This window comes from Pleurodeles waltl, chromosome 4_2, assembly GCF_031143425.1.
Source record: "Pleurodeles waltl isolate 20211129_DDA chromosome 4_2, aPleWal1.hap1.20221129, whole genome shotgun sequence".
Classification (NCBI taxonomy): domain Eukaryota; kingdom Metazoa; phylum Chordata; class Amphibia; order Caudata; family Salamandridae; genus Pleurodeles; species Pleurodeles waltl.
Window position 1 is genome coordinate 616,306,112 of NC_090443.1, and position 72,089 is coordinate 616,378,200.

A 72,089-nucleotide genomic window follows, 5' to 3' on the forward strand; every position below is an offset into this window, starting at 1 on the left:
CTCAGTGCCAAGCTATCAGAGGGTGGGCACAGGATAATTTGGATTTTGTTTGACTAACCGTGACTAGAGTGAGTATCCTTGCTTGTACAGGGGGTAACCTGACTGCCAACCAAAGACCCCATTTCTAACAATCATGTTTTATCACATGGAATTCATTATCTTTTTCCTTTGTCCACTCAAACTTGACATTATTCTTTAACAACATTCCCATGTCTTTCATACATTCAGCATACCTTGGAATAAAACGTGCATAAAATTCTAACATTTCAAAAAATGACCTCAATTGATCCTTATTTTGGGGTGCAGGAAATTATTTTATGGCCTTTATTAGACTCTCTTTTGGTTCCACTCCCTTGTCTGATAACTTGTGCCCCAAATATTCCACACTTTTCACTCCAAAATGACATTTGCTTGCTTCCAATGTGTCTCCCTTTTCCTTCAAAATCGTCAACACCATTGCTAAGGTTTCATCATGTTCCTTTTGATTGACTTCTGAAACTAGTATATCATCTTGGAAGCATCTAATTTTTTCAAAGCCTTTAAACATCACTTACATCACCCTTTGTTACACAGATGAGGCTGAAGCCAAACCAAATGGCATATGTTTAAATCTGTATGCTCTTTTGGTGTGACAAAGGATGTTAAGTGGCACAAATTTTTATGTAACATTATTTGTTGGTAGGCTGATGACAAATCATGAGTTGTAAAAATTTTTGCTCCCTTTGAAGTGGACAACATTTCTATAATGTTAGGTAATGGATGGCTATCAACCCATTTCCTTTCATTCAAGTCTCTCAAGTCAATACATATCCTTAACATTCCATTCAACTTCCTTGCCAAAACCACAGGAGATAACCACTCAGAACCTTCTATTGGTTCTATCATGTGTTGATCGCACAACCTTTGTAATTCATTTGTTAATTATTTTCTCATTACAATAGGTACATGTCTAGGTTCATGAACTACAGGTTCTACCCCTGATTTCAATTGTATGCTATGGCTGAATCCTTTTATTTTACCTAAAGTATTGTTAAACACCTCTGGAAAATCTGCTGTCCAAGCACAATTCTTAAATGACACTGAGCTCACCATATCCTTATGTAGTATCACTTGTTCAGGTCTGTTCAGATCAAGAACAGTTTCCAATTTCTTTTGTTCCAAGTAACTAAATAAATTCCCTCCATTGCGCCCCACATACACTGTCTGGTTGCCTTTAAAATTCAAGTTTGCATCAAATTCAGCTACTACTTCAATGGACTTTGATAGCCCTGCAAAACAATGAGACCAAGTTTTATGCTAGTCTTTTGTTACAAGATCTTCGTGCCTGGGCTGAATCAAAGGCATTAAATCCTATCCTTCAAACAGAGGTTCAGGCATGTCGACAAATTTATTAGCACTTTCTATTCCGATTGTCTTGTTTGACATTGAATTGCTGTTTTGCTGACATCAGGGCAGCATTCGAACGGATTCCTCGGAGTGCCCTGTGGGCTAACCTACAAAACTGGGGTATTCCTCTAGTTCTCTTGGGTGCCATTATGGAACTCCATACAAATACCTGGGTCCGTATTAAGCTTGGTGACGGGCACTCCCTTTTTTGAAAAATTCCTACCACTCGTGGTGTGAAACGGGGCTGTGTGCTTGCACCCCTTCTTTTTAATCTGTTTATTGCAGATATGTCAACATCTCTTGACGCTGTTAATTCTCACCCCCTAAGATTGGTGGCCTTAGGCTCAGCCATCTGTTTTACACTGATGATCTTGCATTGTTTAGTTACACTAAGATTGGCCTTCAACAGCTGCTTAACCAACTTGCATCTTGTACTTCCGCAAATCAATTGGAAGTTAATTTGCTTAAAACCAAAGTGGTCTCCTTTGGAAGAAAAAAACATTTGGGATCTAGTGGGTATTATAAAAGCTGTAACCTCATTTCTGACCAGTCCTATGAATAATTTTAGGGGTGCACTTCTATTCTAGGGGCAGCTTTGTTAAACATACGAAGGAGATTGAATTCAAAGCTGGGGCCGGCTCTTCTTCCCCTAATGGAAGTCATGAGAGCAAAGACTATCCCCTCACTGGCCTATGGTCATGAAATTTTGCTGGGCAAAGGCTTTTGCCTATGAAGTAGGCTGATAACTAAGATCTACATGAGTGTCTTCCATGTCCCGCGCCTTGCTTCACCCGTGCAGGTACGGTTGGAATTTGAGCTTCCGGATCAGGTGGCGATTGGTGCCAATGCTTTTTTGAAGCTCTGTCATAAGCTGTGTTGGGCTACGGATGGCTGCCTGGAGGCAGTTTTGTGGCATGAAATCAGTGAGTCAAAATCAAAAGGATCTTACTCCCTTTTTTTGGTGAATGTAAATGGGAAGTGGGAGCCGTTGATCTTTGGAAAAGTAACCCCCCCATTCCCTGTTGTGTGAAAAAGTTCATTCAACTGTACTCGTATTACTCAGATCGTTCCCTCCTTGCTCAATGGAAGCATGCCTGGTTAGTAATCAAATCTTGTAAGCCAGGTATTCCTTCTAGCTTCCTTTCCTGTTCTTCTAGGTTTCGGTTGAAAAAGGGCTTTTATGACCTTAAGGATGGGCGTTTTTTTTTTTTTTAAACATCAACCCCTATGGCAGTTATCTCCCGTGGAAGGCGTGACATGCAGAAGCTATAGCAATGCAGATGAAACTATTGATCATGCGGTCTGTCTGTGACCAGCTTTATGAAAGGAGTGTAGATTTCTGCTTCGGAACAAATGGAACAAACAAGGAATTCGCTCCTGTCGACAGGCTATCATCCAGTTTCTGGACCCAGATAATTCAAGGTTGAATGTGTTATTGACTAAATGTACTAAAATTGCCCAATCTAAATTCAGTGGCACTGCGAGCAATGGATAAGCATAATTGGAATTTTTTCCCGCTCTTGCCATACTGCCAGTTATCGGTTAAGTTGTGGAGTCCTAACGACATATGTTTGTATTTATTTTAACAATTTTTTAATGCACCATGCACTTTAGGGCCCGTATCTTACGTATTTTGTTTTTTATGTACTATGTGGGGTTTTGGGCTTTGGTGGCTTGTTCTATTTTTATATTCCATGATGGTTTTATACTATTAGGCAGTAATGTCTCTTTTTTAATATGGTACGTGTGTCTAAATCTTGGTGTGTTTTAGCATGATTTTAGCCTTTGATTGTACTTGCATTTTTTGATTGTCTCTTCTTTTTTCTTTGTTTAATTGTATTGGATTTTATTATTTGTACAATAAATGATTAATTCATTCAATGGACTTGCCACCATATGCTATTGGCTTCACCTTAGACTTCCTTAGTTGACCATTCCATATCTTGCTCCATTCATCCATATTGAATAATGTAAACAGAGAGCCAGAGTCTGCCGTCATATCATATTTGATCCCATTGCTCTCCATAGAACAGAAGGGTTTCTTAAAAGGAATTTCTGTCAATATTGCAACATTTTCTTTTCTTAATGTAGATACCATTTCCTCATTTTCCTCTACTACAAATACTACACTGTCTTTATCTGAGTCACTTAAATTCATGCTTGTACTACCTTCTACTACATTAACTGATTTGACTTTTTTGTGTCTTTTACCCAATTTACTTTACACACTTTAATGAAATGACCTTTTTTCTTGCACTTATCCAGCGCTGGACACCATTGAGAGTTTCCTAAATGTCTTTTGTTACCACAGCGATAACAGTCAATTGGTTTAATTCTACTCTCACTGGGTGTTGCTATCTTCTTATCTTTTTGCTTGTTATTATATTGCAATTACAAACTCTGTACTTCAACTTTCATACTCATTTAGTCCATACCTTAGTTGTTGATTCACTACTACTGGCAATTTCTATTGCTTTTTCTAATGTGAGATTCTCTATTGTCAATCATTTTTCCAGAATTTTAGCATTATTCGATTTTTCCACCACTTAGTCACAAATTACTTCATCTTCAAATGTCTTAAAAGCACCAGTTGAAGCCAACATTCTAAAGTCACTTACAAAGTTTTGTATTGACTCATCTGGCATTTGTTATCTCCTGTAAAATTTATGTTTCCATAATGACATTCTTTTTCTTCTTAAAGCGTGCATCTAATGCTTTCATAGATGACTCATATTCATCAATTTCATCTCCCTCACCAGCAACAAGTACTCGTGGTAAATGTTTTAACAGTTTTCTATCCTCCATTTCCAAAGAATGTTTGAATAATGCAAATTTCTTCTTTTGAGTAAATACTTCACCCTCAATCGCATCTAACTATGCTTCAAATCCTTCCTTCCATTGTTCCTGCTTGGTGGGAGGTAAACCTGGAGATGCTAAAAATTGACTGGTGGCATTACTGATTGCTACATTGTGACTTTAATAAATGCAATTGATATATGTGCTGCTCACTGTGAACTGCCCAGAGTCCACTTACGAAGGCTATGATGAAATTCACTAATGTGCAAATCACTGTTTAATCAAACCAATTAGATGCACCTCACCAAAATGCAACTGAACCCTAGGCGCAAACCATGGTCATTTGCAACTAAATTTTATTGGTGTGTGAATCACCTTTTTACTAATCCTCAGGTAATCCGCTTTTAAGATAATGGTGGACAGGTATGTGCATCACCGAAATGCGCGTTCGTGAGCACGGCTCATTCCCTTTCAACTGCTCGTGCCAGCGTGTACTTTGCTATGGAGATACAAGGTATACACGTTGCCAGAACGACAGCACGTCATACATTATAAATGTAGACCTAATGCGCTGTGTCAATCACCAACAGTTCCTCAATTGTGTTGCAATGGGGGTCACGGCTGCGGTCGGACCTCCACCAAAGTGGCAGTCCAGCTGCAACATTATGACCGTGGTGGAGCCGCCAGGGTCAAACCGCCGTCACGCCAGGTTGCCACCAGCCTGCAGCCTGGCGATCCTGGTCGTTGTAATCTACCAGGGCAGCGCTGCCCTGGGGATTAAAAGTCCCCATCCGCCAGCTTGTCCATGGTGGTAAACACCGCCATGGAAAGGCTGGCGGGATGGGGGACTCGAGGTGCTCCTTGGGACCCCTGCAGTGCCCATGGCCTTGGCATGTGCAGTGTAGGGGCCCTCATGAACAGCCCCATGGTGCATTCCACTGCCCGAATTACGGACAGCGGAATGTGCGACGGGTGCTGCTGCACCTGCTGCACGCTACATTGCCGCCGGCTACATTAGGAGCCGGCTGCAATGTTAAGGCCCAGTGGGGAACCCATAATAAGGCCGACGAGATTCAACACGGGCCTGATGGTGCCGCCTGCCAATGTCATACTGAGGTCCTATGTCATACATTGAAAACGTTGACTCTACGGGCCATGCTTCAGTAGCGCCATGTGCCGGATCTCACGCTCTGGGTTCCTCAAACACCAACAGTTCATCAGATTTTGTTGACACAAAAAAAGAATTGCCCACCTTTTAGTGCCGCTCTTCAGTGCTCCACTGTTGTCGCTCCTCTGTGAGCATTTTCGTATACGTGGAACTGATAAAGGACAGGTGCTGAGAATACGTACACACCACCCTGCTGCAGTGAGGTTCTCCGATCGTCACCAAATGAAGAAAGAAGGTACTTTGCATTGATTGTATTTGAGCTGTAAATTCTTGAATTTTCAGGATCACATAACCAACAGGGTGTACATCGAGCGGCAACTGACCCCTTTCAATGCCACTCATTCCACCCCCAACTTTCTACATTCCAACCCTACACTCCATTCTCAACAAAAGCTTAATACAACTCATTGGTGTTATTCTTACAATTTGTATGATGTGTGAGTGCCAATGCCATAATTGCGGTAAGTCATTAATAGTATTGATAGTCAGTTAGCCATTGAACTGACACTTCAGTTAAAAAAAATATTTCTTTTTGGGACTACTGTTGACATTTCGACCTCATACATGTTGGAATGTTTAAAATTTGGTAAGTGCTGCTGATGTTGTCTCATTCATACACACATATTTCGATGTGACAGTAGGCATCATTGTTGTTCTTTAGCTTGGGAGAGTTTATAAGTGTATGTCATAGTGCTATATGATAGCCTACACATGGCAGTGCACTGTGTCCACTGAGTTGACAGAACAAAAGTTGAGAGATTTTTTGGAGTTTTGCACTGTACAGTGCAACAGTCAGACTCTCAAAACTACCCTGCCTCACTTATTGAGGACAGTGTTGGAAACATTTTATACATGATGCAGTGTTGTGGGTTTTCCACCTGCACTTAGAGGAAATAGGCAGCATTGCACCAAGACAGACAAATGATGGAAATGGTGAATGCGTGGCTGCCTGCTGTATGAGCTAAACTTTGCACTTAAGGGCCTGCCTTGCTGCACATTGTAAAGCCTTGAGTGACTGTTAGAATAGGTTCTGGTATTGCAAAATGGAGAGGACACAGGATTGCAGGTATGTTAATTTGACAAGTGAGGTAATTTCCCTGGGAGCCCATGAGGTGGGTATGATCAAATAGTTGGTCATTTTTAAGTTTCACAGGCATTGGATACATGACATGCCTCATGGACATGCAAGTCACCTGTGTACTTACAGACATAAAAAATGGAGGTCCTTCCTTCAACCCAGGATTGTAACAGAGCATTTTACATGCTGTTGCATTGATGATGATCTTTCCACCATTTTAAAATACACACAGTGCCTCATTTCCAGATTATTGCTACAGGATAGCACAGGAAGTAACTCAACTGCACTGCCCTGCATTAAATGAAAAGGGTATTAATGTTTTATATAATTAAAATATGTGTGTTTCTTCTGCATGCACAATATCACAGATTGGTGAATGGTAACAACACATGCCCTCTTGTACCATGGTGCAGATGTGTCTGCATTGTGGACTCACTTGTTTTTATGCTGTAAAAGAGTTCATCATGCATAGGCACAAACAAGGTAGACACATGCTACTTTATATGTGTGCTGCAGAATGCAGCATACATATGAAGAGTAACTAAGGATGAAAAATAAGTTATGTTGTCCTTGTTACACCTCCCTTGGGGGGTCATTTATATGCGGAACATGTGTAGTTCACCATGTCCTTGTCCACCAGATGCATTAGGTGTTGCATGTATAAACTCAACTTGAGGCCCATTTCACACATCCTTGATGCAGAATAAGGTGATGTAGCATTTGCACTGCCTTGTCTTTGTCCATATTTATGAGGCCATGCAAAGGCACACAGGATGACTTGCGTAGCCTCATATGTGTGATTGGGATACCTGCCTCATGAGACCATCATGGAAATGGACACCCCAACAGTACAGGCTTCTTGGACATGAGGCCCACTGTGGTTTTCCATGTCTTGACATGTGTGACTTGTAGGGTTATATTGGACATGCCCTATGTGTTAGTTTGCAATTATGAGACACACCTGCTACATATACACTGTATCAATTACCCTATGCAGATATGGCTAAAATGAGCAACATGTTTGACTGTAATGAGGCGATTCATATGCTTGAAATTTACTTACCAACCAGCAGGCCAATCTCATGTTTCCCATTATGAAAGCACCCATTGATGATCGAATGTCTGAAGATTTATGAGTCATAAACACTTCCAGGATACTTTGCCAGCACATTTATGAACCTCTCCAGATAGTCCAATACAGCCTGCGCATTGATGGGATTTATATGCTTTCGGTTTTGATGCAAGTGGAATGTAGCAACAGGAGGCACCAGTTGCACATGGGTGCAGTCCATAGCCCCGAACACATGTGGAGCTCAAGCAATGGCATATAAACCCTAATTTTTCCAGTTATTTCTGTTGCTTTTTGAGGAACATGAAGTACTGGGGTGTTAGGCTGATGGTGGCATCAAGGATGGAGGGGAGGAATGCAGAAATTGATTACTGCGCTGTTCCTGACACTCTGGCCAGCATGTGTAATACTGCCATCAGCTCGGGCTACAGAGGGATGTTGCTGGACCTCTTTGATGTTGTCTGCAGCCGTGGTGCAATCTGGTGTAGGAGCTGGACAATGAACTCCCTCCTGAGCCTGTAGGTGATGACCTTCTCCTCCCTGAGGTCAATGAGGGTAGTCCTCTGCCTGTATAGCTGCTCCCTTCGCCTGCGCTGACTCGGTGGGGGTCTAGGTGGTGGTAGGGATAGTGGCCATCTTCTTCTTGGTGCTCCAAGCTGGAATATGAGTAACTCCATGGCCCATTTGAGTGTTTTGGGCATGTCCTGCTTATGTACCAGTGCCAATGCGTCCATTTTACACCTGGCTTGCTGATGCACAAGAATTTTGGAGTCTGTGCATCATTTGCCATTGCTACGTCACTTTCCCAAAATATTGTAAATATGGGTGCATCAGTTCTGCATGGGTTTTTAAGCTGGAACACCTACTTTGCATACGATTAACGTTACCTGATGCAGCCGGGTGTTGCACAAGAAAAAACTGGTTGCTGTTATTACATCCAAACTGCTGCCAAGGAGAAGAAATCTGCTGTGCCAGAGGCTGTCGGCTGTTGCAAGGCACTGGAACATTTCAGAAAATTTACAAAAAAGATTAGGGGACCTGAAGCTTCCACCATAATACTCTTGGTAGATTAGATTATGTCATTTGGGGCAAAATGAAAGAAAGCAATCATAATTATCCCACTAAGGCTACAATTAGAAGTAGCTGCTTTTGAGCAGCACTGAGGAGCCAGACGCCAGTGCCCTAAGGCATGGTAGCAATCACTGCTTTGTTGGATTCCAATCAGGATCAAGAAAGCATATTCTTGGGGCTTATCGGATGTGGGTTCCCTGGAGGTGCCAGGAACATTGACAATCTTTTTGTAAAAAGGGTAGGTCTACACATTATCTACTAGTGATGAAGTGTGCCAGGACCTGCCTTTCATAAGCCATAAGAAGCACACGTCTTCTTAGGCTGCCAGTGCCAGCAATGTACTCACTCCTACTCCCCACATTGAAAGACTAGCCAGACTAAAAGGGCAATGGTATCTGCAATCCAACATGCTGCTGGGTACATAAGGAATTTAAAGAAATTGTTAGGAAAATCAACTCCAGCCCAATGCAGTCAGGTGGTGCACCCCTAATGGCAGTGGACCTTCCAAAAAATGTACACATTTGTGTTTGTGTCATCCTTTTAGTTGTGTCGCTAGAACACAGCATCAACACAAACCATTGACTCTTATACTGGGAGCTACCAGTAGCAGTGTACAATCCCAAAAGTGCCTGCCAGACATTTCTAAAAGTGATTTTTAAAGGTGTTCTCTTAAATCTTGCAGGATGCAGGATGTTACTTTAAGTAACACCAGAATACCGGTTCTTTCGATCCTGTAGTCCTAGAGATGAACTTTAGATGTGCATTGGGCCGCACTGAATTTGGAGTTTAGGGAGGTAACTAAGAAATATTGTGGGTGTAGCTAACATTTGCATAGTGGGTACAGTGGCACTGGGGCCCACGGGCCAAATGTACACAGAATTATAGTTATTCATTTTTTTAAAGTGCAAGAAATGTGGGCCCATTTTCTTGCCTGCATTAGGACCCTTGGTACCTTTGATATGCATTTGATGAAACCTGGTAAAATAATACAACTATGTCTTTCATTAAAGTAAGGTTTATTGGCAGGTTGTACCTGGTAGCAGAGGGGCATTTAACAAATATGCCTGCATTGTCCCATAATGGTGCCAAAGTACAAAGCCATGGATTATCCTTCAGCCAAGCGTGAGCCTGTTTCCAACTAGAATACAACATTTATCCCACATCTAGTCCTCTCTTTCAGTCTATCATATCCTGTTATAGTTGGATTCATAATGGGGGGTCTAGTTAGAGGGGGTCCACATGCGACAATTGGGCTATGTCCTTGATGGTACATTGTCATGCAAGGTAAGTATAATACCCCTGATTCTGTATGTGCATATAATTTGTAAATTCTAAATCTGGATTTTTTTGCTTCCCACTGAAAATTCTTAATGTCTGTGTCTATCTGGGCCAAGGTTAACTTATTCTCCACTATTACGGCATACTAAACACATAATTGTATCTAATAGTAATAAACTTTTCAATAGACTGCAATCTCCATAACATGCAGACCTTCCTTTGTGGCCCTCTCTCAAAATCAGTCCTCGGGTGTTTTTGTTCCAGTTCACAGACGACCTTGCCTGGAATTTCAGGCTGGATTGTTTCAATTAGAGCAGGGCCAAGACTGATTGGTTCAGGGAGGCCCTAGCCTGCAATTTCAAGGTAGCCTGTTCCCAGTGGATCAGGGTCAAGACAGATTTGTATTTTGGCTGAATCTGAACTGAGGTGGCATGGTGCACAAAAAACAATGGATTGGGATGAGGCCTGGGACATTGCCAGTGGCAACGATTAATTCAAGCATTCCATCCATAACTGTGTTTTTCATGCCTTATTGCCTTTAGTGTGATGGGTAGGCCCAGACATGGGTCCCATGCTCACTGTGCCACTGGAACCAAGTTATACCTGACCGATGAGCCCTAATAAAGGTGAAAGTTATCATGTTTTGCTTGTGTACTGCTTCTGGAAGGACCTGAACTAGTAGTTCGGGTTGGACTGTTCTAATTTGAGCAGGTTCAAGTATGATTTGTATAAGGCTGGGTACAAACTGAGGTGGCATGCTGCGCACAAATAATGGATTGGGATGTGGCCCTAGGACATTGCTAGTGGTTGAAATTAATGCAAACAATCCATCCATCACTTTTTTTTGGATGGTCTTAAAACTTAAGCACATTTCAGTCACTGTCAGTCAACTTTGTCCCTAAAAATGTCAGCCCCGAAATATCTAAATCTTTGTAGCATCCATTTAAAAGTAAATCTCACAACATTCACACTCAAGATGATCACCAGGGCATCATCAGTGCTTCACATTTTCTCCAGTTCACCTTTAGTCCTGAGAAAGATTCTATCAAGTACATCAAAGCAGGAACTGTAGTATTAGGGTCAGTTATAGCCAGAAAGATGTAATTCACATGAAAGAAAGATTTAATGAGGACAGCACATGTTGCAATAAACACTGAGCTCAGAGGAATATTGCATTGCCACTGTAAGAGATGTAGGAGCTTCTAGAAATAAAAATATGCATAATTGTAGTAAAGTTCAGCCCTGCCTTGCGCCCTGTTTAACCACCACTGTGCAGGACAGAAAACCTCCACAATTTTTACAAGTGGTAGGGACCTTTTTAAAAACATTTGACCTTCGAGATAATGTCTGATCCCTATCCAAACCTTTAAATTTTTCTAACGAGTTACCCTCATTCCTCATGATCAAAAGCTTTTTCCGTGTCAAGGGAAACAGCAACTACCCCATCCGCTCTGTCCTTACTGTCTCATAAAGGATGAGAAAATGTTTGAAGGTGAGTTCTAGAGGAACTCTACAGAATACAACTGACCTGTAGCAGGCGCATAATTGATTTGATAGCCTTAAGTAAACTTGTCATTACCATTTTCAACAGAATCTTAAACCTAAAAAAACTTAAATTCACCAGTTCTAGCTATGTCTCGTAACTATAACTCATGCCATAATGTAACTATAACTTGTGCCCTCTCCATGCACAGCCATGTCATTAATGATGTCATTTCAAATGTAGTGATGTTATCAATGATGTTCTAGAACATGTCGTAAGTGATGTAATACATGGGATAATTAGATGTACATGTTGAGGATGCAAGTTACAGTTACCCTAGGGCACAAGATAACTATAACTGGATGATTTCAGTTTCTTTTTGAGTTTAAAATGTTACACTGGCACTGACATTTTCAGTTAACTATAATGTCATTTAACCTTCAGTTATTTCAGTGAATTTGTAGTTTTTTTTTCACATCAAGTAATATTTATGACAATATGTAAAGCCAGCCCGCCACTGTGCATGGCTGAAGGCCTGCACCCAAACCTGCGGCCGAAGGGGTAGGAAGCCATGTACAGTGCTTGGTTGGCAGCAGGGACTATGTCCAATCTCCTTACAGGCAACCATCTTGATGCTGGGGGAGGGGTGGTCATGTGGCCCCTCTTGCCAAGCCCTTATTGGCCCAGTAGGCAAAGAGTAATAATAAGGGAGCGGGTGTGTGACGCCCCTCCATGAGCGTTCAACATCCACAAGGGCCCTTTCTTTTCAATCTAAGTGGATGCCCCTTGGCCAGGGCACCCAGAAAACATATCATTTTGGGCAAGGGAGGAGCCCCAGGGCACCTCTGTCCCAAGTAGGCTCCCTTATGCAAGCCAGCATTTCTCCCGCCCGGCAGAAGCAGCTATTTCTGCTTGCCGGGTAGGAACAATCACAGTTTTACCTGTCTACAAGAGTGGAGGCAGGGAAACAGACGTGTGACATGTCCAGCAGGAGCATTTTCAAAGCACTCCTGTGAACTCTCCTGAAAGGTTTTTGGCATTTTTTCAAGAGGTTGCAAAGAAAAAAGGGGAGGGTCCCAAAATGGGCTTGAAATCCAAGGCATTTTCCACACATTTTTTTATTTTGCATGGTGCAAAAACCGTTAGCTGGATTTTTATGAAATTTGACAGTATTGCAAATTGCTACTGGTGGCGCAGATAATACTTATGAGCACTGCAAACTAAACACTTAAATAAATTTATATATAAAATTGTTTTAAAAATATAGATATATAGGGGGTCATTCTGACCCTGGCGGTCTTGGACCGCCAGGGCAAGAATGACGGAAGCACCGCCAACAGGCTGGCGGTGCTTCATCTCACATTCTGACAGCAGCTGTAAAGCTGCGGTCGCACCGCTGGGGCTGGCGGTGTCCCGCCGATTTTCCCCCGGCGGTGATAATCCGCCAGGCCAGTGCTGCAAGCAGCGCTGCCCGGGGATTATGACCCCCTTACCCCCAGCCTGTTTCTGGCGGTTTACACCGCCAGGAAGAGGCTGGCGGTAAGGGGTGTCCTGGGGCCCCTGGGGGCCCCTGCACTGCCCATGCCACTGGGGCAGTGCAGAGGCCCCCTAACAGGGCCCCGGCCTGCTTTTCACTGTCTGCATGGCACCTGCACCCGTCGCACGGCCGCAACACCGCCGGCTCCATTTGGAGCCAGCTCCTGTGTTGCGGCCTCATTCCCGCTGGGCCGGCGGGCGCTAACATGGTTAGCGCCCACCGGCCCAGCGGGAATGTAGGCCAACGCCCGCCAAGGTCAGAATGACCGCCATAATGTCAGTTATAAGGTATTTGTTATAGCTATACCTGCTGCCACAGTAGTATCGAGGTGCAACCTTGGTACATAGCCATGACAAGGGATAAACTGATTGGTGTTAGATTAGCAGTCAGACTACCCCCTGTTCAAGCAAAGACCCTCACTTTAGTCAGGGTAAGTCACACACAATCCAAATTATCCTGTGCCCACCCTCTGGTAGCTTGGCACTGAGCAGTCAGGCTTAACTTAGAAGGCAATGTGCAAAGTATTTGTGCAATAAATCATGCAATAACCCAGTAGAACACCACAAAAATACACCACAAAGTGTTTAGAAAAATATATATTTATCAGGTAAAAAATACAGGTCAAACCGATTAAGAAGCAATAAGTACATGTTGAAAATACCACTGTAGAAATGATACAAAGTGTCTTTAGTCTCTTAAAAGCAACAAATGTCTCTTGCAAGCACAAAATAACTGGTTTGCATTCAAAATCTCCACAAGGAACCGCAGAGGAGGAGATGCATGGAAAACAGGGAGGTGTGTGTTGATTTCTCTGGCTGCACACGGCAATGCAGCATTTATTTTCCACGCAGCGAAGGCTTTGCGTTGATTTCTGGTGCTCGATCTTGGATTCTCTCTGGTTTAGGGGGTTTTCAGATGCCCCGGGGACAATGCGTTGAAATCTGGAGCTGACAGGACGAAGTTACAGGGGCTGCGTTGATCAGGTGGGCGTTGCATGGAAATTTCTACTGCATGGCAGGTGCTGTGTTGATTCCTCTCAGGAAGTCGGGCTGCATTGTTCCGGCTCGGCTGTGCCTCAATCCAGTGAGCTGTGCATTGAATTTCCAGTCGCTATGCTGGTGCTGCGTCGATCTTCTTCTCGCGAAGTCGGGCTGTGTCATTCCAGTTCACGTGCGATTAATTTTTCACCGCGATGCAGGCTGTGTCGTTTCTGGCAGGTGGTGCGTCGACATTCGCAAGTCTTATTGGTCCTGAGACTTCAGGGAACAGGAGACAAGCTCTATCCAAGCCCTTGGTGAGCACTTCTCAGCACAGCGAGAGAGCAGCAAGGCAGCAGGGCAACAACAAGGCAGCAGTCCATCTCAGAAAGCAGTCAGGTGAGTCCTTTGGGCAAGATTTACAATTCCGCAATGAGTGGGCACAGATATCTTGGAAGTGCACTCAAGATTGGTTGGTGTTAATTATTAACACATCAAAACGATTGGCAGATCCCATCACTACACAAATATCTATGATGGAAACATCCCTCAAGACTACCATCTAATTGACCCAGTTCAAGTCTCGATTAGCGGAGATGAACTCAGAACTTAATGAGATTAAAGAACATCTCACTTGCCAGAAAATCACAAAATTGCAAAAGGATATTGAGAAATTCAGTAGAGAGAAGATTTATCCATATACTAAAGAGGATTATCATTATGAGGGTGGCTCAGAATCTTCAGACGGAACCAACCATGTTCCACGCACACCTCGTGCCCATTACTACAGCTCAGATGGTTTGAGTAGTGATGAGGAATGGAAAAAAGACCCATGGACGTCAGTTCTCACGAATGAGTGTGGCCCCTCATTTCCTTATCCACAATTTTCCATGTGGCAACAACCTCTATATCAATTTTTTCAACCATGATTACAAACACCCTACAATCCTTTTTTAGGAATCAGCAGGGCCAGAGGCAGAGGCAGAAACAGAGGAAAGAACGTACATTGGGCACAAGAAGAACCTCAAATGTTAACCAGGAGCCGAAGTGGTGCATCGACCAAGAAACCTTAGTTGTCACCCTATCGGGCAAGTTATTAACTCCTACTGAATTAGCAGTTTTAAACAAAGGTTTGGGTTTTGTTCCCACACCCAAAGTGGATTTGTTCCGACTCAACTGTGAAATGACTGCTTTATTTCGAAAGATTTGTTTACATTTCTTTTTTAAAGAACGTCCAGCAATGACCATGTCAGGAGATACTAATTTGAGAACTCCATCTTCTTTTATGCCTCCTTTCAGTATGGTACCCATTGAGGTCCTTACTTTTGGAAAAGCAGTACGACATGAGATTGAACAACTACAACCTTCACCTGCTTTTCAGAATTTATCTAACCTCGAATGAACAGCTATTCGCTCCCTGTCCCAGGATCCAGACACTACTATGAAACCTGCAGATAAGGGGAGAGCGATAGTAATACTAGATACCACATCTTATAGACAAGAATGTCTGAGACTGCTTAGCGATACAACATATTACGATTGCATTTCCACTAACCCTACCCAACGCTTACAACGTACCATACGAGGGATGATATTGGAAGCTGAGAGTGCGGGCTGGATTTCTCATCAAGAAGCAGAATTTCTTGACACCAAAGACCCGAGAATTCCATATTTCTACTGCCTTCCTAAGATACATAAAGGCACCCCTCCCCCAAGTCACCTAATCATTTCAGGAATAGGGTCTGTTTTAGAACCTCTGTCCAAATTCTGCAACTTCTTTCTGCAACCTTTAGTTCAACAGACTTCCACCTTTTTAAAGGACACTAAAGATACTTCGGTCTTGTTAGACCACATAAATACCAGTGGCACTACGGATATGTTGATCTGCTTAGATGTAGTGGCGCTATATACCAATATTCGCCAGGATGCCACTTTGGAGGCAGTTGAAGAGTTCCTCAATACAAGGACTTGGACTTATAAGACTCCAATAAGTTTTGTCTTACAATGTGCTAGTTTAGCTTTAAAAGAAAACTTCTTTCAGTTTGGAGATCTCCTCTTTCACCAGACACAGCGGACTTCAATGGGAAGTACCTTTGCTCCTAGTCTTTATATGTACACCTTTGAGAAACACCGTATTCTTTCACCTTCACAACCTTTTTTTTCCCAATATTCAATTATGGCGTCGTTATATAGAACATACTGGTAATTTGGAAGGGGGATTCAGACAAAGCTAAAAGTTTCATTGACTGGATTAACACTTTGGACCAACATTTACATTTCAGTGCCACCGTTTCCAATGAAGAAGTGGCTTTTTTAGATTTACTGATTTTACTGACAGATTGGTTTTTACATTCCTCCATCTTTCACAAAGAGACCAATAGGAATAGTTTGCTATTATTTGACAGCCACCATCCTAGGTCTTTGAGGACCAATTTACCTTTTGGTCAATTCTTAAGATTGAGACGCAACTGTACTGACATTGCTGACTTCTATACACAGGCGGATACTTTAAGCCAAAAATTGAGGGACCACCACTATCCCAAGTGGATCATTGCGCAGGTAATGAAGAGAGCCCGCAATATACCTAGAGATGTTCTGCTGACTGAATCTATATGTAATTCACAAACCTGACTAACATGTGTCACCACTTTTACACCTTTAAGTAATAGGGTTAAAAAGATTATCAATAGATGTTGGCCCATACTTAATAGTTCTGGATAATCTCTGGAACGTCCTCTTTTTGAATTCAAAAGGACACAGAATATTACAGACCTTTTAGTACATACCAGACCTAGATGAACCAAGAAGTGTGACAGAGTTCCTTTTAAACCCTGGCTCGGGGTAATGAGTCATCACCCTTGTGAGGGATGCAATGTTTGTCCATTATCTATGAACACCTCTGAGATTGATTTGTGTGAGACCAGAAAATGGTAATAAAACACACCAACTGCAATACACAATTTTTTATTTACATGATTGTATGTCCCTGTGACTTACGTTACATTGGTATGAATACGAGAATGGTTAAAACACGTATCAATGAGCATCGCAGCACTATTAGATGCCATTGATCCTCTACAAAATTGACAAACCACTACATTGAGTTACATCACACTCCTGATGATATGAAATGGATCCTTTTGGAATGTGTTACGGACAATAGGGACTGCACTAAGAAGCTATTTAAAAAAGAAAAACGTTGGGTATATAGATTAGGACGCATATGAAGGGACTGAATGATGATGTCCCCTGGTCTGAATTTATATAATCCACATACTGTTCAGGATTCAGTTTTCACCGCATTGTGGAGAATTTCTCTGAATTTCTTTGTTTTTTTTACTTTACAGATGCCTGTTATTTTACTCTCCTTTTATAAAGTAATCCATACTGTAGGATATTTTCTTGGTCCTGGATCAGGATTCTATTCTTTAAATTTAAAATTCATATGGCTTTCTCAATAAATGCTTACTCACTAAAATTTAGATATTTACTGGCTACTGATATCTACTGCAGGCTGGCTTTTCCATTCTAAGATGGCCGCCATCGTTATCATTGCTAATAGTAGTCCTTTCACTGTGTTTATGACTGGACTGTTCAAAATCCAGCCCGCCTCTTGAGTTCCATGTTTCAGGGAGTGCGGAGCCAGGGTAGGTGCATTATACAGATCCATCTTCAGAGAAGTAAGTGCTTTTCTATTTTTTTCGTGCCATTTTATCGACGAGAACTTATTGTCAGCTACTGCTGATGACGTTATACCCCTGGCTGCAGTTACTATTATGGGGCTTTGTTTCTGAGCATGACACTGCTGGAGCGCTTTCTCTATATCTCATGCGTTTCAGCGTCTACTCATTTATATTGGTAGGAGCTGCCATTTTACTTTAGAGGCACTGACTGTCTGATTTATGATGTAGTATTTATCTGTTTTAACATCATGTATATATAAATAAAAGCGAGTTACGAGTTGGTCAGGAATTCTTCATAATAACGAAGGCTCTTTCACCAACGGATACTTTTCTTGGTGGGAGCTGTCATATCTCTACAGTGCCAGCAAATGTCTGACTACTGAGGCAATTTTCATCTTTGGATGATTTATGTTCAGATGACCGTGATGAAGGGTGGTTGCTACCCTAGCAACAAAGGTCTTTTTACTCTGCTCGAGTATAATATTACCAAATGCATATTGCTATATGTGTACTGTGAGAGGTACAAGGTAATAGCCTTGCGCGTTGTACATTCTTTAACTATAGTAATGACACGTGCTTTGTTGGTTTACAAGTGTCATCAACATACAGTAATGATTCACCAGGAAATCCCTTTATCTCTTCCATGACATTCATATATATGTATATGTCCGTTAATGACTGGACCATTGAGGTTCTCCGACATCCCCATGGGGCCCATCCTTTATTCTGAGGAGGGTAAGGATGTTTTTCTTCATCAATGATAAGATGTGAACATCTGTCTTCACAACGTGGTAATCACCACCCTTGGGGTTGTTTCACCAATGTGTTTGTTCTCTCTTGTGTTCACCAGTGCACGTGGCATGAGTTTTATACTGTGCTTCATGTTCTTTTGTCTTTCTTTACAGGTTCCTGTATCACATAATTAATTTAGTCTATCAGTGGAGTGAGGATTAGGTAGGTTATTGGGGGTCCTGATGAATCACACTAGATCTTGATTGACTACTTAAGTGAGAAACTTGTTGACCTACTTGAGGGCAGTATAGGGACGTCTGATCCTGCCTTAACCATATTCCCAGACAATAGGGATTGTGGTCACTAGATATTGTATATGATAGGGTAGAGTAGACATTTTTCTATTTTCCCCTTACTCATTGTTTTTAATCATGACAGAGGGTTCTGTTTTTTGCTAATAAATTGTTTCATCTAGATTTTTCCCTCTAGTCATTTTTAACAGCTTCTTTACCAATCCCCACATCATTGCATTCACCCACCGGCAAATATCTGAAACAAAAGATCTCGGGCAAAGAGCACCCTTGAGTGGCCCGTCAGGCATTGCAGTGCCGGCCAGACGAGGAGCAATGCCTTATGATGAAGCATGTCACCAATTGGTGAGTGAGGGCTCTTTTTCCAAAATATTGGATATTCACAGGGACCTGTTATTCTTTCTTTCTTTTTGTTGTCCCCTCATTGGGTTGAGTATTCTTTAACCTTTTTTGGAACTGTGCATCTAGATGTTTTGTGATTTATATGGGAGTATTATGCACAGGACCATTCTTTGCTGTCTTTATAAATCTCCCACTATTCTAGCCCTCTTTTGTTTTTGTTGAGTCCTTTGGGCAGCCAGGCAGTTCTTCTTGGCAGGTCGCAGGTTCTGGTTCAGGTTCTCTTCTCCAGGAAGTGTCTGTGACAAGAGTGTCTTGAAAGAAGTGTCTAAGTTGGTAGGGTCACAGACCCTTTTTAAATACCCAAATGTGCCTTTCAAGTGGGAGAGCCTTTAAAGAGTGGCTTAGAAGTGCACACTGTACCCTTTCAGTTCCACCCTGTCTGCCAGGGTCCCAGTAGGGAGCGTGGCAGTCCTTTGTGTGAAGGCAGGCTTTAGTCCACTCAGGCCCTCCACTCAGGACTCAGGCCCTCCACTCTCCGAGCCCAAGAAGACCCACTCAATATCCAGATGTATGCAAGTGAGACTGAGTATCCTGTGTCTTATAGACCCTTTTACTATAAATTATTATTTTTAATTTAGATATGTTGTAGTAGGAGTTAGTGCATTTTATTAATGAAGATGTAACTGCCAGTTGTAGTGAAATGGACACCATCAGCACAATAAAGAGAAATATTTTAAAACATATTGTTGAGGTAATACCTGGAAGACATGTTATGATCTTTTAGGAATTTAGACACAGTTTTGTTCACAATTCTGTGTGTTTTTGTCATACTTTGCAGCATTTTTGCAGAGTATTTACGCTGAATCATGTGGCAAATATTTGAAAACTCAAAATGGATATAAGGAAATAAACTCATTAAAGATGTAAAAGTTGCTTTCATCACAGTTACAATTTTCACACCTGTGAGGTGACTAACATCATTTCCTCCACAATTAATAATCATAACATGTGAATGCTCACAAATACTAAATGATGACATTAGAGGTAGGGTATTATTTCTCCTTAAAACTCTTTTTCCCACTCATGTGATTTCAACATTTGGTATACTTACATTATGCTCTATTCCATTTCGTTTGGCATACTCTCAAACCCTAAAAATATAACTGTGTCCAATTATTCACACATGAACCATTTGGTTTTACCACAACCAAACATCTTCAATAAGAAAAGTGAAAGCTCTGTGTTAGAAATGGGGTTTTTGGTTGGCAGTCAGGTTACCCTCTGTCCAAGCAAGAACCCTCACTCTAGTCAGGGTAAGTCACACACAATCCAAAATTAGCCTGTGCCCACCCTCTGGTAGCTTGGCACGAGCAGTCAGCTTAACTTAGAAGGCAATGTGTAAAGTATTTGTGCAATAAATCATACAATACCACCATATAGCACCACAAAAATACACCACACAGTGTTTAGAAAAATATATAATATTTATCAGGATAATTGTAGGTCAAAACGAATAAAGTTGCAATGGGAATTTGTAGAGATATCACTGAAAAGTGATATGAAATGTCTTAAGTCTTTAAAAAACAAACAAAGTCTCTTTCAAGCACAAAGTACCTGGTTTTGGAGTGGAAAATCTCCTCAGAGGGCCACAGTAGAAGAGATACGTGGAAAAATGGTGTGTGCGTCAATTTCTCCCCAGCACACACGGACTTGCGTCGTTATTTTCCACGCGGGGAAGTTGTGCGTCGTTTTCCGGTGCGCGGACAGTCTCTTTCTGTGTATCGCGGGGATTACCAGATGTCCCGGGTCTGTGCGTGGATTTTCCTGCTTGTTTTCCGGCTGCGTGTCGTTCTGCGGGGCTGCGCATTGAAATTTCGATCTGACGGCAGGCGTCGCGCCGATTTCTCCTCCAGAGGTCGGGCGGCGTTGTCCTTGCGAAGCCGTGCTTCGAAGTTCATGTCGTCCCGAAGGCGTTGCGTCGATCAGCGTCGGTGTGCGGCGTTTTTCTCGCCGCGGAACAAGCTGTGCGTCGAAAATTTCAGCGCACGGAGCGTCCAAGTGAAAAAGAGAAGTCTTTTTGGTCCTGAGACTTCAGGGAACAGGAGACAAGCTCTATCCAAGCCCTTGGAGAGCACTTTCACAGCCAGGCAAGAGTTCAGCAAGGCAGCAGGCCAACAGCAAGGCAGCAGTCCTTTGTAGAAAGCAGACAGGTGGGTCCTTTGAGCAGCCAGGCAGTTCTTCTTGGCAGGATGTAGTTTCTGGTTCAGGTTTCTTCTCCAGCAAGTGTCTGAGGAGGTAGGGCAGAGGCCCTGTTTTATACCCAAATGTGCCTTTGAAGTGGGGGAGACTTCAAAGAGTGGCTAAGAAGTGCACCAGGTCCCCTTTCAGTTCAATCCTGTCTGCCAGGGTCCCAGTAGGGGGTGTGGCAGTCCTTTGTGTCAGAGCAGGCCCTCCACCCTCCCAGCCCAGGAAGACCCATTCACAATGCAGATGTATGCAAGTGAGGCTGAGTACCCTGTGTTTGGGGTGTGTCTGAGTGAATGCACAAGGAGCTGTCAACCAAGCCCAGCCAGACGTGGATTGTAAGGCACAGAAAGATTTAAGTGCAAAGAAATGCTCACTTTCTAAAAGTGGCATTTCTAGAATAGTAATATTAAATCTGACTTCACCAGTCAGCAGGATTTTGTATTACCATTCTGGCCATACTAAATATGACTTTCCTGCTCCTTTCAGATCAGCAGCTGCCACTTCAACAATGGATGAGGGCAGCTCCAATGTTAGCCTATGAAGGGAGCAGGCCTCACAGTAGTGTAAAAACGAATTTAGGAGTTTTACACTACCAGGACATATAACTACACAGGTACATATCCTGCCTTTTACCTACACAGCACCCTGCTTTAGGGTTTACCTAGGGCACACATTAGGGGTGACTTATATGTAGAAAAAGGGGAGTTCTAGGCTTGGCAAGTACTTTTAAATGCCAAGTCGAAGTGGCAGTGAAACTGCACACACAGGCCTTGCAATGGCAAGCCTGAGACAAGGTTAAGGGGGGCTACTTAAGTGGGTGGCACAACCAGTGCTGCAGGCCCACTAGTAGCATTTAATCTACAGGCCCTAGGCACATATAGTGCACATTACTAGGGAGTTATAAGTAAATTAAATAGTCCAATCAGGTATGATCCAAAGTTACCATGTTTAAAAAGGGAGAGAGCATATGCACTTTAGCACTGGTTAGCAGTGGTAAAGTGCGCGGAGTCTAAAAGCCAGCAAAACAGGGTCCAAAAAGTGGAGGGAGGCAGGCAAAAAGTTAGGGGTGACCACCCTAAGGCATGTCAGGTCTAACACTCTGTTTAATGGCCTACTCAGTGCCTAATGATCTTGTTTGTAACACATTATACTTCTGAAAGAAGCATGCTGATTGGTTCAATATAAAAATGGGCTGCAAACATAACCCAAACAGTACAACTGGAGCCGATTCATTCTTTAAAAGACTAGACTATTAACTTTTAACATACTACAGAGTATTTACAGCTGTTTCAGTAGAAATGTAGGTCATATGACCATAGACTTCCATAAAGTATAGTATTACAAATGAACCACACTAATTATTTGTGATGTATTTTGTGGTGGGATCATAATTATCCTACAACAGTAGCTAACTATGGTCACATTGAAAGAGTATCCAATTATATGTTTTGTCATGAATACCATTTGGATATACCAGTAATATCCAGTTGTATTATATTTACTAGTAGGCTTTCATCATAGCCCACTAGTACTACAGTGGTGTTTAGCTGCATAACAATTACACTTGAACAGAAGTTTACCGACACACCTATTTATTTCTAATTGTTCCATTATTCAGATAACAATCGGACTGAATAATAGGACTGTTATTTGCATCTAAGGTAAATGAGAAGTGTTAGAAATGGGGTCTTTGGTTGACAGTCAGGTTACCCCCTGTTTAAGCAAGGACCCTCACTCTAGTCAGGGTAAAAGAGAATCACCCTCAGCTAACCCCTGCTTACCCCCTTGGTAGCTTGGCAGAGCAGTAGTATCAAAAGTATTTGTACCAACACACACAGTTACTTAATGAAAACACTACAAAATGACACAACACCGGTTTAGAAAAATAGGAAATATTTATCTAAACAAAACAAGACCAAAACGACAAACATCCGACATACACAAGTCAAGTTATGAATTTTGAAAGATTAAACTAAAAAATAGCGCTTAGAAACAAAAATGCTTCGATGAGATGTTAACACGGCGTCGTGACAGAGTCGTTCCCAACAAGCCAACACCAGCGGCGCCGGACACGGAGTCTTGTAGACCCCCAAGTACAGTACCTTTGGTGAAGAGTGAAAACAAGCCGATGCTTGAAGTCGGGAATCGCGGCGTCTGTGCGAAATGTTGAATCCGCGCACTTCGAGCGGCGTCGGTCACGACGTGGTGCGGCGACTTCCACTGAGTCGCGGACTTCAGCGGGGCTGCTGCGGTGTCGGGCCTGCGAAGAGCGTCGCGTTCCAGCGAAGGTCACGGCGTCAGGTGCAGGTGGCGTTACCGGATTCAGCAGCAGCGTCGGTCTGAAGTCGATTTCCTTGGATTCCACCAGCTTTCCTTTCAAGGGCCCAGGGACTGGATAGGGCACCACTTGTCGGGGCAGGAGTCTCTCCAGAGACTCCAGGTGCTGGCAGAGAGAAGTCTTTGCTGTCCCTGAGACTTTAAATAACAGGAGGCAAGCTCTAACTCAAGCCCTTGGAGATTTCTTCATAAAATGGAAGGCACACAAAGTCCAGTCTTTGCCCTCTTACTCTGGCAGAAGCAGCACTGCAGGAAAGCTCCACAAAGCACAGTCACAGGCAGGGCAGCACTTCTTCCTCAGCTATCAGCTCTTCTCCAGGCAGAGGTTCCTCTTGGTTCCAGAAGTGTTTCTAAAGTCTGTAGATTTGGGTGCCCTTCTTATACCCATTTTAGTCTTTGAAGTCTCCTTTCTTCAAAGGGGACTCACACCTACTTGTGAAATCCTGCCTTGCCCAGGCAAAGCCTCAGACACACACCAGGGGGTTGGAGCCGGCATTGTCAGAGGCAGGCACAGTCCTTTCACATGAGAGTGACCACTCCACCCCTCCCTCCTAGCAGAGATGGCTAATCAGGAAATGCAGGTTACGCCCCAGCCCCCTTTGTGTCACTGTCTAGTGCGAGGTGAAAAACAACCCAACTGTCAAACTGACCCAGACAGGGAATCCAGAAACAAGGCAGAGTCACAGAATGGTTTAAGCAAGAAAATGCTCACTTTCTAAAAGTGGCATTTTCAAACGCACAATCTTAAAATCAACTTTACTACAAGATGTATTTTTAAATCGTGAGTTCAGGGACCCCAAACGCCACATGTCCATCTACTCTCTAGGGGAATCTACACTTTAATCATATTTAAAGGTAGCCCCCATATTATACTATGAGAGAGACAGGCCTTGCAACAGTGAAAAACGAAATGGGCAGTATATCACTGTCAAGACATATAAACCACATTACTATATGTCCTACCTTATCCATACACTGCACCCTGCCCTTGGGGCTACCTAGGGCCTACCTTAGAGGTGCCTTACATGTAAGAAAAAGGAAGGTTTAGGCCTTGCAAGTGGGTACACTTGCCAAGTCGAATTTACAGTGTAAAAATACACTTACAGACACTGCAGTGGCAGGTCTGAGACATGATTACAGAGCTACTTATGTGGGTGGCACAACCAGTGCTGCAGGCCCACTAGTAGCATTTGATTTACAGGCCCTGGCACCTCTAGTGCACCTTACTAGGGACTTACTAGTAAATCAAATATGCCAATCATGGAAAAACCAATTACATACAATTTACACAGAGAGCATATGCACTTTAGCACTGGTTAGCAGTGGTAAAGTGCTCGGAGTTGAAAAGCCAACAGCAACAGGTCAGAAAAAAATAGGAGGCAGGAGGCAAAAAGACTGGGGATGACCCTGCATAAGCAAAAGTCCAACACGAAGAAACTGACATTATACATCTATACTGTTAAACCAATGTTACATGTACATTAAATCTTTAGATTATACTTCATTGTACGTATTAATAATAGTTCTTTTGTTCATTATTCTTTGGTGCAGGTACACTCAATGTTACCAAGAGGCCTTTAAAATATTACCTACAAAAAATGAAAATGAAAATGTACTCCAAAGGCACGAGAGAAAAGGATGATGGAAAAAGGAGAATAGGAAATCTAATATTAAATGTTTGCACAGTAGTAAATGATTTTCCTCTCAGAATATACACATTTACTTAGACTTCAAGGAAATAATGGAAACAGATACAACATTTCATTGTCACTCAGTGTACCCAATGTGAGGCACAAAATTAATGTGAAGATGACTTTTAGATAATTTATTGCAACAATCGTTGAAAGGCAATCCAACAAGCTTGACTTGAAATCGGCTTACTCAAGAGGGTTATGAGACGTTGGAGAGAAAAAGTTCCAAAAAAGTTTCTAAGTACGAATGTAAAAAGTTGAGCGAGGCTTCCCGCGCAGCTCATCCGAAGAGGGAACCAGGGAGGTTGGCTCCAATTTCAAGTTCGGCTTGGATGAAGATTTCCGTCACAAAAAAATCATCTAAGTCCGAAGGTAGAATTCTTCACCAAGGTCTCCTGCGACATGCATCCAAAGAGGAATCCATGGAGGTCGGATCCAACTTGTGACTTCGTCCCAGTGAAGAAACTCGTCATGAAAAATAAACTAAGGGCCTTATCACGAGTTTGGCAGAGGGGATTTCTTCATCACAAACTTGACGGATATCCTGTCTGCCATACTGCAAGTTCCATTATATCCTATGGAACTAGTAATATAGTGTGTGGGATATCCGTCATGTTTGTGACGGAATAATCCCCTCCGCCAAACTCGGAATAAGGCTTTAAGTCAGAAGGTAAAACTTTGACCAGGGCATCCTGCTCACTGTAGCTGAGCAGGGGTCCATCGTGATCAGTCACAAATTTTGACTTTGCCTCAGTGGAGTGCGACTAGATGGCGCTTTTGATTTCTATGCACTAGAAAACATTTAGGCCCTCATTACAACCCTGGCGGTAAATACCGCCTACCGCCGTGCTGATGGCCGGCAACATACCGTGACCGCGGCAGCATACCGCTATGGGTATTATGACCCACACAGAGAAATCCGTCACTATACCGACACCCACACAAGTCCGCCAGACCAAAGGTCAGTGATAAATTGGCGGGACCAAAACCCACAACGTTACGCGAACAGGAAAACGCCAACAGTATCAGGACCCATGAATCCCCGCTGCGGTCTTTCAACCATGGTAAACCATTGGACAATTCAAACTACACACACCTGACACACATACACACACCACACCCACACACTATAAAACACACACCCACATTACCCACAACCCTTTCAATGAAACAAAAAGTTTGCCAACAGAGAGAGAGACAACCCAGGAGCACCCACTCAATCTGAGCCACAGAACACCATCACCCATACACCATCCACACACCTCACAGCACACACCACAACACATCACCCCAGACATCACCCCACACATCCTCACACACATCACTCACACCACATCCATGGCACCCAAAAGACACCCAATGTTTTCAGAGGAGGAGCTAAGGGTCATGGTGGAGGAAATCATCCGGGTAGAGCCACAGCTATTCGGATCATAGGTGCAGCAGACGTCCATTCCAAGAATCGTGGACAGGTTCAATGCTATGGGATAGCACCCTAGAACAAGGGACGACATCAGGAAGAGGTGGAACGACCTACGGGGGAAGGTGCGTTCCGTGGTTGCAAGACACTAGGTAACTGTACAAAGGACTTGCAGTAAACCCCGCCTCCTCCCCCACAACTAACAACATGGGAGGAGCAAGTCTTGGCGATCATGCATCCTGAGGGCCTCGCAGGAGTAGCAGGAGGACCGGACTCTGGCAAGTCAAATCTTTACTCTTATATCCCCCACCCTACCTGCATGCTATCACAAACTCCTACCTCTACCCCTGCCCTCACCCCCATCACTCTACCACCTCAAATATACCCCACTATCACAACCCACCCATCCCAATACCAAGCCCTGCATGCCACACCAATCCATGGACCCCCATCACAGACCTGCATGAACACCCATCACCACAGCATGCCCATTAGAGAGAATCACCTAGCCCACAAAATCACCACTCACACAAGGCAAAGCTGACAGGAAAATAACAATCATACAGGGAAACACACCCATGCACAAGATGGCACACGCAGATACAATAACACTGCATTTGCATCCCCACAGGACCCCTACTCAACGTTACCGGAGAAGAGTTGCCAGCTACATCCAGTTCCCCCCCCAGAAGAGGCCCACAGTGATGACAGCAGCTCTGCACGCCTGGATCACGAATGACCAATCTGGCCCATCTGGGACCTCTGGACAGTTGGTTACACTGCCACAGACCCATACCACCACAGACCCTCTCCCCTCAGGAAACACCAGCACAGCACCCACCCAGAGGGCCCATGCCACTGTCCCCAGGACATGTCAATCAGCAGTGTGTCCACCACTACAGGGACCCCAGGCAACCCCACCAACCCAAGGAAATCAGGGACCTGGGGTCAGTGGCAGTGGGCACAAGGTTCAGGGGACAGAGGCACAGGACAACAGGGAAGCTGGGAGAACTGGTGCGCCGGGGGGAGGACAGGCCACTGACACTAGCCACACCAATGAACAGCCCTCCAACTCCGCCGGTGCTAGTGGACAGGAGGCCCTGCCACAGGACCAACAGGCCAGCAGCACCCCACCCCCCTGCAGAAGGAGAACCACCCTGCAAACGGTCCCTGCAATCCAGGCAGAAGCCAGATAACACTGCTAAGACCCCCACCAGGGAATAAGACTCTCCTGATTGTCACCCTCGTGTCCCACTCTGTCACCCTGTCCACCTTGAACTGCCATTACTACCATTACTCCCCTTCCTGTGCCCCATTGGACAATGCACCTGTGATACCAAGAGACTAGCCTCTAGCTGGACATTCCTCCACCATCACCCCAGCCCATTGTACATCCCCCTCTACTTATTAGCACTTAAATACACCCTTGGAACAAATACAAATCTGGAATCTGTCAGTTGATTGTAATATGTATTAGTACAACATTCTGAAAACATTGCAATTCATATGTACAGTAATTAATACATTAGTATGACCGTTAGTGGGCAGCAGTAAACATACCAGGATCCAGAGTGGGCCACAGAGATCTGAAAATAGAGATGCCAAAGGGTACGGTAAGTGGCCATAGACATAGGAAAATCAGGCTGCCATGTACAATGTCCAACAGAAAACTGAAAAGTAAAGTGAAGTTACAGTGTCTTACCTGTGTGTCACTGGAAGTGCTGCTGTATGATATTACTTCTGTTGTCCACATCTTCTTCCTCTGCCTCCTCTTCCTCAATGTCCACAGGCTCCACCACTGCCACAAGACCATCTCCAGACTCATCCTCCTGCAGAAAAGACGCCTGGCGTCTCAAGGCCAGGTTGTGCAACATACAACGATGATCTGGCACACCTTCTTGGGTGAGTATTATAGGGATCCACCTGTCAGATGGAGGCACCGGAACCTGGCCTTCAGGAGGCCGAAGGTTTGCTCAATTATCCTCCTTGTTCACCCATGTGCCTCATTGTAACATTCCTCAGCCCTTGTCCTGGCATTCCTCACTCGGGTCTGTAGCCATGAGAGGTTGGGGTAACCAGAGTCACCTGAAAACATCGAGGGACAACTGTTAGACACAAACTAACCCTTAGGGACAACCCCATACCCAGACACCAACATATATTGGGTGGGGACCTTGGGCTCACCTATCAGCCACGCCCGGTGCCTCTGGAGTTGAGCCATCACCTATAGGATGCTGTTATTCCTCAAGATAAAGGCGTCATGCACTGAGCCAGGATACTTGTCATTCACATGGGAGATGTACTGGTCAGGCAAAGACACCATCTGCACATTCATACAGTGATAGCTTTTTCAGTTCCTGAATACCTGTTCATTTCTCCGGGGGGGACAAATGCTACATGTGTACCATCAATGGCACCAATGATGTTGGGGATATGTCCCAGGGAATAAAAGTCAGCTTTCACTGTGGCCAAATCCTCCACCTGTGGGAATACGATGTAGCTGTGCATGTGTTTCAGCAGGGCAGGCAACACTCTGGTTAACACGTTTGAGAACACTGGCTGAGACATCCCTGATGCCATGGCCACTGTTGTTTGGAAGGAACCACTTGCCAGGTAATGGAGCACTGACAGGACCTGCACAAGAGGGGGGATACCTGTGGGCTGGAGGATAGCTGACTTCAGGTCTGGCTCCACTAGGGCACACAGTTCTTGGATTGTGGCCCAATCAAATCTGTAGGTTATGATAATGTGTCTGTCCTCCATTGTCGCAAGGTCCACAAGGGGTTTGTATACTGGAGGATGTCTCAATCTCATATTCGTCCTTAGCGGTCAAAGCCTAGGGAGGAAAACGGTGAGCAGAGGGACATAACCACACATCCACTGCAATAATGATGCATCTCTTCATTTACAGAACCAGTATGTGAATCCGGGAGTCGGTTGGTGTGCCAATTGTCTGCTGTGACGCAGTTAGGTGCCATTGCCTGTGCCCCCCTGAAATGGCGGCTGCCTGACCTGTGAGGAGGGACAAGTGGAAATGAGGTATGTCTGCTGGCGTTGTGCGCCGTTGCGGTAGGTGGTCGAGGACCGCCGCCCAGCTTCGCATTGGTTATCATTGGGCCCTATTGGTTCCAGGAGCCAATGGCGATGTACACCAGCGGTGACAGTACGCACCGCTGAGGACGTGACTGCCATTTTCTATCTGTTCACTCACTTGCTACCTGACCTTCAACAGTAGAGTACCTACACTGCAAGTGCTGCTGTGACCTGTGTCTGGAAGTGTTAATGGCTCATGTGTCTGGGGAAGGCAGAGGAGTTGGAGAGGCTTGTGGATGGGGTCCTACCCCAGTACACTTTACTCTATGGTCCTCCAGACAAACAGGTGAGTACACTGTGAGCATGATGCGTGGGCCATGAATGTATGAATTGCTGTGTGTGTAAGACCCGTGTAGGGGTGGGTCCAAGGGGTCCTGGGCAGAGTGCTGCATGTATGCTGGTCAATGTATGTGCGTTAGTGGATGAAAGGAATATGGAGGGCCATGAGTGTGAAGGTCCGGACGGTATTACTAATCCCTTCTCTGCTTTATTTTTCCTGCTGGTCATTGCCCATCAGAAAAAGGGTATTTGGCGTGCCATCGCCAAGGAGGTGCGGACCCTGGGGGTCTTTGACAGGCAGAGCACCCACTTCCGCAAATGGTGGGAGGACCTGCGCAGCGGGGCAAGGAACAGGACAGAGGCCCAGCTGGGGCTGACCTCTCAAAGAGGAAGGGGTGCCCGTCGTACCTTGACCCACCTGAGGTTCCACATTATTGCGGTGGCCTATCCGGAATTGGAATGGGTGCTTGAGGGCCTCACAGCAGCCACAAGGGGGTGAGTACAAATTCAGATTCATGATTTGGTGCGTGTTACGGTTTAACCTTGGTGGGGGATGTGGACAGGGTGTGCCCCTAGGCCAGGGCGAACATGGCAGGGTAGGTCCCTTGTTGGGCAGGCTCTGAAGCACTCCAAACCCAATGGTGTCAGTGGGCATCTACTACTGGGCAGGGTCTTGTGGGTTTCAGGTGTGCAGCTGATGGCGTTATGCCATGTCCCCCATGGGCTGGTGACTAGCATTGTATCAGGTAGTGCATGGCCTAGTGAACAGGGCAGCTCCCTGTGTGTTGTGTACGCCAATGGTAGTGGTGTTGCTGGCGTTGACCAAGTGTATCCTCTGGTTGGTGTGCAGTGTAACTATGAGCAGGGGCTTTATAAAAGCTGTTTTATAAGCCCTGGCAAGTGAAAAAGAGCTACATTTGTTTCCCCCATTGTAGTGAATAGGCTCCATAGGCTAAAATGAGGAGACTTTATTTATTTAATTATTAATGTCCCAAAAGGAGACAGACATTTCTTTTTTTTGTTATGAAGTTTATTGTTATAATAACTCCAACAACTTGCTATTGTTGAATTTAATATTACTAACTCAGGAAAAGAGTTTTAGAACTCTTCCTGAAAGTTGACAGCTTCAGACCTGCAGTGTCCTTCTCTGCTTGGCCAGCCTTTGGAAGCCTGGACAGGCTGCTTTGAGAGGTGTAAAGTGGCCTCGTCTGGGCCGAAGGAAGTGCCTGGCAGAGGAGAACTGCCTCAGCAGATGGTGAAACAGGACAGGGGGAGAGCAGCTAAACTGTACTTCAAAGGAGGGAAAAACATTTGGGCCAGCAAGTGGACCTCTCCAATTTCCTGCAAAAGCAGACAGCCGTCGACCCCCTGATTAGATTAGGAGAGGGCTGTGGGCTCATCCAGACCTAACCTCTGAGATATAATTTTCACCATCTTGGATTTCAAGATAATGTTGCTCCCTGGGATTTTTTTTGCCACACTTCCCAGGAAGTGGTCACTCAAGAGGATGGTGGCCTGCACGTGATTGGTCAAGAGGCCCCACTTCTTTCCACCCCAGGAACAAAGATAAATGTGGGAGAGATGCACCCCCACCTCAGATCCCTACAAGAAACAAGACAAGAAGAAGAAGTACCTCTCTGCTGGGTCTGTGACCTGTACCTGGACACTGCACTCTGAAGGACTGCACCAGTTGCACACTTGGACTTCACCGCTAAAAGGACTTTGTCTGTGTTCAACTGCTTCAAGAAGGGGCTCCCTGTTTGCTACAGGCAGAAAATAGACTGACCAGCTGACCAGTCATCATTTTTGGATTTGAGACAGGTGCATTCTGGGAGTTGGAGTCCTAACCCTCAAGGAGCAATTCAGAGCTTCAGGAACGTTAGGGTGAGTAGGACCTTCAACAACCTTCTGGAAAAAATGCAGAAGTTTGGAAACGTTTGGAGCACTTTTAGAAAAAAGCTCCATAAGTGGACTGTCTCGCCGCCGTGAGTCAAGCTGGCTTATATCAACCGGGACCTGGCCTCACCTGCAGGTTCATCCAGCTGAAAAGCTCCTGAGCCCCAAACTCAAAGGGGATGAAGCTAACCCCCTTTTAGGATACCTCCCTGTTAGCAAACAGCAGGCATGGGAGGTGAACATCCCACCTCCTCATGAGTTTGTCAGACAAACCCATGATCATGCCCTTCAGGGTCTTGTTAAATCTTTCCACCGGGGTCATTGTTCTGGGGATGATATGGGGTGGTGAACTTTTAAGCAACACATTCATCCAACATTGCTTTCAGATAGTCAGACATAAAGTTTGAGCTCCTATCGGACACCACATCCTTTGGAAAGCCCTCTCTGGTGAATACACCAAGTAGAGCCCTAGCCACTGTGGGAGTAGTGACTGTCTTGAGGGGTAATTGCCTCTGCGTACCTGGTGGCATGGTCTACTACCATGAAAATGTATCTGTTGCCTGAGGCAGTTGGTGGGTCTAGGGCATCAACAATGTCAATCCCCACCCTCTCAAAGGGAGTCCCAACCACTGGTAGTGGTATTAAGGAAGCCTTTGGCTTGCCCGTGTCTTGCCACTGGCCTGACAAGTGATGCAGGAGCTACAAAACTCCTTTACTTTTTCAGAGAAGTGGGGCAAATAAAAATTGTTTGACCAGCCTATTCCAGGTCTTGGTCTGCCCCAAATGTTCTGCCTAGGGAATGTCATGGCTTAAGGTGAGGTGGAATTCCCTGTACTTATGGGGGACCACCACTCTCCTGTTTGCCCCTGGTTTGAAGTCCCTTGCCTCAGAATAGAGGACTCCATCCTCAATGAACCCTGTGAGGTCCTCTGACATCTTGTTGTTCTTGCCTGGAGGCAGTCTGCCTCAGGCCCTCAAGAGTCAGACACGCTCTTTTCCCCTGGCACAACTCTTCTCTGGTGGGTCTATCCACCCCTTGCAATTCTGCTAAGTCAGGCAGAGCTGGCAGCGGTGGTGACCCTCCCTCAGATTTTAGATCCTCCCCTCGGGATTGGATTCCTGCTGCACCTTGGTAACTTCTGGGGCTGGTAATCCAGACTCTTTGCCGTTTCTCTTACTTCTGGAGGCTTGGCCCATTGTTCCAGAGTCCAGGTGTCCAGTACTTCTCTGTTGTGCAGCCTGTGACCTGGTCACAACACACACCCAATCAGGGAGGTCCAGCATCCGTGCATTGACCCTTTTCTCCAACTCTTACCATTTAGATGCTTCAAGATGATTTTCCAGTATACACTCTACTGGGAGGCCAGGGGCTACAATTGCATTTTAAGGGCCAGCCACACCTCCCCATTCCAAGCTTACAATGGCCATGGAATAAAGCTTGTTTCTGCTGTCTGCATAAGTCACCTAGTGGAATACACCAGGTAGGATCTACTCTTGGGAAATCAGTTTCTCTGTGACCATGGTCAGACTGACTCCTGTATCCTTCAGGGCCTCCACCTTTGTCCCATTGATTTTAGGCCTCTGCCTATACTTCTCTGTGCTTGGGGGAAAGGCAGCCAGGGTTGTAACATCCACCCTTCTCATGGACACTAAGGTGACCTCTGTGTAACCTGAACCCATCCCTGGGCCAACTTCTACCCCCACCCCTACACTAGCAGTCCCATGGGACTGCCCGCGGGTGGGGGGCTTCTTCGAGCAGACAACATCTCCTTTTTTGTGTTTAGGCTGGTGACACTCTAAATACTTCCCTGCCTTGGCAAGTTCCTGGAACTTTCCTGCCTTAACAGGGTCGTAGTGCTTCCCCTTTTACCCCTTTGCTTTGGAAGTGTCATGGCTTGGGGTTTCCCCCAAAGCAGGTTCTGGAGACTCTTTTGAGGACTCCTTTTCTATCTTCCTTCCCTTGAGCTTTCTTCTGATCACCCCCTGAGGATTTGTTGTTATCTCTGGTTCTTAACCATTCATCTGCTGCCTCCCCTAGTCCTGGGTTTGGACAACTTAGAGTCTACCATATACTGGTGTAACTTCTCTGAGACACAATTAGTCAGAAGTTGTTCCTTCATGATTAAATTGTATAGCCCCTCATAGGTACCTACCTTGTTAACCTGTATACACCCCTATAGTTCCTTTACTGAGATGTTCACAAAGTCAAGCCAGGACTGGGAAGTGTCCTTCTGGTTGTTCCTCAACTTTATCCTGCACTGCTCTGGGTGAGACAAACTTCTGGGTGAGGCACTTCTATATGTTGGGATGGGAGTCCGTCTCTTTTTCCCCTAGGGTCTGGAGCCTACTCCTCCAAGATATTAGGATCAACTTCCATACGAGTGAAACCCCACTACTGAGGTTTAACTCTTCTCATCCTGAGAATCCTCTCAAAAGCTGTCAGCCACTTGTCCATGTCATCCCCCTCTTGATAAGCAGGAACAACCCACTTGGATAGTCTGGGACAAAACCCACCAGCCCTGGACATCTCAAAGTCTTCTTTGCTGCCACCATCTTTCTGTCCTTCTCTTGCCTAATTTATTTTCTCTAGGGACAACTTCTCTTCCTCTATTGCTATATAGGCCAACTGGGTCTCAAGCTCTTGCTGTCTGAGGGACAGGTTGGCCCCTTCTGAAGGGACCTCCTTCCCCCAACTGCTCTAGGCAGGGCCCTGGTAACTGTGTGGCAAGATGACCCATCTTCCTTCCCATCATTGAGGTGTAGGAGTTCCCCCTCCTCTAAGAAGTGGGAACTGGCATGCCCCCTCATCTCCCACTGGAGTTTCCTCTCTGCCTACCACCTGGGCCTCTGCCCAGTCTGTCAGGGATTTAAACAGCTTACTTTTTCCAATATTAGTAGCTGCTGGCAATCCCCTTCTGGTACACACCTCCCTAAAATGGACTACAGTGAGTGTGGGTAGGCTAGGCAGGTGAAGTTCTGTGGTATTCCTTAAGCTTTGTGTCACACCAAAAAACTTTAGCAAAAATTGTATCAGAAATTTAGAAAAATCATAAAAATGAATACATTGAAATGAGTACAAATTAAAAATTAAAAACTATTTTTCAACTAGGACAATTTAGAGTATTTTGATTTGCTTCACTTAAACTGTATTGTGATATTATACACAAGTACTTGATCCCACCACTGTGCACCAAAAATGTTGGAAAGTGGATTATTGGTAGGGGCAGGAAAGTACCTACATGTAGCATTAGGCCACAAACCCCTACTAGATCCAGTCAAGGTCTCAATAAATTAATCCCAGCTCAACCCTTGCTAGATTGGCAATGAGCAGTTAGGCTTAATTTAGGAGACAGGTGTGTAAAGCGTTTAACATTCACAAAACAGTAAATAGGTAAAACACAAAACACAATAAAAATCCAACTCCAATTTATAAAAATAGATTATATTTTTATCCTTAAAATGACACTAAAACAAAGATATGATTTTAAGAGGGCCAAGCACCATTGCAATCCCACAATAGTGTAATTTATTTATGCTAATGTGGCGATGGAAGACCAAAAAGACTATGCCATAGTTACAAAGTGGTGCAATGCTTGCATTGAGCCACTTAGTAACCCCTTGTACCATATTATGCCCGTGCCAGGCATAATTTATGCAGGGGGGGCATTCGAGTAGTAGGGGGCATCATTTTTATTGGATTTTTAAATGTCTGCAAAGAGTACGAATTAAAGGGAGGCTCCAATTGGTTTAAATGGAACTCTGGGTGCTTTGCAGGATTAGCATCAACAGTTTTTACGCTAATTCTGCAAAGCGCTGGACTAGCATAAAAAATGCTGATGCTATTACCCCTGACTACCCCTTGACTACTGCCATGGTGCACTGTTTTTTAAATACGCAGCACACATAGTGGCATTAGGGAAGCGCTAAGGGCGCAGGAAAAGTTGCGCTGCTCTAGCTGCAGTGCCACTTTTCATAAATCTGTCCCAAAATGTTTTCTAGCAAATAGAAAATAAAAGCACCAATCTGGACATCTGGTTGCACTTGGCTGGGGCAAAGGCAAAAGTTGAGGCCGACCATGATGGAGCCCTTCTTGGCTACACTGACTAAGACAAATTTTTGAAGACCTCCCACCGGCCAGGATGAAGTCACAGGTTGAAGCCGCTGGAGCCCACTTCAGATACATACCGCAGGAGACCTCGGTCAAGAGGTCTACATTTCAGGCTGAAAATCTTCATCTGGGACAAAGTCGTAATTAAAGCTGACCTCGCCGGAGCCCTCCTCAGACACTGCACTGGAGGCCTTGGTCAAACTTTTACCATTGGACTTACAATCCTTTTTGGAGTTTTTGTTCCCCAATGTCAGAGGACCCTTCTCAGCAAGGTGATTTTGATGTGTCATCCTCGTATTGCCGTTCCACGAGCCCCTGGTGAAATCCTGGAAGTCTAAGGCTCTGGAGCTTTTCAGCTGGATGAACCTGGAAGTTAGGCCGTGTTGAGGTCGACGTTGGCCTGCTTGCCTTGTGACGTCAGGTCAGTCCACTTATAGAGCTTTTTTTCCAAAGTTGCTCCAAAGTCTGGATCATCTTCTAGAAGGGCTTTTAAGGTCCATTAGGTGTCCACAATTTACCCCAAGACTCCAGTAGCTCTGAGCTGCTCCTTGGGGGCTAGGACTCTAGCTCCCAGAATGCAGCTGGTTCAAATCCTTAAATGACCACTGTTCACAGGTTAGCTGAGTTTGTCTTGCAGGACCTGGTGCAGGGGAATGTGGTCAGTTCCCTTCTCCTTGTAGCTTACAGGGAGTGCCTTCTTGGAGTTCTAGAAGTAAGACAAAGTAATTTTCTTGGTGATGCCCAAGTGTGCAGCTGGTGCAGTCTTTTTGAGTGCAGGGTCCCAAATGTCCTTTCCTTCTTTGAAGTCCAGTTTGGCTGCTCTCCAGCCATCTTGTTCTACCATCTCCGTGGCAGATCTCCTCCCACCAGATGTTTCCTTTGATTCAGCCCAGGCCACTTCTGATCTCATCAAGGCAGCCTAGTTCAGGCTGCCAGAGGCTGACCAATTAGAGAAAGGCACTACAGGGCTGAAGTTGGTAACTTTAAGCAAGAGTTCTAAACTCTTTCCAGGTACAAGTTATATTAAATTCAACAGAGGCAAGTTGTTGGATTTATTACAGCTTTCAATTTGATACAAACCTTGCTCTATTTAGCTCCTTTCTATTATTTTTAAAATAACGTGTCTCCATTTTAGCCTATAGAGCCCATTACAATGGGGAAAAATGAATTTGGCTATTTTTCCCTCACCAGCTCTCATAAAACATCTTTTAAAAAGTCCCTACTTATAGTTACACTTTACCTAACCCTGGGGGCATTTAGGGCATACCATAGGGTTGACTTATATGTAAAAATAAGGTAGCGTAGGACTTTAGAAGTACTTTTAGTTCCAAAGTCGAATGGGGGGTTAACTTTAACTTAAAAGCAGCCAGCACAGCATGCTTGCCTTTAAATGACACTCAGCACCGCAGCAGTGAACCTATGGGTGTACTACCTATGCTGGCGTCCATAAACCTACATGCCCTACCATATACTAGAGGCTTATAGGTAGGTTGGTACTGCCATATATAATTAGCCTAAGTTGCATAATCCGTTTTACACAGAGCAGTGACTCTGGGACTGGTTAGCAGTGCCCAGGGCACAGTCAGAGTCAGTAACCACCATTATCAGTCAAAAAGTTTGGTGGGTGACTACGGCTAAAAGGTGGACTTGCCTACAATGAGTGTGTCAGTGGCTATATGTGTGTGTTAGTGGGTATGTGAGTGGTTGTATGAGTGTGTGTATAAGTGGGTGTGTGACTGGTTGTATGGGTGAGTGAGTGGGTGTGTGAGTAGCTGTATGAGTGTGTGAATCGCTGAGTTACGGCTGTATGGGTCAGTGAGTGGACGTGAGAGTGCTGTGTGAGTAATTGTGTGCATGTGTGTCAGTTGTTTTATGGGTATGAGAATGTGTATGTTAGTATTTGTGTATGTGTGGATGCACAAGAGTTTTTATGGGGTATGAGTGGATGTGTGAGTGGTTGTGTCATTTGAGATGTCATCAGTGGTGTAATATGTCAGGTCATACGCAGTGCATCACAAGAGTGCAAGTTATAGTTAGCTAAGGAAACTATAACTGCTGATTTTCAATGGTTTTGTATGTGTGAAATACAAACCTAACTATAGCGCCTCTGTAACCTTTGTTTTTTCAGTGAATTTCAAAGTAAAAAAAATAATATTTCCTAACTATAACAACCCTGTAATCTTTGTTTTGTCAGTGAATTTCAATCTTTTTTTAAAGTAAAGTAATTTTACTTTCTATATGTTAATCCAACTACCACCGCCAGGCCCTGTAGCTACCACCCCTAACCACCCAACCACATGTATGGCTGATTGCCTAAGTGTATAAGTGCAACTATGTACACGTGATAAAGAACATGAGTGGTGTATAGGTGACGGACTGAGTCCATGAGTGGTGTATAATGGATTGATTGAGTGTATGATTATGTGTACAGGTGTGTGAATGAGTCCACAAGTGAAGTATGGATGGTGACTTAGTGGATGAATGGTGTATAGAAAATTCTCTGAGTACATGATGCATCTATACCTGAGTGAGTGTATGAGTGGTGTATGGGTGAGTGAGTGTATGAGTGGTGTATAGATGACTGAATGAGTGTATGAATGTGTGTATGGGTGAGTGAGTTTGTGAGTGGTGCATGGGTGACTGCATGAGTGTACGAGTGTGTGTATAGATGAGTGAGTGAATGTATGTGTGCAGATATGGTGATTAAGTATCTGCATGCATGTATGAGTAAGTAAGACAGTGTATGTGAGTGTGTATGCATGAGTGAGTGAGTGTATGATTGATGTATGTTTGATTGACTGAGTGCATTAGTGTGTTTATGGGTGACTGAGAGAGTGCACAAGTCATGTGTATGGGTGTGTGAGTGAGTGCATAACTGGTATATGGATGACTGAGTCCATCAGTAGTGTATGAGTTATGACTGAGTGAATTGAGTGGAATAGAGAACAATTAAGAAAGTAGTAGTGAGGATAAGAGTAAGAATTAGAAAAAGAAAAGAAACTAAGATAGATGAAACAGTAAGAAATTATTAATAATTAAAAAATAAGTACATTCACGCTAACATTGTTTTTAGTTTTTTTTGGTTTTTTAAGGGCCCGCGGATCCTCGAGGCACCAGTAAATATGGATGGCCATACCCTATGGTTTTTGTTCTGATCACGTTATCGTGAGGGATCCGTGCTCCAGATGCGTGGATCCCGCCATTTTTTATAGGGTTTGTTTTAGTATGTAGAGGCATCTGTTTTTTATATTGGAATCAGGGAGCACCTATATGTAAGCATATATGTTATCCTATAGTTGTTTTACTTTTAAATATGTGATTTGATGTCTTGTCAGGAACTGCAGATCCATAAAGGGAACTGTGGATCGGTCCATTTTAGAAAAAGAAACATTCTTATCTGATTGGCTGTATTTGGAGCCTACTATATTAGAGTTGCAGTCACACACTGCAGTAGTAATTTATTGTTTCATCTGTGTGGAGAAAGTACTGAAATCTAGATAAGGTGTTAGATTGGGCATATTGCTTTACTTTTTTTTTTAAAAGCAATGGCTTGTGCTTCATCAGTAGCACAATATCCAGAAGATTCCACCATGGAGGAAGAGGGGGAAATATCCCCAACAAAGAAGGAGCGTGAAGTGTAGTAAACTTTACTATCAGTCCAGGAGAGAAGAAGCTGGCAGCTAAATATGTCACATGTAATATTTGTTGCAAACAACTTTCACATGGAACTTTGAAAAAGTATTCATATGGAACAAGTCCCAAATGGAAGCACCTTTAGACCATCTGTGAGAAGGTGTACAACAGAATCCTGTGCCAGAGGACACTTGGAGAAGGTTCTTCTACTTCCACCGCTGCTTAGGGAAAGTCTTCAACTACAATCACAGTGCAACCTGTATGACAGGACCTGAGAAAAACAGTGACTTACCGTTCAAAAATGTCATGTGCTCCTTTCTGCCAAGGTCTCCTCTGTGTCTGACTTTTCCGTAACATTATCAACCACCATTGGTAGTTTTTCTTTTTATTTTAAAACTTTGTTTTCCATTTTTATAAAATGAAGCACTTTGTTTGTTTGCTTGTTGTTATGCTCTTTTTTTTAGAACCAGTTGTTTAAAAAAAAAAAAAAAAAAGTTTACACAATCTTTCAAAAAAGCTAAGGGCCAGATGTATCATCATCCCGATTTGCATGTCCTAAATAGCGATTTTTAAGAAATCCCTATTTAAGAAATGGAAAATGGGATTTATGAAAATTGTAATTCGGTAATAGCAATTTCTTAAAAGTTGCAATCGCTATTACCAAATCACAATTAAGGAATGGGACTCTAATCATCCCTATGGGCCTGTAAGCCATAGGTGTGAGTGGTTTTGCATTTCTGAATTTGAGAATTCCTGTTAGGAATTCACAAATTAGGTAATGCAAACCCAGGGTGCTGGGAGACCTAAGGCCCCCTTTGATGCACCCCCAAAAAATATTTGTGGACACGTTAAGCGCACACATGCCCAAGGCACATGTGTAAGCTACATGTTATTTTAAAAAAAAAAATTTGTAATGCATTTTTAAAAATTGCACATGCTAACCACCAAACTTGAATTTGTGGTAATTGCATTTCCTAAATGCCAAATTTGCATTTAGCAAATGCATGATACATGTGAATGGGTAATCGCGAATAGGTATTCCCTATTTGGGATTACCTATTTAGGGAATCACAAATTGCGATTCCCTAATCGGAGTTGCAATTTTAAGGAATCACTATTTTTGCGATTCCTTAAAATTGCAATGCAAATTCCTTTTATAAATCATGAAAGGCGATTTTACATTGGCAAACGATGGAATCTACCGATTCGCACTGTTTGGGAATGCAAAATCCTTTGATACATCTGGCCCTATAGGTTCTTGTTAGGACCACTCTACTCACTGAAAAAAAAGCTGTGTCTGTGTTTTTCTCTTATGATAAATGTGAATGTATATCTCAGTATATGCATGGATGTAAGTGTATGCATTAGTGTGTGTTTAGGTGTGTCACTGTGTATTAATATATGCCTGGGTGCCTTAGTGTGAGAGTTTGTGTATGTCTGGGTGTCTAGTACATTCATGATGGTGGGATTGAGCGTGTCAGTTTATAGATAATTGTGTATGGTATTACATATGTGGTTTTTTTACTGTATGTATGAGTGTTTAGACATGTTAGCTTACGCATCAGTGTGTATGTGGTTGTTTCAGTATGTGAACAGGTGTGTCTGTGTCTGTTATAGTATGTGTCAGCGTTTGCATAAGTGTATTAGTGTAGTAGTGTATGGGTGACTAGTGCATATGTGAATTTCTTACTGTATATGTGTGTGTATGCTTGAGTGTATGAATGAGTGTGTAGCTGAGTATGCTAGTGCATGTACCAGTGTGTGCCTGTATATATCACTGTGGCATGGTATATGTCAAAGTGTGCCTGAGTATGTTAGTGTATGCGTTAAAGTCTGTCTGGGTGTGTAAATCTGTACATCAGTATGTGCTGGGGTGTGTAAGTATATGGACTGTGTTAGTATATGCATTCATGTTGGCATGGGTATGTCAGTGTATGGTTTAGTGTGTCTTTCAGTATGTATACATGAGTGGAAGAAAAACTCTGCCCACTGGTGGAGTTTTCAGAATTTGGCAACTCTGCAGTTACCAATATACTCCGCACTCTGCAAAAGAGGGGAGTTTTTCCCCCTTTGGCATGCACTTGCTTTAATTGCAAATGCACGGGAAGGAAGATGAGAACCCTCCGGTCACTTAGGAGCACAAGCAAGATTTTATATCCGCCCGCAAGATTTAGCATCGGGCCAGCAACTTCTAGTGCGTATTTTGTGATGTAGGCGAGCATGAGTGAGCGCGATCGACTGCGGCTGCAACTGGCAAAGCTCAAATAGCTAAAATCTCCTCAAAAAGACAACTGTGAGTTAAAAATATTCTCTAATTGACATTCGCTTTGATTTTTGTGTGCAAGCAGTACTTTTTTAATTTACTTTTTTTTTCAACAAAAGGAAGTGCCCCAGAAACTCCAACTTACTGTTCTTGTCTAACAGGCTCCTGCCAGTGCTTTGTCCATCTCCTGGTCACTTTTCACCCGAATTTTGAGCTGGACGGATCACTTTGAGATTTCACAAGTAAGCTCAAAGACACTTGCATAAGGGTGTTATACAACTTGATTGTTTGATAGAGGGCATGTATCAGAATGTATTTGTACTTTTATTCAATTTTTTACATTTATTGTGGTAGATGGGCTGCATTTTGGGCCTAGTGATAATTTTACCTATAATTTTTCTTCTATAAAGGAAGCATGTTTTACAGTTCACTGCATTTTCTCCATGTTGTGCTTTGTAAATTTGCAATATTCATTTAATTCACTTTGTTAATGTTAAGTGGCCTAGTCTTCTAATGGAATAGATCTTCTATCTGTAGGCCCAGTCCTAGTCATGGGTGTATGATGAAACAACTGTTTGTGGTGTCTGTTGAACTGAAACACCATTGGATTAAATATAGCAAAATGTTGGCAGTATTTCAAGATTTTCTTTTCTGCAAAAAGTGCATGGTGGGGTAATAATATATATTTAATGCCTTCGCATTATGTGTTGTTGTTTTAAAATTTGTAGCCCCTTTAATTATTGTTTTTTTGAATTTTTGACTTATTGCTGTTTTCTTTTTTTCTCCTGTACCAAAGTCTTCTTTGTCTGGCCAGTGCATGAGAGTGTTTGTCATAAGCCACCACTTGTCTTTGTTCCCCATGCCATGTAGCCAGGGGCCCTTTTTGTATAGTCAATTATAGTCCAATACCTATATGTGTTTTTTGTCTTCTATTCATCATGCTTGTTATTTGGCCATGTGGCTGGTGGCCATTTTGTGTAGGCAGCCAGTAGGCCTGCATGTGTTCTTCTTTATTGTGGTAGCCATGCCTCCTTGCAGGTTGTTGTGTGACCATCTGGCTGGCAGCCATTTTGTGTAGGCAGTCAGTATTCTTTTAGGCCTGCATGTGTTCTTCTTTGTTATGGTGGCCATGCCTCCTTGCTGGCTGTTGATGTTTGACCATGTGGCTGGTGGCCATTTATTGTAGGCAGAGAGTGTGCTTTTAGGCCTGCATGTGTTCCTTGTTGTAATGGCCATGCCTTCTTGCTGGTTGTTGTTTGACCATATGGTTGGTGGCCATTTTGTGTAGGCAGCCAGTGTGCTTTTAGGCCTCTATGTGTTCTTTTTTGTTGTGGTAACCATGCCTCCTTGCTGGTTGTTGCTGTTTGACCATGTGGCTGGTGACCATTTTTGTGTAGGCTGTCAGTCTGCTTTTAGGCCTGCATTCCTTTGTTTTGGTGGCCATGCCTTCTTGCTGGTTGTTGTTTGACCATGTGGCTGGTGGCCATTTAGTGTAGGCAGCCAGTATGCTTTTTGGCTTCCATGTGTTCTTCTTTGTTGTGGTGGTCATGTCTCCTTGCTCGTTTTTGTTTGACCATTTGGCTGGTGGCCATTTTGTGTGTTATGCTTGAGAACTAGAAGTTCAATGCTTATTACTAAATGTACTTTATAAACAGTGTTTTCTATTTTATTATATACTTTTTGCATATTTCACCTGCACCTCACTCTGCTTCCCGAATCCCTATGGTTTTTCATGGTAGTTCCATTCCCCTAATACATCAGCAATTGAATTTTTTAATGTTTATTCTTTTTTTAGTAATTTGTATCACAAAATGTATTTTATTTCATTTAATTTAATAATAATTAAGTGTTTTATCTCTTTTAGTTTTTTCTTGTTTTTAGAATTAAAAAAACAAATTTCAGTTTTTTATGTCATTTATTAATATATATATATATATTTTTTAATTTTCCCCATTAGCCCATATCTGCCATCGGTGTACAACTGCATAACATTACATTATTCAACGATTATTCCATTTGTCAGTGGCACCTCCCTGAGTGCCACATGCCAACTTAATGCACATAAAGCTAACAGTTACATTCTGTATGTTGTTGTTGTTGCTCTTTCTTATCTTTTTTGAGTGTACATGATTCTAAACCTTAAATGTTGGTGTGGTTTTACCAATGGATACACTGTATTATTTCATAATTATTTACAATAATTTAAGTAAGCACTAAATGATATTGTTTCTACTAATAATGCAACTGCAGCAATGCCACATTTCACTGACATCCTTCTTGCATGTTTGCTTTTAGGTGCACGAAGAGAAACAAAAATCTCCCACAGTGCTCCTAGACAAGAGGCCTGTGGACGACATGATACGTGAACACACTCACGACCACACGGACATCTCTTCAGCTTGTGAAGCTAAGTGCTGCCGCCAACTGACAGCTTCAAGATGGCCCTAAAGAAAGGTGCTACCAAGAAAGTGGCCAGTGATAAAAAAGGAGCTTCCCACCACTGGTATGTCACCCCAGAACGTTTTCAGGCAAAAACATGTGCCCGCCGCACCAACTGCTGGGGAGTAAATTGGGAGCAGAACTCCTGCATCAGCAGCCTCAATCCAAACTAGGCCCAAGCCTCTGTCTAGCACAGATGGTGCCTCTCTAATCATGACTAGCAGTGACGTTGTACTGGAATTGGACTTATCTCTTTCTCAATGTAGTACTCAATCGTTTGAGCTTCATGCTGAGGAAGTTGAAGAAGCCCCCTATCACAAAATCCACTGTCCTCCAGATCTCTGCCATCTTCTTCTTCAAGATCCCCTTCTGATGATAAAGCCTCCACTTGGATGCCACCTCAGTCTGGGACATGCCACAAGAGGCAAGGAGTAAAAAGGAATGTTACTGAAAGTCTTAGAGTTATGGATGAAGAAGAGGAGGATGACCAGTCTGACAATGAACCAGTCATCTTGGATGCTAGCCCAGCCCCAGTAGAGCCTGACATCTTCTTAACCTGATCTGAGGGATGTGGCACAGATACCACCACTACCTCTTCTAACAGCTTCCACAGTTATAAGGCCCCGGCTGAGACCTGCATTCACAGCAACCTCAGTAGAAGTAGGCACTACAGAGAGGCAAACATCATCACAACAACACCCACCTACCGCCACTTCTTCCGACATTGGCAGTGGCACCAGTGTTAGAAAGGTGACCTACCCAGTTTGAGACTTCTTTACGGTTAGTGAAAAGGAGCTGAACATTGCCATGTGCTCTATTTGATGAGCGAGTGTTAGTTGGGGTAAGCTTGGCACAAAATATGGTACTGAGTCCAAACAACTCTTGAGAAAACTGTCCCAAGATGTCCCAGGATGCTTGTTTCCGGTCCAGGGAGAACCTGGCCTGGCAGTTCGGGCTGGACTGTTCCCATGAGGAACAGGGTCAAGACTGATTTGCATATGGCTGGGTTCAAACTGGGGTGGCATGGTGAGCAAAATAATGGATGGATTAAACCCAGATCTGTGACTGGGGGTGAATGTTTGATTGGTTCCGCATTCCGTCCATCCAGTTACGCTATCCCACAGCGTTTGTGTTTTGCTTTGCTTTTGCCGCCCTAAGTGCGCCGGGTATGCCCAGACGTGGGTCCCGGGCTCACTGTGCCACTGGATTCAAGCTAGCCTGGCTGATGAGGGGTGAAACCCTGAAACCGGTCCCAGGATGCTTGTTTCCGGTCCAGGGAGAACCTGGCCTGGCAGTTCGGGCTGGACTGTTCCCATGAGGAACAGGGTCAAGACTGATTTGCATATGGCTGGGTTCAAACTGGGGTGGCATGGTGAGCAAAATAATGGATGGATTAAACCCAGATCTGTGACTGGGGGTGAATGTTTGATTGGTTCCGCATTCCGTCCATCCAGTTACGCTATCCCACAGCGTTTGTGTTTTGCTTTGCTTTTGCCGCCCTAAGTGCGCCGGGTATGCCCAGACGTGGGTCCCGGGCTCACTGTGCCACTGGATTCAAGCTAGCCTGGCTGATGAGGGGTGAAACCCTGAAACCAGTCCCAGGATGCTTGTTTCCGGTCCAGGGAGAACCTGGCCTGGCAGTTCGGGCTGGACTGTTCCCATGAGGAACAGGGTCAAGACTGATTTGCATATGGCTGGGTTCAAACTGGGGTGGCATGGTGAGCAAAATAATGGATGGATTAAACCCAGATCTGTGACTGGGGGTGAATGTTTGATTGGTTCCGCATTCCGTCCATCCAGTTACGCTATCCCACAGCGTTTGTGTTTTGCTTAACTCTTGAGAAAACACCATGCAGTCTGCTGAGGGGCACTCCTTAGTGGCCAAACGCCTGCAAGCGGTGTTGGTGAAGGTAGCGAAAGCAAGGAATCTGATCTGATCATGGTGGAAAGTGAAGGTGAAGAAGAGGGTGACATTTTTGTTACACAAATCAGCCCTGTTCAAAGCAGTGCAGTAATATCATTGCCCACATCAGTAACATCAAAATGCCATAAGAAGACTCAGAGTCAGGTTGAAACACCGAGGCAAGATAATACAATGGCTGCCCCTCTGAGATGCGCATTGAGCCTACTACCACCTTCTGCGTTGAAGTCATCTGCCTTGGTGGTATCAGCAAAGAAAAAAATCAGGCTACTATTACTGCCATGTTTAGGCAGGAGGGGCAGTACAAACGCATTACTGGTCACTTTTATTCCTTTTTCAGATAGTGATGTTTCAACCTACAAGACGTGTATTACTGAGCCAACCAGGGACCTGGAAAAAGTACGGCTGGGAATTAGAGGCCCACTCACTGGAAGACGTTCTGGCGTGCAGCCTACAACTTCCATAGAGCCTGTGTACAGTGCTGCTGGCTGACTGCGGCCAAAACCAACACCAGCAACAACAACAGGAACAAGAGCAGCAGCCCCAAAATCTGCATTTGATTGGTTTCTAATGGCAGGGCTTAAGTCCGCTGCAGAGGCGAAGGCAAAAGAGGTTGAGCAAGATGAGGCACCAATGACTTTCGAGAGTATAGTCCAAGCATACCATGATGACCCAAAGGAGGTCTAAATGGATCAAAACAGCTTGGTGTATTGGTATGGAAAGAGGTGCTAATGGTCATTGCTCAACAGGCTGGCAATAAAGTATCTGACTTGCCCCATAGCCAGTGTGAAAGCTAGCATGTGTTCAGTGCAGCTGGTGTGGTTGTCACAGTGCGAAGGACCAGTCTCTCACCCCAAAACGTTGAGAAATTGACCATGATCAAAACGAACCAACACTTTATACCCCAGAATTACAGCTTACCTGAAGTACAACAGGAGGTGGATGAGGGTGATCGGTCATTCTCATGTCATGGTAGTATCTTAGCTGACTAACTTCTGGGTGAACTAACTGAGTTTGAGGACAAATTCGACTTCCCTGACTACTGAGTAGACCTGGGCCACCACAGCACTTTTTTCTTTCTACTATTGATGAACAAATTTGAGAAAAAAAAGGGTATAGCTAGGTGGGGGAACATTATTATTTTATATTGTTTGCTTCTGTCTCAATGACTAATAAACCACAACTGTTTTAGGCACATGAATGGCCAGATTGGAGTTGGAACAGTGTACAGTGAAGAAGCCCCCCACCCTCAAAATCACTTCAAGGTCATTTGAGAGACAAAGCCTGCCTCCACCCTGTGCCTATCATTTCTTTTATCCCAAAGCAGGACTGTCCCAGATATTTGATTTACAACTTACTGGCCAATGTGTCTTCCGTTTCGTGAATCAAAGAGGATCAGCAATATACCACTATGCTTGAGAGGAACTTATGCCCCAACTAGTGATATGAGGGATTCTTGTTTTAATGGCAGATAGGGAGAGTAGGTGTTTATTCTTCAACTGTAATTATTATGCTTGATTGTGTTTGTGTTGTGATTTATTTACAGTGTTGGTGGCCTAAAAAGGGGTGATCATTTTTTCTTGAAGTGGGGTTTTTTCCTTACCCTTTGACACTTACCGAGATTTTTTTTGCCAGTGGTTTCACACTCCTTTGTTTTCTGTTGCTTTGTTTTCTGGTTCACATTCCTCAAAGACCCAACCAGTACATTTAGCTAACAAACACAAATATAGTCTACACAAAAAAAAACTACTTAATGTTTCTCTTGTTGTTAAACACAACTATGCGCTACAAGTCGCTCAATCTCAATTGGGTCGGGAGACTGTGACTCTTGAGAGCGGTTGGTATGAAGTTGGACATAATCTTTAATCAGATTCTTGAGAATGATGAAAGGACCCAGAGCATGTATTGACAACTTAAACAAACTGCCAGAAGAAGGACGTTGTCAAATTCATGGAAATCAACATTGAAGAGGATGAGTCTAACAGGCCTACTCCAATCTGTGGACTAGTGGTAAGAGCCTCATTGATTACTTAATTTGGAAAATGCAATGCTGCTGTGTGTGTTTGGTGGATGGCTCAAACTTAAAACTATGTGGTTGGGTGGGGGGCCTGTTGTTGTAGGTAACTGGAGGAGATAGACATGTGATGGATGATGTCACAATATCTACGTGCTCTAGGCTAGATGTTATGATGATCATGACAGTTGCAAGTTTGATCATCCTGATACATGCAGCCACTTGTCTGTGATTGTTGTAAGTGCTCTCACTTAATTGATGAAGCTTACCTTTGATTCCATCCTTCTTGATTCTACAATATCATGATAATCATTTCTGTTTTACAATCCGCAGGCCTTCTCCTCTCCTGCACCAGGAAACTCATGCTTACCTTATCGGACCACTTCAAGCAGGCACTCAAGAAGATTGACAGGGCAATCCAAGAACAATGCAGATGCACCACACAATTTCTCAATGCAGACCAGTATAATTTTGCTTCAATAATCTTTTTTTAGAACTATTTGTGTTAGCTTCATCCCAACATTAATTGTATTTACTATTTTGCAAACGTAGGTGAAAGAAGATTTTTAGATATATAAAAACTTTGGTTTCTCTGAGGGCTGACGGAATGTAAAGTTAACTGTATCATACAAACTTATTTGTTTTTTCTATTCCTCCCACAACAAGCTGCTGATCATTGCTCAGATGAATATTGTGTTTGTGTAGTGTTTGTCTTTTTGCCTCACCTTTGCCTAAATCCCTTTCCCATCCATTCATCAAATTCCTAACCCTCTTCCCCCGGGCTGTGTAATTTATTGAGATATTATCTAACAATTTATACTATTGAATAATCACACATTTAGTGGGTTGGATCTGGTGGAAGTAACTCCAACTCAGTGTGCAGGATTTTCATTTGAGTTCACCTAGGTGGAGTGGCAACCTTGTTTCTGATGCCTTCACTGTTAGTGTGTTTACATGCTACTACTACCACACCATGGCACCTTGGCAATCCATGTAGCTCTCACTTCATCTATTCAGGTAAGAGAGCTACGCTAAAAGATAGCAGTGACCAGTAAAAAAAACCAATAAAGATTCTAGGCATAAATTACAATAAATAAATATTTATTAACCCCTGTTCCTAACAACAAGAATAGAAACCCACCTCTTTCACCCACAACAATCCCACCCTATCCCCAAACAAATCTCCCTTTCCCCAACCTATATCCAGAAAAACTGCATGTCCAATTGTCCATGAATAAAAGAAAACAAAGTGCAAACGTAACGGTCCCAATAACCCATTCCCACCGACTCCACCCACAACAAGTTCCACCCACCAAAATAAAATGTTCAAAAAGGGTCAGAAGAGGGCACTAATGTATGGCCAGGAGTTGTTTGAGGAGCCTCTTCATGCATTCTTGCCTGACTTCTATTTGCACCAGCATGCTGGGAATGTGGCATTGGGAAGCGGTGTCCTGGGGGGGCATAGGGATGGTTTGGTGGTGGGCAGCTGCCCTCGAACTGCAGTCCTAGTGTTGAGGCAGACTGCTATTTCCTGCCATAATAGTGGACCAGCAGGAATAGCTATGCCAAGAAAAAAAAGATAACTTGTAAACAGTGCTTTGAGCAAAACACTTGCTCAAAATCATGTAGTGGCACAGTAGCAATACATTTGTTGGTCACCTCAGGCCATTCGATTTTGAGGTAATTAGAGTCACAGCCATTATGCACTATGGAGTACAAGTATTCTTCTCTCGCCTGTTGCACTAAATTAACAGAGGCAAGTCAGCTCAGCTGGTGCCTTAGTCATACTCATTACTGTCTGCAGCTGGGGCAACTGTTCTAAATAAATGCCTTTCAATTGTACCCAGACTACAAGGCAGATAAATACTAAGAATGAAACATGCCACGTAGTATAATAAAATCAATCATGTAGACATCCTGTCTGCCATAAGTAGACGGTGGGAATAGTGAAGGACTGCAGTACAGGAAAACGATTAAGGAATGGGATATTTATAGATTGTATTTGGCATGTTCATCACAGATACACCCATCCACAAAAGTCAAGGCTAGGGGTGGGTGGTGAACTTCATTCCGCTCCTGGAGTTTGCAGAGTTTATCCAACCACCTGCTCCACGTAGAGTACGGGGTTCCAAAAAGCTTCACATAGTGGGGCGGAGCGTAGGTTTTTTTTTCACGCTCGCGCTCGTCAACGGTGAGTTGGTGAGCGCGAGGAAGGATAATCTTACTCAAGTTCACCTCCCAGAGAGATTTCTCAACACGAGCAGTCACAGTATGGTTGCAACCGCCTTCATTGAGAAATCTTCAGTTCGCATTGAGATAGCTGCTGCTCGAGTAGAAAATCAACTAGAGCAGCAGAAAACAAGCAGCACCGTTTGGTGCTGTGTAGGGAGCCATTCGTGTTGATTTTTCAGCATGGGGCAAACACCTGGCACTAAAAATCAGCGTAAAAGGCGCAACCTAATGCACTCTGCCGCTTGTGGAACTTCCCGTTGTACGGCAGAGTTTTTTAGGTACTTAATGGAGTTCCACATAGTGCAACTCCGTGAACTCCACCCAGGTCTAGTCAAGGCACTTACTTAATTCCACTTTACTTACTGTCCTCATCACCCTCCTCCACCACACTTTGTTATAATTAAGTTTTTTTTTCTCCCAAAAATACATTTGCTTTGAAGTAAAGAAAGGAATCTTAACTTACTGAACTGCAGGGTAAGATAGACGGGATTAGGCTGGGCAGGCAGAGTACATGCTTTACTGATCAATTCACCATCTTCATCATCATGTGCCTAAGGTTTGGCTAGTAGTGTGAGTTACTGTGTTTGGCAAATGTTTAAAGGGAAAAATTTTAACAAAATTAAATCCGTTATGGAAGCCATAATGATTTATATTTCCACATCACTTGGCTAGAAAAATGAGGCTCAAGCAAAGAATGGATTTTTCAAATTATTCAGAAGGCTGGGACAGAACTTAAGAAAGATTAAAGGAGTGAAGTACTAGGAAGTGACTGGGTGAGTGAGCACTGGGAGGGAAGAGAAACACACCTTATTTTTGCTTTGGCAAGCATTGAAAACTGTTTGACACATTAACTTAATTTAAGCAGATGCACATTGCACAGCCAACATTGGAGTGCCGATTCTGCTGAATTGAACCATGCAGCTGTTAGGTAATCATGAGTGGCACTGGTGAAAGGCCATAGAGATGGATATAGACGATGGTTGATGGATGCTGGGATACATATTATCTACCTCGCTTGAAAAATACTGTGAGACCAAGGGAATAGTCAGAAATAACCCCCAACCCTTTGACTCAAACCTTTAGTAAAAACCATTTCAAGCAAGTAAAGTAAGTGAGAAGAAAGCTCCTACCCAGAAGAGCTCCTTTGTTTCTTCATTCCAAGCATTTATCTATTCATCATTGCAAATGTGTTTTATCCAGAAGAGCTCCCTTATTTCTTCATTACAAGCATTTATCTATTCATCATTGCAAGTTTGTTATTCTAGTACTCTTATTCTTTTCCCCTGGCTTTGATACACCCCATTTAAACTTTACATTCTCTCATCCACTTCTTTGCCATTTAAAACTATCCAAATTCCAAACGTGGCTCTCAATGAACCTTTCACCAACATCCATTTACCCAAAACCCACTCATGCATCCTTTTACCCATTTACCCATCCAAGAGATCCAATCCACCCGAGGATTCCATTCACCCATCCAGGCAGGCATCCTTTCACCCATACCCTTTTACCCACATGTGCAGGCATCCTTTCACCCATATACTCTTTCATCCATCCTTCACCCACCCTTGCATCCTATCATCATCACCAACATATGATTATTATCCACCCTTCTGTCCACACATCCGTTCACTCATATTATATTTCACCCACCCTTTCTCCTTCTTTCAATTTTCCAAAACACATCATAGTTGAAGTTCATTTTATGAAACTTAGTCTGCTGAGTTACGGAAAGATGAGGCCATTAATACTTAACTTCTGCTGTATCTGCTAAAGCAGGGTGTTGACGAGTGAGTCAACAACTCTAGTACACCCATGCAGTGACTATATTACTGCTTGTCAATAGGCAAGCAATATGACTTACCACGACCTGCCACTGCTACCTCCAAGGCTCCTCTTTCATCCGCTGCTGTATCTGTGCTGGCACTGTCGCTGCTGGCCATGTCACTGGTTGTTGGTGTAAAAAATATTACACATTTTAGACACCAGATACGCCTTCCCCTGTTGTTTTTTTAATAGAAAAATACAACTGGAATACATCACTATATTTCGGTTACAGACTTATCTTCTATCAAAATATCAGGTGGGCATTTTGTTGATTGACAATGTTTGAAAAGCCATGGAGTCTAGCCAAACAAAAACTTTTTATAATGAAGGGCAGACGTAGCTATTGATGAATCTGACTTACATGAGCATGCACTCTTCAGTGCATAGGATCTCTGAGCCTTACCACCAGTCCACAGGATATATAACGGGAGAGGGAAAGCTCACTGACAAAAAAGAAGAAAGGAAGGTACAGACAGATTAGTACAGCCAAATAGTTTGAAGTAAAGAAACTTGAAATATAAAACATATGTAAATAGGATAATACAGAGATAAGAAAAATTTACAAAATAGATAAATTTAAGAGGAGTTGGAAAAAAGTAGGAGACAGGCACAGTAAAAACGTCAAAAATAATTCTAAATGTGGAGTGTTAAAGGTTAGGGAAGTAAATAATGATATATTAACAACAACAGGAGGACTTACATGGGCCAGCAGAGCCATCGGCCCCGGCATTCGAAGAGGGGGCACCTTCAGCTCCATCACCTGCCTGATCAGCACTCTTCTTGCCCCTGGATGCGAGATGATGTAAGGAAAAAATAGAAAACATTAGTGGTACAGTTAATAAATACGCTCTACAAGAATATTAATGTTTTGAAAGGAAAAGGCAAGCGCAGTAACATTTAACTTTTCTAAATCAGAGCACCTGTATAATAATGCTAATATTGTGGACCATCCTATCCCAAATTTCCTAACTCTATGCCAAATTTACTAAGCTACAATTTGGAATTACTAATTAAATGCAATGAATGAATTCTACAGTTCTTATGTCATTCTAAATATCTCAACGCATATATGGATGGATGCATGCATAACTACACATCACTGGGCATTTGCTTGGCAGTTGGCACTGTACGAGCTTCTAAAAACAAAGGCATAAAGTAGTGACATAACGTTCCAACTCACTAATACTAACATTAACTATCACTATCTAAGACAGGATATGGCACCGGAGGAATCTCTGCTATACTTCTTAATCAGCCCATGCAAGCACAACAACAAGTACAATTAAATAGTGCTGACCACCTGTCAAGATGATGAGACAATCATATAGTATTATATTTGTAACATAAAGTTATTACTCTGGTTCTGGCCAGGAGTCCACTTGGCTCCACCAGCCACCTCCGTGCCCCTGATCCCGCCGTCTGCTGCCAGGACTTAGAGTTCGAGGCTCTCCACCACCTTTAGGCACCTGCCTGCACCTCATTCTTGGTGCCTAGTGGTAGGCATATCTGGTTGTTCACTGTTTATTACATTTCGTGTTACTTCATTTTTTCATATCGTTTTTATGTTTTGTTTACTGCTGTATTCTGCCCCTGTGCCTTCTTTGTACTCAGTTTCATTTTTCCATTGTGCTCGCCCGTTTTCAGCCGGCTCATGCTGGTCTTCTGTCCCCTGCCGCTGCATCCCCTGCGGCCCCACCCCCCTCACGCACCCATTGGTCCCTTCCCTCCCAACTGCTCCTCCCTCCCACTTCCCCCTCTTAATGGCGGCCGCTGCTTGAGCCCCGTGTGACCCCGTGACGTGGTTCTGGCCAGGAAGCCCACTTGGCTCCACCAGCCACCTCCCTGCCCCTGATCCCGCCGTTTGCCGCCAGGACTTAGAGTTTGAGGCCCTCCACCACCTACAGGCACCCTCTTGCGCCTCATGCCTGGTGACTAATGGTAGGCATATCTGGTTGTTCACTGTTTATTAAATTTTGTGTTACTTTGTTTTTTCATATCGTATTTACATTTTGCTTACTGCTGTATTCTGCCCCTGTACCTTCTTTGTACTCCGTTTCGTTTTTCCATTGTGCTCGCCCGTTTTCAGCTGGCTCTCTCTGGTCTTCTGTTCCCTGCCGCTGCGTCCCCTGTGCCCCCCGTGCACCCATTGGTCCCTTCCCTCCCACCTCCCAGCTGCTCCTCCCTCCCACCTCCCCCTCTTAACGGCGGCCGCCCTGTGGCTGCGCCACTGGCGCGCCAGAGGCAAGCCTTTCCACGCCTGGACCGCGCCCAGCGCCGGTCCCCTTGGCCCTCGCCGCTCCGACCCCGCCGAGGCAACATTACTCCCCCACCATTCTCCACGCCCTCAACCCAGGGAAGCACCCCGCCTGCACTCAGGGCAACCCCAAGCACACACATGGACCTTTCACTTGCCACTTCTCCTGCACTCCCACAAACACCAACAGTACTAATCCGCTCCACAACAACACTAACACGCTCCACAACAACACTAACATGCACCACAACATCACCAACACGCACCACAACAACCCCAGACCTTGCAACTACTTTACCTGCATACTCCTAAACACCCACTCCGTCCACAAGCACGCCATTGAGCTCTGGGACTTGATCACAACACACTCCCCTGACATCGCCTTCCTTATGGAAACATGGATGAACCCCTCATCAGAACCCGACACAGCCATAGCCATTCCAGAAGGCTACAAAATCTCTCGTAGAGCACATAAACAAACCAGGAGAAGGCATCGCCATCATACACAAAAGCACCATCAAGATCACCACCAACACCCATGACACCCTAGACAGCGCAGAACACCTACACTTCTTAATTTACATAAATGCCAACACCACCCTCAGAGGAACCCTCATTTACAGACTACCAGGACCCTGACCCCCTTTCTGTGACGCCATCGCTGATACCATCGGCTCCCATGCCCTCACCTCCACAGACTATATTCTCCTTGGTGACCTCAACTTTCACCTGGAAAGCACCCAAAAACCACAACTCCACAACCCTGCTAGACAACCTCACGAACCTAGGACTCAAACAACTGGTCACTTCACCCACTCAATCAGCAGGACACACGCTGGACACAATTTTCACCTCCAGCAACCACATCATATTCACACACACCACTGAACTCCACTGGACCGACCACCACTGCATCCACACTCTCCTTCACAAAACCCCCCACCCACTACCGACAACACGCCACACCCTACCGGATGTAGGACAAGATCCCCATAGAACACCCCTAACGCCAAGCTCACACAAGCTCCACCCCCATCACCAATGACCCCAACATCGCTGCTCATAACTTCACACAATGGCTAACAACATGCGCAGACTCCCTCGCCCCACTGAAAAGTAACAACAACACCCACACCATCAAGACCGCCCCCTGGTTCACCACTGAACTCCAAGCCTCCAAGCATGAATGCCGCAAAACTGAGAAAGCATGGTGCCAAGAGCCCTCTATGAACAACTTCTCCACCGTCAAAACGACCATACGCAAACACCACCAACTCATCCGGACCACCAAAAGGGCTTACTACAAAGAACGCATAGATAGTAACTCACATAACAGCAAGGAACTCTTTACCATCATCAAAGAGCTCACCAAACCCAAATCCTGCACCATTGACCCCCTCACACACAAAACCTTTGCAACTCCATCTCCAACTACTTTCCTCTCAAAATCTTAGACCTGCACAACAGTTTCACATCACCCGCACCCACCGTCACCACCACCGACATGACCAACAACACCACCCCCCCCACACCAACCTACTACACACCTGGACCCCTACCGATGACAAAGAAACTGAAAAAAAACATGAACTCCCCCACACACCCCTGCCCCCACCATATCTTCAACAAGGCCAGCCCATTCATCGCTCCCCAGCTCCGCGCCGTAATCAACAGCTCCTTCAATGCCGCAACCTTCCCAGACACCTGGAAGCACGGCAAAGTCAACGCACCCCTCAAAAAACCCAAAGCAGACCCGGAAGACCTCACCAACTACCGCCCCATTTCTCTTCTCCCCTTCCCGGCCAAGGTCGCTGAGAAGATAGTGGATGACCGACTGTCTCACTTCCTAGAGGGAAACAACACACACGACGCCTCCCAGTCGGGATTTCGCAAGAACCACAGCACTGAGACCACCCTCATCGCCTGCACTGACGACATCAGACCCAGAGTTGACAAGGGTGAGATCCTCTTGGACTTCTCCGCAGCCTTCGACACTGCATGCCACCAAATCCTCCGCGCACGCCTTTTTGACGCAGGAATCCGGCACAAGGCCCTGGACTGGCTCACATCCTTCCTCGCCGAAAGTACGCCTCCCGCCCTTATATTCCCCAGCAACCAAGATCATCTGCGGGGTCCCCCAAGGGTCCTCCCTCAGCTCTACCCTCTTCAACATTTACATGGCCTCACTCGCAAACATCCTCCGCCCCCATGGAATCACCATCATCTCGTACGCAGACGACACCCAACTAGTCATCTCCCTCACCAGGAACCCTTCCACCGCCAAGACAAACCTCTATGCCGGACTCCTCTACACCACCAAATGGATGACAGCAAGCCACCTCAAACTCAACTCCAACAAAACAGAAATCATCATCTTCGGCCCCAACAAGACAGTATGGAACGACTCCTGATGGCACACTGCCCTAGGACCACCCTCAACACCCTCCTCCCACGCACGCAACCTCGGCATCATCTTAGACTCATCTCTTTCCATGGCCCAGCAAATCAACACCATATCATCCTCCTGTTTCAACACCCTTTACGGAAGACCTTCAAATAGATTCCCCTAGAAACCAGCAAAACTGTCACCAATGCACTCATCAGCAGTAGATTAGACTACGGAAACGCCCTCTACACTGGTACCACAGCCAAGCTTTAGCAAAAACTCCAGCGAATCCAGAACGCAGCTGCACGTCTCATTCTCAACCTCCCATGCCACAAACACATCTCCAGTCAACTCAGATCCCTTCACTGGCCGCCCATCAGAAAAAGGATCATCTTCAAAGTCCTCATCCACGCTCACAAATCCCTCCACAACACTCGACCAGCCTATCTCAACGAACGAGTGAACTTCCACACACCTACTCAACTCCTCAGCTCTGCCCACCTCGCCCTAGCCACAGTCCCCTGCATCCAACGCACCACCTACAGAGGCAGATCCTTCTCCTACCTTGCCTCCAAAACCTGGAACTCCCTCCCCACCAACCTACGCAAGACCCAGGACCTCCTGACTTTCAGAAAGCACCTCAAGACATGGCTTTATGAGCAGTAAACAGCATCCCCCCTACCTCCACCTCCCCACAGCGCCTTGAGACCCTCCCGGGTGAGTAGTGCGCTTAATACATTTTTTGATTGATTGATTGATTGACTCACCAAGCCCCACAACCTCTATGCCTAGGAAGTCTATTTCACTGTCCAGGATATCAGCCCAATGGTGCATTTTCTGGGTGTGCCACACCCCAGAGCTCCGGCACACAGCCCGGCACACCCTTTCCCAGTGTTGCCAGCACTCCTGGAGGCAGTACCCACTCCTGAGCCTGCTGTCTGCTACCAAGGTGGAGGGGAGGTAGCACTTAACAAAAATTACCAATGCAGCCACTTCCATCTCAGAAAAAATGGTGCAGGGCTGTACTCCTTCATGTCAGCACCACCCACAAGGAAGGTTGCCGGTGGTGGTGGTTGGGGGCCGGCACAGCCTCTCTCCTGTTCTGACATGGCATTGAGGACATGGGGTGGAGAGATAAGAAAGGAAAAAAAGAAGTAAGGAAAAAAAGAAAGTTAAGCAAAAAACCTAAAAAGTAAAAAGGTCATAAAAAAAGACAAAAAATTAGGAAAAGTTAAAATTTGAAAACACAAAGAGAAAAGATAATATAACAAACAAAAACTAGTGGAAAATACGTTTTAAAAGTGTGGGATGGGACAGATTGAAGAGGGATAAAACTAGGCCCCGGCACCATAACAAAGCAAAAAACAAGAAGGCCGCACCCATGTGAACAGCGTGGTGCAGTTTGTGCGAGAATTCCAACGTAAGGACGCCCTTCACATTGCCTGTGACATTAAATGTCACCTGAATGGGAGCGGCAAGAAACTCCATCCACTAGCGGAACTCCGCGTAGCACAATAGAGTTTTTTTGCAACTTTGCATAGTTCTGCATAGCGTGACAATGCGAGCTACGCCCAGGCCTAATTTTTTGTAAATGTGCCTCCGGATGTCCATGGTGTATCACTGTATGTATAAGGGTGTACTTGGATGTGACAGTATGTGCTTCTGTGTCTGCCTGTGTGTCTTACTGTATGCGTATGTAACTGGGTGTGTCAGTGTATGCATAAGTGTGTGCCTCGGTGCCTAAGTATGTGCACAAGAGTGTGCCTGTGTGTGCTAGTGGATGCCAAGATCCCTGCCTGGGTATGTCAGTATATGCATGAGAGTATACGTGGGTGTGTCACTGTCTATATCAATGTCTATCTAGGTGTGTCAGTGTATTTATTATTGTGTATAGATCAGTATGTCAGACTACATATCAATGTTTTTCTGGCTATGCTAGTGCATGCATAAATATCTATCTGGGTGTCTCTGTGTGTGGATTAGTACATGCCTAGATGTATCATTGTATACATGAATGGGTCCCTATGTATGTGAGAGTAAATACCAGTGTGTACTTGGGTGTGTCAGGATATATATTAGTGTGTGACTGAGTGTATCAGTATATGCATAGCTGAGTGTCTGGGCGTGTTAGTTTATGCAGCAGTGTTTGCATAGGTGTGTTAGTGTATGCATTAGTGTGTGCCTGGGTGTGTTAGTCTGTATGTCAGTGTGTGCTTGAGTATATGACAGTATGGATACTTGTGTACCAGGCTATGTTAGACTATTTACCATTCTTTGGCTGGGTATGCCAGTGCACACATCAATGTCTATTTGGGTGTGTCAATATCTGGATTAGTGCGTGCCTGCATATATTAGTGTGTAGATGCGTGAGTCACTGGATGTCTCAGGGTATATACTAGTGTCTGCCTTGGTGTGTTAGTGTGTTTGTGTATGTGTGTATGTGTGTGTACAAATATATATATATTATAGGGAGGATATAGTTAGGCTCACATTTTAAATGTACAAAACCATAGAAATTCACCAGTTATACTTAGAGTTACCTCAAGGAACTATAACTCGTGCCCTAAGGTAACTATAGCTTGCGCCCACTGTTGTAGGTCTTTATGGGCTATCTAGGACAGCAAGGGATCCCACGGTTCCTATATACTTATTTATTTTTTAATAAATAAATATTTTATTAATTAGCCCTTTATGGTCTATCTGACTGCAGGGGAAGACTCAAGGCCTCCCCCTTAGTGCCATTGCTTCAGCAAGCAGGGAACCACTTTGTCAGCAGCTTCGTGCTCTCAGGACTTGGCCCATCCAGGGGTATTATAGTAACAAGCGCGGGAGCCAGCGCTTTGTTTTAAAAAAAAAATTATGATGAATCTGCAGATCCACTTCAACTCAATTCATAAAATACAAAAATGGAATGGCATCAAAACACAAAACAAAACAAAACACCCTTTCTGGACCAGGACCTACGTTCCTACCTAATTTGGTGTAATTCTGTCCAATAGCTTTCTGCGCTATCGCTGTTCATAATAACTAAGGGAAAGTGAATGGGTAAAACGTGTTTTGGGACCCCCCTTTTTCTCTGCCCCTGCTAGATGTATCACCTCACAACTTTCCAGGCAGCAGCTCATGGTACTGGCAAATTATTTGAGAATGTTTTGTGAAGATTCGTCAAGCGGTGCCAAAGATATAGGCAAGTGTTGGAAAGTTGATTATTGGTAAGGGCTGGTAAGCACCTATACTTAGCAACAGGCCACAAACCCCCACTAGCTTCCATTAGGTCTCAATAATTTTACCCCAGCTCAGCCCTTGGTAACTTGGCAATGAGCAACAAGGTTTAACTTAGGAGACAAAGGGGGTCATTACGAGTTTGGTGTATAGATAAGGCCATCCGCCAAACTCTAGTGGTCAGGTTGCCTCCAGTGCTGCTGCCTTCCTGCGGGCCACCTTAGGAGTTTCCCACAGGGTCAGCTGGCAGAAACGTTGTATCCACCCACTTGCCCAGTGGGAAACAGCCCACAACATTGACGCCGGTTCATAATCAAGCCAGAGGCAATGCTGAGGTGCGTAAGATGCACCAGCACCCGTCGTTCTGTTAACTGTCTACAAAGCAGACAGTGAACCTCATGATGGGGCCGGCCATGGGGCCCGCTGCACTAACCATGCCAAGTGCATGGGCAATGCAGGGCACGCCAAGGAGCCCGCTGCACCTCTGTCTCTGTCAGCCTTTACATGGCGGTGCTACCACCATGGAAAAGGTGGCAGAGAGGGGGGTCGTGATCTCTAGGGCGGCTCTTCCAAAAAAGTGTTCTGGTGATTCTTGTTACACAAAGAAAGCTTCGGAGCAATCAGTCAAGCGGGTGTTGAGAAAAAAGGAGGATAAAAAAAAAATTTGTTTCCCATGGTAATTCGCTTAGGACCTTTGAACACAACTACAGCCCGAACCACTGGACGGAATTACATCAAATTTGCAGAAAGCTAGTTTTCGGTACACAGATTGTGCTTTCACTTATTTGTTGTAAATCCATTCAGTAGTTTTTGAGAAATTAAAGGGAAAACAAACTTGTATTTTTCTGGTAGTGGCAACTTTGTGATTATTTTGAGAATAAATAGTGAAAATTGAGAATTTTTGCGAATGCACGTGCAAAAATAAGCAATAATTGGCTGACCGCAACCTGAATAGAAAGTTGCGGCCACCATTTTATTTAACAGGGAATGGCCCCATTGTGTGAAAATCCTAATTGAAAGTGGCATTAAGAGTCAGGGTGAAGGTACCATTACCCCAGGGGTGTGATATAGATGTGTTTTAGTAGCAAATTATGTGCTTAAAATAATTTTGTGTCACCATGTGCGGTATTCATGAAAATTCATAAATTTTCATGAATTGTAGCCAATTATTCACAAAATATTTGCGAATGTGAAAAAAAGAAAAAGATAACACTGGTTCTTTCATACACTAATTCATTCACTCATACGTGCACTCAGAGGCTCATGCGCCTACTCACACACCCATTCAAACACTGATGCACCCACTCAGACCTATTCATAGACTCAGACAACCACGTTCAGACACACTCAGAGTCTCACAAACCCAGTTCCAGATCAAATGACAGAGACAGACACTTTAGCCAACCTGCGCTGCGTACATCCAAAGACCATGCGTGGCACGGGTTGGGTGGTTATAAGGCCTTGCGACCAACCCCTGCCGGGTTGGAATAACCTATAGTAATAAAAATGACTTTACATTTTAAAAAAAACACAGAAATTCACTGAAAAAAACAAAGGTTACAGGGATGTTATAGTTAGGTTCTGAATTTACTCATTTAAAACCATAGAAATTCAGCAGTTATAGGGCCAGATGTAGCAAGTTCTGATTCGCAAAATCGGATGCAGAACGGTGTCTCAGACACCGTCTGCGATTCGCTATGGGGTCGCAAAGACCCACCTCATTAATATTAATGAGGTGGGTCGCATTTTGCGACCCCATAGCTAGTCCCTGCACTCACAGGGATGGTGGCCTGCTGAAGACAGCAGACCTCCATGTCTGTGACTGCTTTTTAAATAAAGCAGTTTTTTATTTTTATTTTGCAGCCCGTTTTCCTTAAAGGAAAATGAGTTGCAAAATAAAAAAAATTACGAAACCATTTGGTTTCATTTTTTTAGAGTAGGCAGTAGTCCATTTGACCACTGCCTGCTCTGAAAAAACCTTTTTGGCAACATTCACAGAGGGGAAGGAGTCCAATGGGGACCCCTTCCCTTTTGCGAATGGGTTACCACCAGTGTGACACTGGTGGTAACTGCGAAGTGCTTTGCGACCGCATTCGCGGTCACAAAGGAATTTAGCATTGCGATGCGAGTCGCAAATAGGAAGGGGACACCCCTTCCTATTTGCGAGTCTCATTCACAATTTGCGAGTCGGTACCGACTCGCAAATTGTGAATGAGCATCACGATGAGCATTTTGCATGGCACAAACTGCGATTTTCGCAGTTTGCACCATGCAAAATGCTTCCTACATCTGGCCCATAGTTAGGGTTCCTTCAAGTAACGATAACTTGCGAACTAAGGTAACTATAACCATGCACAGCTAATTACTCCACATGATATATCATTGATGAGATCTTGATTGGCATCTTTGATATTACCATAGAAACATTTGCAATACCATGATTGCATGGCGAGGGGCCAAATTGTAGTTACCTTAAGGCGCTAGTTCATGTTACTTGAAACTCTAACTGCTGAATTTCTATTGTTTTGTACAAGTAAATTTAGAACCTAACTATAACATCCCTGTAACTTTTTTTTTAGTGATTATATATATATATATATATATATATATATTCCCTTGCTCATGAGTCGATAATGCCATAAATATTTCATTAAATGAATTTTAAGAAGTAACTACAGCAATAATATAAACAACAGACTTCAATGAAAAAATTCATGCAAATTGTTGTTACATAGTGGCCATATTGGATTAGTTTTAGAATCAAAGCAGTTCATAATATGTTCTCCTTAATAAACAACCCCTGTGAAAAAACTGGGCTGACTGTAGAAGCCTCCTAACTTTTTGCCCCCATTTTTCACTTATGCTGGTATTTTTCTGACTCTCATGATGCCATGGACACTGCTAACCAGACCCAGGGCCTGTGCTCTGATTAAAATGAATATGCACATTAGGCTACTTATAACTGGCTGTGTCAACCTACCTATAAGTTCCTAGTATATGGTAGGGCATGAGGTTCTAGGGACCCCAGCATTGGCAGTGAACCTGTAGGTACACTGTTGTGGTGCCCAGGGTCATTTTAAAGTGAGGCCTACCTTGCTGGCTGCTTTGAAGTTAAAGATAACCCCAATTTCGACTTTGGAATTAAAAGTACTCCCAAAGTCTTAACCTATCATATTTTTACATGTAAGTCACCCTTAATGTGTGCACAGGGTTGGAAGCAGTGTAACTATAAGCAGGGACCTCATAAAATATGTTTTATAAGCCCTGGTGAGGGGAAAATAGCTCAATTCATTTTCCACCATTGTACTGAATGGGCTCCACAGGCTAACGGGGGAGACTTTATTTTAAAGTCTTTTTTTCCATAGAAAGGAGCAAAGTATGGCATGTTTAGTGTCAAATTTAAAGTTATTATAGATCCAACACCTCACCACTGTTGAATTAAAAAATAACTTGAACCTAGGAATAGTTTTAGAACTCTTCCTAAAAGTTACCAGTTTAAGCTCTGTAGTGCCCTTCTCTGATTGGTCGAAATATGACAGCCTGTCAAGGCTGCCTTGATGAGGTGTGAAGTGTCCGGGGCTGAACACAAAGGAAGTGCCATGGAGAGGAGAATTGCCTCAGCAGATGGTGAAACAAGATGGGGGAAGCAGCGAACTGTACTTAAAAGGAGGGAAGAACATTTGGGCCAGCAAGTGGACCTCTCCCATTTTCTGAAAAACTAGACAGCCAGGTGCCATCTCATTAGATCAGGAGAGGGCTGGAAATGGAATGGGTGTGTTAAGGGAAACTTGGTCACACCAGTGGATGGGCTCATCCAGACCTACCTTCTGGGACTGAATTTTTGCCGTCTTGGATTTCTGCTAAATTTGGTTTCCTGGGATTGATTTTTGCCACACTTCCCAGAAAGTGGTCACTCAAGAGGGACATGGTCAGCATATGATAGGTCAAGAATCCCCCTTGCTTTCTACCCCAGGAGCAAGAATAAAATTGACAGAGCTGCACTCCCACCTCAGATCTCTACAGGAACAAGTGAAGAAGAAGGTGGACTGCCCTGCTGGACCCCTGACCTGCATCTTGACACTGCACTCTGAGAGACTGTACCAGCTGAACACTTGTGCTTCACCAGTAAAATGACTTTGCCTGACTTCAATTGCTTCAAGCAGGGACTCCTTGTGTGCTACAGGTGGACAACAGCTGACCAGAGTGCCCTGCATCATTCCCTGAACAAACTGACTAGTTGACCATTGACCAGGGGTCATTTTTGGATTTGAGCCATGTGCATTTTTGGAGTTGGAATCCTAACTCTCAAGGAGCAACTCAGAGCTTCTGAAACCTTGGGGTGAGTTGTGGACTCCTAAATGACCTTCACAGACCTTCTGGAAGAGGATCCAAAAGTTTCAAGACGTTTGGAGCAACTTTATAAGAAAGCTCCATCAGGGGACTGACACGACATCAGGACTCAAGCCGGCTTACGTCGCCCAAGACCCGGCCTGACTTGAAGGTTCATCCCGCCTCCATATTACCCCATTATATATACCAACACTTGAGCCAGCACTACAATGTTATATTGGTAATATGCAAAAACAATGTTTGTTTTTAGTAATGAAGTGTTTTCTTGTGGACACATGTTGGTATAAATAATCAGGTAATATGGTGGTGAACAGGCTGACAAAGGCATTGCTTTGCCGAAACCCATTCCTGTTTTCCCTCACTTAAAGGAATAAAGTTTGCTACTAAACTCGCTCTAAGGAGTGCCTGTCTTCCCTGATGCAGGAAGAAAAAATATATTTAACAACATGATAGGTGTGCATAACATTACAGGCAGGACTGGTGGTCAGGCGCAGGGGCGGCCACGCCGACGAAGTGGAGATATATTCATACACACACACACATACACACACACACAAATATATATATATATATATATATATATATATATATATATATATATATATATATATAAATATACATACACACACATATACATATGTGTGTGTTTATGTGTATATATATATATATATATATATATATACACACACAAAACAAAGCCCCACATTACATTTAAACACTTGTGCAGATGGGTGCATCCTTCTGTGAGCGTGGTCTCACATCAGTTAATTGCAAACAAACATCTACAGAGGACAAGGAGCACTATTGGGTTCTAATCATTTTATTACCTCCAGAAAACATGTTTCGTCACATCAGCCTTTTTCAACCCTGGTGAAAAACACAGGCATCACTTTATGGTACGTTATATGGACCCATTATCCTGCTCATTGGCCAGTATCTAATTGCCACTGAAAGGGGACAGAGTTTGCTTCACAGATTACAACAGTTTGCCTCCCGCCATCACAGTGTGTCTTTTGGCTTATTAGATCACCACGTTAGTAAAATTAATAAGTGCTTTTAAAATCATATAAAAATTGATGCTTCCTCAGTGGATATTAGTCAGCCAGCACCTTTAGTAGCACACACTGTGAGGCATATGTTCTCAATTTGTCATCTTGTTGAGTTTGACCAAGCCTGTATTTAATTGCAGCCCTTGTCCAGCCGCTTGTTGAACATCATACCACAGTGCATACCCTGCTTCTGTTACTGTATGAATATGTGTGTGTGCCTGGGCATGTCAGTGTGTATATATCAGTGTTTCACTGGATGTCTTCGTATACATAAATTAGTTTCTGTCTGGGTGTGTAAGTATATTCATCATTCTTTGCCTGAGTATCTCAGTGTAAGCATCAATGTTTATCTGTGTGTGTCAGTGTCTGGATTAAAATGTGTCCATATGTATCAGTGTATACATGAGGGGGTCCCTGCATATGTTAGGGTATATAGCAGTGTTTGCCAGGGTGCGTAACTGTATACATTAGAGTCTGCGTGGGTTTGTCAGTCTATACATCAATATGTTATTGGGTATATGAGTGTATGTATGAGTGTGTATTTGGCTATGTTAGTGTAACCATCAGTGTTTGCTTGGGTGTCATTGAATGCATTAGTGTCTGTGTGGGTATGTCAACATGTTTTACACAAGCCCCCATACTACCTCCCTGAATCAAGAGCACTATACACAAAAGGTATGGGGGATCTAGTGAATGAACCATCATAGTCTGTCTGACTAGTGATAAGATCACCCTTTTCAGTGATCTAGTTAAAGATGCAGTACGGTTGTGATAACTGTGTCTTGGGGACCTATTAAAAGGGTTCCCCCTTACGGAATATGTAGTCTCACACACATTATAGTGTCATGCTTCATCATTTGACCACCTATCCCCACCCAGGTAGGATAATACCACCTGGGTGGACTCAACCTCGTTGTTAAAAGAACCTCAACGGAGTGCTGAAATGATATTTCTCTGGATAATGTTGGTATACAGTTATATGAATACAATTATCTAACAGATCAGCAGTGTAGCTCACACCCTTTAATGATGGTGCTTGTTGGTAAAAATAAAAACAAAATCGGGACACTATTTGGTATAATGACTCATTGGGGGTCATTCCGACCCCAGCGGTCATGGACCGCCGGGGCCGGGGATGCGGGAGCACCGGCAACAGGCTGGCGGTGCCCCGCAGGGCATTCTGACCGCGGCGGTTTGGCCGCGGTCAGACAAGGAAAACCGGCGGTCTCCCGCCGGTTTTCCGCTGCCCTGGGAATCCCCCATGGCGGCGCAGCTTTCTGCACCGCCATGGGGGATTCCGACCCCCTCACCGCCATCTTGTTCCTGGCGGTTCCGACCGCCAGGAACAGGATGGCAGTGAGGGGTGTCGTGGGGCCCCTGGGGGCCCCTGCATTGCCCATGCCAATGGCATGGGCACTGCAGGGGCCCCCGTAAGAGGGCCCCACTTTGAATTCCAGTGTCTGCTCAGCAGACACTGGAATTCGCGACGGGTGCAACTGCACCCGTCGCACCTTCCCATTCCGCCGGCTCCATTCGGAGCTGGCTTCCTCGTGGGAAGGGGTTTCCCGCTGGGCTGGCGGGCGGCCTGCTGGTGGTCGCCCGCCAGCCCAGTGGGAAAGCCAGAATGGCCTCCGCGGTCTTTCGACCGCGGAGCGGCCATATGGCGGTTCCCTCGAGGCTGGCGGCTCCCGCCGCCCGCCGGGGTCTGAATGACCCCCATAATGTCACTCTAATCCTACTGGCCAACATGTTTCTGCCTACTTATATAGCCATTACTGGTCTGGGGCATTTGTCAGGGCCTAAGATCCCTCGTGAAACTAGTGTGCTGAGAGTGCCTTTCTTAAACTAAAGGTGACAGGATGATATAAAACACACTCTGGGTCTACCTGAGTAATGACTCAAATAAGGGAGGCCTAAGGAAAGAAATTGAGGAGAAAAAATGAAGAATAATAATTAAAACATGGCAGGCACTAAGGCTAAATACATGAGGATAATCACAGCAAACCACTGCACACATAGTGTAAACACACATGCCATAAGTGATATCATAACCATGCAATCACTCATTGTTGTGGATGCGGTGCCTAAAGGAATTAGTTTTGTTTTGCACTGCATCTATTAAGAAAGGGACTGTGGCCCTCATTACAACCCTGGCGGTCGGTGATAAAGCAGTGGTAATACTGCCAACAGGCCAGCTGTAAAAAAATGGAATTATGACCATGGCGGAAAACGCTCACACAGACAGCAACTTTAACACACCGACCACCACGGCGGTAGCAACAAGCAATGCAGCAGTAACCGCCAACACACAGGCAGAATACAAGGTTCCGCCCACTGTATTACAAGAACCACGCACAATGGAGCCTGAACTACAGGTGTTACCCATGCTGGCTTACCTCCTCCTGCACCAGGAATACCAATGGCGGCGAAGACGACCACAGTGAGTACCGCAACCTAGCACACAAGGGAGGGGGGAGGAAAAAGAGAGTGACACACACACGCAACACTCAACACCCCTACCCCCAACAACATACACACAAACAGATGCAACAACATTACATATCCACCCCATACCCCTCAGGAAGAACGCAAGGACAAAAGGAAATGAGTAAAGTCAGTGTAATAATATAAAGTGTTAGAAATACATCCTCAAAGCACAAAACAGTATCTACAATATATACAAATGGAGGGACACTGCCCAGTTCATAATGTTTGTGGGCCACAGGGTCATATCACATAGGCCAAGGTCCCACTTGACTCCTGCCTCAATACGGAGAGAACACTGCTGGGGCATCAAGTCGAAAATACACAGGCACCTCAGGGGTAAGGGGAAAGAGGGGCACCTCAGCCGGAAGATGGTACAACACCACTGCTCCTGGAGAGGGCCACATGCCCATCACTCTGTCCTGGGGAGTGCAAAGCCACAGTCTCTCAAGTGGTAATTTGCCCACTGCTTGGTCCCGGCGAGTGCAAAGCCACAGTCTCTCTAGTGGGTATTTTGCCCACTGCTTGGCATCTGTGCCTTTGTCATAGCCCTTGGCAGCTGGTGGTCCCTTCCTGCCCTTGGCAGCTGGTGGCCCCTTCTTGCTTTTTGCGGATTGTGGTGCCTCCTTGCCTTTGCCAGCTGGTAGTGCCTCCTTGCATTTGCCAGCTGGTGGTGCCTCCTTGCTTTTGGCAGCTGGTGGAGCCTCCTTGCTTTTGCCAGCTGGTGGTGCCTCCTTGCCTTTGCCAGCTGGTGCTCCCTTTTTGCCCTTGGCAGTTGGTGCATGCACACCGGCTGTGTGGACGGGTGTCTCCTCGGAGGCTCTCACAACTGCAGTGGCTGCAGAAACAACAGTGGCCGTGGATTGGGTGGCTGAGGTGCTATTTAGGTCCTGACCACCCTGGCCTGATGTGAAGGATGGGGGGAGGGGCAGCGAATTGGTCCAGGGTGGAGAGGAAAAGCTTTTAAGGGACACTGGGGCAGGAAGAAGGTGAAGGTCTGGGAGTGGAGGAAGAGGGAGTGGTGGTAGGAGGTGTCTGTCTGCTGTGTGTGGGTGCAGGTGCATGGGCTGGATGCTGTTGTGAGGTGGATGGCTGTTGGGTGTCTGAGTGCTTGTGTTTGTGTACTTTGGGAAGAGGGGGCACAGACACAGTGGGAGAGGACACAGGGGATGTGTGCATGGATGTGGGGGTGGTGACTGCCAGTGAGGGGCATATAGTGATAGGTGTGATGGTGATGGGGTAGTGGATGAGGATGTAGTGCATGCAGGTGTGAGTGGAGACGCTACTAGGATGGAGGTGGACGAGGAGGAGGAGGGGGACAGAGTGGAGGAAGTGGATGTTGGTGTGTCTGCATCTGGATGGTGTTTGTGTGAGTGCCTGTGGGATGAAGTGTGGTGCTTGTGTTTGCCTGAGCAACTTCTGTGTGTTGATTTGTGTGAATGCTAGTATGATGGTGTGTTTGGGATAGACTGGGGTTCAGAGGAATGGGACTGGGTAGAGGAAGTTGGAGGGGGGGAGGCTAGAGACAGGAACAATGGCTGCCATCAGGGAGGAGGCCAGAGCCTGGAATGGTCTCTGTTGGGCCGCCACGCCAGAGTGAATGCCCTCCAGGAATGCATTTGTTTGTTGCAAATGCCCTGCCAGACCCTGGATGCCATTCACTATGGTTGACTGCCCAACAGAGATGGATCTCAGGAAGTCAATAGACTCCTCACTGAGTGCAGCAGGGCTGACTTGGGTGGGGCCTGAGGTGCCTGGGGCAAAGGAGATGCCCACCCTCCTGGGTGAGCGGGCACGGGAAACATGCTGAGGGGCTGCTGGGAGGGCAGTGCTGGTATGGGGATGGCGGTTGTACCCGTAGATGGGGTGGCCACAGAGCTGTCTGCCACCACCAGGGAGCTTCCATCGGAGGAGGTGTCGCTGTCAGAACTGTCCCATCCAGTCTCCACCGTGGTGCTCCCCTCGCCCTCCGTCCCACTGGTGCCCTCACCGTCGGTGGATTGGGCCTCATGGGCCATGTAGGATGCAGCTCCTTCCGTCGCCGGTGCCTCTGCTCCTCCGCCAGATGATGCTAATGCACAGAAGGACAGGGTGACAAAACAAAAAGGGGGGGAGAGACAGAGGATACACTTGGGTAATGCCAGCAACAACACCACTGCTGGCGTACACAACACACAGGGAACAGCCCTATGCACTAAGCCATGCACAACCAGTTACAATGCTAGTCACCAGGCCTTGGAGTACAATGCCTAACGCCAATAGCAGCACACTGGAAACCCACAGGACCCTGCCCAGTAGAAGATGTCCACTAGCGTATTGGGGGCTGAAGTGCATCAGAGCCTGCCCAACATGGAACCTACCCTGCCATGTTTTCCTGGCCTAGGGGCATCCACAGGCCCACACCCCTACCCAGATAACACCCAACCACGGGTCCCTTTCCCCAGACACTCAAGCCATGGTTGCTTCCAGACAGAGGTCACAGCAGCACTTGCAGTTTAAGTCCTCTCCTGTTGAAGGTCGAGTAGTAAGTGAGTGAACAGATAGAAAATGGTGGCCACATCTGCAGCAGTTTCTACCGGCACCGCCGATGTACATCACCTTTGCTACTGGAACCCATAGGGCCCAATAATAACCAATGAGGAATTGCACAGCGATCCTTGACGGCCTCCCCCAACGGCACACAACGTCAGCCGAATTACCTAATTTCCACTTGTCCCTCCACACAGGTCAGGCAGCCGCCATTTCAGGGGGGAGCAGGCCATGAAACCTAACTGCGTCACAGCAGACATAGGCACATTTACGGAACTCCACGTTACCATAATGCTTCTGTCACAACATGCAATGCATTTTACTCTGAGGATATGTTTGAATATGACCATCTGCTCACCGTTTTCACCCTAGATATCAACCACTGAGGATGAATCGGAGATGGAGACATACCCCCGTGTACAGACCCCAGGTGGATCTGGCAACAATGGAGGACAGGCACTTTATCCTCACCTACAGACTTGATAGGGCCACAATCACAGAGCAGTGTGCCCAATTGGAGCCAGACCTGATCTCAGCTATCCGTCACCTCCAATGGGATCCCCCCTCTTGTGTAAGTCCTATCAGTGCTCCATTTCTTGGCAAGTGTTCCTTTCAAGTGACAGTGGCCATGGCAGCAGGGATGTCACAGCCTATGTTCTCAAACGTGCTGATCAGAGTGTTGTCTGCCCTGATGAAACACATGCGCAGCTACATCGTTTTCCCCCATGTGGAGGATTTGGCCACAGTGAAGGCTGACTTCTATGCAATAGAACATATCCCCAACATCATTGGTGCAATTGATGGAAAACATATTGCCTTTGTTCCCCCACGGAGAAATGAACAGGTGTTCAGAAATCGAAAGAGCTTTCACTCTATGAATGTGCAGATAGTGTTCCTGGCGGACCAGTACATCCCCATGTGAAGGCAAAGTATCCTGGGTCTGTGCATGATGCCTATATCCTGAGGATTAGCAGCATCCCATATGTGATGGCTCAACTCCAGAGGCACCGGGTGTGGCTAATAGTTGAGCCCATGGTCCCCACCCAGTGTATGTTGGTATATGGGTGTGGGGTTGCCCCAAGGGTGAGTGTCTGGCTAACAGGTATCCATCGATATTTGCAGGTGACTCTGGTTATCCCAAACTATCATCGCTACTGACCCCAGTGAGGAATGCCAGGGGCAGAGGAACGTTACAATGAGACACATGGGCGAACAAGGAGGATCATTGAGTACACCTTTGGCCTCCTGAAGGCCAGGTTCAGGTGCCTGCATCTGACAGGTGGATCCCTGGGCTACTCACCCAAGAAGGTCTGCCAACTGCATGTTGCATGTTGCATGTTGCCCAATGTAGCCTTGAGATGCCAGGTGCCTTTTCTGCAGCAGGATGAGGTTGGAGATGGACGTGTGGCAGCAGTGGAGTCTGTGGAAAGTGACGAAGAGGAGACAGAGGAAGAGGATGTAGACAACAGAACAACTATAATACAACAGTACTTCCAGTGATCCACAG